At 39.6% G+C, this 72089-nt stretch overlaps 1 protein-coding gene and 2 long non-coding RNA genes across 3 annotated transcripts; 2 read left to right on the top strand and 1 right to left on the bottom strand.

Moving 5' to 3' along the window:
• The first annotated feature begins 19652 nt into the window (after positions 1-19652).
• LOC121771553 lies at positions 19653-20989 on the top strand. Its single transcript, XR_006044068.1, has 3 exons — positions 19653-19672; positions 19750-19825; positions 20951-20989. It is a non-coding gene; the product is annotated as an uncharacterized LOC121771553 (long non-coding RNA).
• Positions 20990-27942: 6953 nt separating this feature from the next.
• LOC121771532 lies at positions 27943-29326 on the top strand. The gene is made up of 3 exons (XR_006044061.1): positions 27943-27962; positions 28040-28115; positions 29288-29326. It is a non-coding gene; the product is annotated as an uncharacterized LOC121771532 (long non-coding RNA).
• Positions 29327-60174: 30848 nt separating this feature from the next.
• Positions 60175-60619, bottom strand: LOC121770473. The gene is made up of 2 exons (XM_042167200.1): positions 60613-60619; positions 60175-60554 (listed from the first exon to the last, which is right to left on the bottom strand). The coding sequence occupies exons 1-2, from the start codon at positions 60617-60619 to the stop codon at positions 60175-60177; spliced, it is 387 nt and encodes a 128-aa protein (XP_042023134.1).
• Positions 60620-72089: the final 11470 nt, after the last annotated feature.

The raw sequence follows: 72089 nt of genomic DNA, 5'->3' as shown, positions 1-72089 counted from the left end.
AACCAAGGCCTAGAATACGACTTATCACAACGCATGGCAATGATTAAGCACATCCATCTGCTACCACTCGGGAATACATCTCCTGATTACCTGGTCAGCTCCCATCCTCCATAAGTAATGATCATCCCAGAAATAATACTTAGCCTCGCTTTTAATCATCATCTTCTGGGCACGGGAAATTTCTTGTGAACTGGGCACCTCTCCTGTGACCAAGTAATTTGCTAGGTCTGCGAACCATGGTTCAGCGTTCAGCTGACATTTCCCTTTCTCCGCATCTCCTGGACCTGTTATCGCCATTATCACTTCCCAACTGATAGGTCTAGGAGATTTTCCTACGTAGTACAGATGTTCCTCCGGGAATGCGTCAGGTATGGCTTCCTCCGTTTCTCCCTGGAAAATCCGACTCAGATGGTCAACCACTTTATTCTCTGTCCCCTTCCTGTCTCTCACTTCCCAATCAAATTCTTGCAAAAGTAACACCCACCGGATTAACCGTGGCTTCGATTCTTTCTTCGCCAATAAGTACTTTATAGCCGCGTGGTCGGTAAAAAATATTACTTTCGACCCCAGTAAGTATGGGCGAATTTCTCAAATGAATATACGACTGCCAGCATTTCCTTTTCCGTGGTGTCATAGTTTTTCTGGGCCTGGTTGAGTGTCTCTGAAGCATAGAAGATCACGTAACTTTTTTCCATCGACCCTTTGACCTAGTACTGCCCCCACTGCGTAGTCGCTTGCATCACACATTATTTCAAACGGCAGACTCCAATCGGGAGCTCTGATGATAGGGGCAGATACTAATTTTTCTTTCAATAATTGAAAAGTCCGCTTACACTCTTCGTCGAAGACGAAATCAACATCATTATGCAACAGATGGGTGAGCGGCTGGGCAATCTTCGCGAAATCCTTTATGAATCTTCTATAAAAACCTGCATGCCCTAGGGATCCCCTGACTTCTTTCTGATTCGTAGGGTAAGGCAATTTCAAAATCACATCGACCTTTGCTTGGTCCACCTGTATACCCTTCTCCGAGACTACATGCCCTAAGACGATTCCCTCGGGTACCATGAAGTGACATTTTTTGAAGTTAAGGACCAAATTCTTGTCCTGGCATCTCCTCAATACTACGTCCAGGCTAGCTAAACAGGAATCGAAAGAGTTCCCATATACGGTGAAATCATCCATGAAAATCTCGATACAATCCTCCAGTAGATCCGAGAAGATACTCATCATGCAGCATTGAAAAGTGCCTGGCGCATTGCACAACCTAAACGGCATCCTTCTATAAGCATACGTGCCAAAGGGGCATGTAAACGTAGTTTTCTCTTGATCTTCAGGATCTACATAGATCTGGAAGTACCCACTGTATCCGTCAATTAAACAAAAATATTGCTTTCCAGCCATCCTCTCTAGCATCTGATCAATGAAGGGTAATGAGAAATGATCCTTCCTGGTTGCTTCATTCAGTTTTCTGTAATCGATGCACATCCTCCACCCAGTGACAAGTCGAGTGGGCACCAATTCATTCTTGTCATTCTTAACTACCAGAATTCCTAACATTTTAGGTACCATGTGAACCGGACTGACCCATTCACTGTCTGGTATGGAGTAAATGATGCCTAGGGAAACCATCTTCAAAACCTCCTTCAGAACTTCCTCCCTCATGTTTGGATTCAGCTTATGTTGCGGGTCCCTACAGGCCTTAGCTCCTTCTTCCAACCTGATGTGATGCATTCAAAGATCCAGACTGATCCCTACTAGGTCTGAGAGAGTCCATCCTATTGCCTTCTTGTTCCTTCTGATTACCTCCAGTAACTGCATTTCCTGTTCCTCGGTCAAGTTGCTGTTGATGATTACTGGAAACGTCTCATTTTCTTCCAAATAGGCATACTTGAGCCATGGCGGAAGCGTTTTCAATTCCTTCTTTGGGGTACTTGTATCCTGGGGCAAGGGATTTTTTTCCGTCACATCTGTTATCATTCCCTTCCCAGACCTGGAAGAACTTTCCACATTAGCCACATAGGCTGATTCCCTTGACCTGGCTGACTCTGGATTTTTACAAAACTCCGAAATAGCTTCGGCTAGCTCCTCATCTGTTAATTCCTTCGTGTGCATTGCCTCACACCAACCAGCAACCTCTCTGTCAATAGAGTGACTTATCCGCGAATTTTCAATCTGCTCCTGCATCAACTCGGTCTCAAGATATTCCTAGACGAAGGGGGTTAATAACATCGATAGCATGCAAATTTTCTACATCCAATGGTTTCTTCATTGCTTCATCTATGCTAAAAGTATATTTCTCCCCATTATAGTCCAGGCATATTGTTCCATCAAAGACATCGATAATGGTCTTAGCGGTACGCAGAAAAGGTCATCCTAAAAGCACCCCGCTCGACTCGGCAGATTCATTATCACTCATTTTAATAACATGGAAATCGGCCGGATACAGAAAATCATGCACTTTGACTATAACATTTTCCAAAACTCACTCTGGACAAATGCCCGACCTATCCGCCAATTGGATCACCACTTTTGTATCCACCATTCCTACTCCTACCAACTTTTTGAATATGGAAAGCGGTAAAACATTTATCGATGCCCCTAAATCAAACATGGCATGCTCAATTCTGACATCACCAATGGAAATGGGTAAGGTGAACATACTTGGGTCAGTGCGTTTCGAAGGCATCCTACGTTTCTGAATCACTGCTGACACGTTCTCTCCAATCAGGATCTTCCCACTGGGTCTTGCCTTTCCAGCTATGAACTCCTTGATGGCAAGTTTATCTCCAACTTTCCAAAGATATCCATGAAACCACTGGTTCACCCTTCTTCTTCTTAGCCTCTCCTCGGTGCATAAATGGTTTCAATTGTTTCCCTGGACTTGTAGATCCTTCAACTGGAAGCTCGCTTATTTCCCCCCTTTCTAATTCCTTCTCTGCTTCCGGCTCTGGGTCTAGGAAAAATTGTTCAGCTTCACTAGGTAGCGGTTTCTCCAGATCACCTTCCCGAAGGTCATCTCCTCTTGCGGTACTCCCTACTTTCGAATTCCCAGATTCATGAACTAAGTTCTTCCCTTCCTTGCCTTCTGTGGGAGGTGTCTCTCCATTCTTCCTCATCACTGGACCGTCATAACCTCGCCCAGATCTTAAAGTGATTTGACTGATGTTAGCTCTGTCTGGTGGCCGTACTGAGGCGGGAAACTTTCCTTCGTTCCCTCGTATCTCGCTCAAGAAAGTTGCGATCTGGGACAATTGCTTGGCCAACATGTCCATTGCTGCCTTCTGCTCCAACTGAGCGTCTTCAAGCTTATCCACCACGTCATTGTTAGATTGCAAATTGTTCTGCATATGATGTTGCGAACTGACTAGATCATGCACCATATCATCAATATTCCTTGGTGGTTTAGAAGTGGGTTGGTTGGGGTTTGATCCCGAGCTCTGGTTAGGTCCACTTCCATGGTTCTAGCGAAAGTTTCCCTGACCTCATGAACTGTTGTTGTACTGATTTCCTGGCCCTTGGTTACCCTGGTAGGTGGTTTGGGAATTCTGATAATTTCCGGGGTAGTTCCTTTGGTGTGGCTGTACATAAGAGTTCCCCTGATGGTTTTAATTCATGTTTCCCCAATTCGAATGATCTCCCTGGTTCCGATTGCTCTAGTTGTTCAGCCCTTCCTGATTTCTTCCAGACCAGTTAGTCTACCTTTCTGGTTGATGTGTCAACTGAGTGTTCTGTTGTGGGGGTAGTTGGTTCGGATCGTTGTCAGACCATCTAAAATTGGGATGATTTCTCCATGGTGCATCTCTCTGTCTCCCTGGATTCCAACTTCCAGCTGGTTTCCAACTCCCCATCGCATTAACTTGGACCTGGTAATCTCCCTCTTGAGGACCATAATATTGCTGGGGTGAAATTTCTCCTGAAACTGGAGGCTTTTCTTTTTCTTGCGAGGCTGGCGGATTAGTCTTCTCGATTGCATTCAAGAGTGCTTTCTCAAGCCTATCTATTCTCTCCTCGACTCTTTCGTCATCTTGCTCCCTCAGCGCATTTGCTGAACCTCTCCTCATAATATTCCTCGGGCTGTCGTACACCTTTTTGGCCTCTATCAACTTTCCCAAGATTTCTCTCACTTCACTTCCCTTTTTCTTCGTAAAATTTCCCCCGCTCGAGGAATTCATCAGATCCTTTGACTCAGGGTTTTCTCCTTCATAGAACAGATAATAAATCTCGGCCTCGATCATTCTATGATTCGGGCAGGCATCTAACAATCCTTTAAACCGCGACCAATACTGACTAAGAGACTCATCATACTCCTGCTTACACTCCACGATTTCCTTCTTGAGAGCGTTGGTCTTGTTTGAAGGGAAAAAGTAATCCAGAAACTCTAACTTGAAATCCCTCCATGTACGGATGGAATCCGGAGGTAGCCTTAGTAGCCATGTGTTAGCCTCCCCCTTGAGGGAAAATGAAATTGCACGTAGGCGATAATCCTCCTCTGTTGTGTTGTTGGGCCTTTTCTGAATACTGCACAGCTTGCTAAACTCATTTAAGAACTTGTATGGACACTCGTTCCTACGTCCAGAGAACGTCGGTAGAATGCCTAACACATTTGTTTTAATATCGATGGCCCTCTGACGCGGATTCATAACTATAGCCTGGGCTGGCTCTCCATCTAAATGGGCAGTGAGCGAACCGATATCCGGATCTGGATCGGCTACGTGTGCCATGTCTCTAATCCCTGCTTCCTCTGTATCTATTTCTGAACACGACTTGGGATCCTCCTTTCCTGACGAGCCCCAATCCTCGTCACTTTCTGAACCAAACGGAAATGGATCTCCCGTAGATAATCCTGATCTGGTGGTGACCATAGATGTTGTGTCCCTGACCTGCCAAGTAAACTGATCGTTCCTCCACCCAGATGAGTTACCCCAGTGTCCAAACCGTGAGCCTCTGCTCATAAACTGAAAATGAAGGAAAAAGAAAAATCAAAACTATGTACGCCAAAAATCTTCTAAACACAATCACAAGCTACGCCATCCATCCCCGGCAACGGCGCCATTTGAAAGTAATTGGAACCGTGTGTGCTTTTGTGCTAGGTCAGGCTTCTCAAACCAGAGAATCCGCTAGATCACGAGGTCTAGGAACTCTGAGGATCTCAGAAGTCTCAGTCGTCGGACACACAAATTCCGCATTCAAAACCCTCAATCCGTTATACTATGAATTAGTACAGGGAAGCAGGGATCGATCCCACGAAGATGGACGCATAGGAAGGCATTCAGAAGACTCTGGAAAGGTAAATGGCTGGTGCCACGCAAAATTGGGTTGAGGTAAACTATTACTAGACTCAGGAATTAAATCTAACACTAGACCTTGGAAATTGTAAACATCATGCAGGCTTGGAACATATTCTTAATGCCAATCTCTTAAACAAATTTCCTTGACCTAGTAAACAACTACCTAAATTAGCTAGACAGAAAGAACGCAAGCAGTGGGGACCATCTCCCTAAAACAGCAAGGTACGGAAGAAAAAGCTGCAAATAACAAACTATGGATATAACTAACAACAAGCTGCACCTCGTTACCTGATTTAAACGCATACATGGAGAGAACAGAGTAAATAACTAGATTCAAACAGGACATACAAATTCGGACGTCGGAAACTAACGATTAATCGGAAACCAACAGACAACTCTGCTTCAGGTACACACGTCAGATGCTTAATCCACTCCAGATCCAAGCAATCCGAACCCAATTACAACCAAAATTAACTCCATAGACTCCGATTCAACAAATCTGCTCCGATCAATGACAATCCATTCACGATTCTACTCCAATTCAACATATCAGGTGCGAAAAGCATCCATTCAAGTAAATAACTTTAAACTCAGAAACGAACATCATCCATACTCGAAAGCAACATCATCATAATGGAAAATGGAAATTGCATAGATAAGATCAACGAAAATACGACAGTCAACACAGCCGAGCTTCGAACAACGAAGCTCTGTGAAATTCGTAGCAACAAATGAAATAAGAACAGTAAATTTTATCTTCGCCCTTCGTGAGGACGGTGTTACACAACAACCAAACTGAAAGTGAACCCCACAACCCCTCAAATTTCGAGACCCAAGTGTGAACCTGGAGGCTGGCATATTCTCTCCTTTATATAGATGCGGAGGTGATCATTCTAGAAGCCTTCACAGAAATCTCTATTTTTCCCTTCAACTTTAGCGATCTCCTTCATCTGGTCATTTTTCTTCAAATTGTTTACTTTATCGCCAAATTTACCTCGCCAGGCAATTGTCTTCCTTTCTTCCTTGGCCTGGCGGATTCTACTACACACCAGGGAATTGTCTTCCTTTCTTCCTTTCTCTCGTTTTTGGGAACATGAACATACACAGAACACCCAAATATTTTAAGGGGTAGGGTAAGAGGTTCGGGTACGTCGGCTAGTGAGGATAAAAGTTGTAACAGAGTTTTCATTTTCAAGATTTTTGTAGGAAGACGGTTCACCAAATAAACAGATGTAGCAACTTCCTCAGGCCATAGAAATTTCGGAACATTAGAGTCAAAAAACAAAGCACGAGTGATTTCCACAATGATCCTATTCTTTCTTTCGGCTACTCCTTTTTGTTCGGGGGTATATGGGCACGAGGTTTGGTGAACTAACCCTTTATCCATGAAAAAATTTGACATTTCCCGATTGACGAACTCCCTCCCGTTGTCAGACCTAAGAACTTTAATGGTTGTCTGAAATTGAGTCTGGATTAGTTTATAAAAAAGGACAAATTTTTCATAAACCTCAGATTTGTGTTTTAAAAAATATACCCACGTCATTCTCGAACAATCATCCACAAATAACAAGAAATATTTAAAACCATGATCACCAGTAACAGGCGCAGGGCCCCAAACATCAGCATGCACTAAGGAAAAAAGACTCTTAACACGAGTTTCAGTAGAATTAAAAGATTGTCTATGGCTTTTCGCCAAAACACAAGATTCACAATCAAAATCCTTGAGATGGGAAAAATTAGGAAAAAGTAGTTTAAAATAACCAAGAGATGGGTGACCTAAATGTCTGTGCCACAACCAAGCGTCTCGAGTCGCAGATCCGTGAGCCAGCATTGTGGCACTGCCTTGGTGAGCCATCTCATCAACATAGTAGAGGCCTTGACTCTCAGTGCCACGCCCAATTATCCTCATCCTGATATTCTGTAATACACAGAAATTAGGATGCATTAGCAGTGTATAATTTAATTCCTTCGTCGCGTGGCTAATAGACATCAACTTATGTGATAACTTGGGAACATAGAGACAATTTGACAATTTTAACGTTGGTGAAATATCAATCGTTCCACTCCCCTCTACTGAAGTTAATTCCCCATCTACGGTATGTATCTGACTTTTCATAGTACCTCAAAAATTCACAAAATCCTCTTTATCATGTGTCATTGTATCTGTCGCCCCACAATCAAAAATCCACCTTTTATCTTTTTATCTAGACTTGTGTTGTACAGCACATGCAATAGGCAGTTTGTGCAGTATTTCAAAACTATTGGGACTGACAAATATATCATCATATAATAATATGGGGTCCTTTTTCGAATTAGTCAAAGTATGAGGGGCAGACTGCAAGTGATGGGGTATATTATGTAATTTACGAAAAGTGGGAGGACTAGGCATTAAATTATAAAATGGGTAGGGTTTGCAAAACCCTAGCCCATTACCTCCTTCACTGAACCCGCCACTCTCTGCTCCTCTGATCTGTCCGGAAAATGCCGCCTGCCCCACCTCCTCTCCTTGTCTGCCGCTGCCACCGCATGGGGTTCCTCCTTCAGCACCCCACCCACGGGCGGCGGTCTCTGCTCCGCCGATTTCCTCCACTCCGATGGCCAATTTTGCCTTCCCCTTTTGACTCTCATCCCACCATTCCGGAAATCCGACCAGTTTGAAGCAAGTTTCTCGGGTATGCTAGTTCATCCCGCAGTTTGAGCACCATAGATTGGTTTTGTCGGGTTTGGTTGCTCTGCGTCGGCTCTTGGTGGCGGCGAGGTGTTGTCCGGGACGGGGCGACGCTTGTTGGGGTGGAAATCGTGCGTTCCGGGCTCTAAATTTGAAGCCCACTCCGTTTGTTGTTGCGGTTGGGTAGGGGTTTGTTGGCGGCATGATTTTCAGCTGTGTGGTTTCCCGTTTCGCCCAGCCGTATGCGACGTCCACTGGAGGCTTCGGGCTCTCTTTGAGGATGTCCCTTCTGGTTCCCTCGAAATGAGTGTTTAATCCCGCAAAAACTTGTATAATCTTCGTGTGTTCATGATGTTTCGATACTCACCGATTCCTTTGTCGCAGCAGATGATGGTCTTGGTTTGGCATCGATCAATTTTGATCCATACTCCGTGCAAGGTTCTCCAGTAGGTCTCCAGATCCATGTCCCCTTGGACAATCCGGTTGGCCTTATCCTCCAACTCGTATATCAGATACGAATCTGACGTACTTTACAGCCAAGCTTTCCCAAATCGCCTTCGCACTTTGGTGATGTGCAAAGTCTTCGACAATATCGATCTCCATATTGTCCACAATCCAGGAGAAGACCACTAAATCAGTCTCCTCCCACTCCAGATACTCCTAATCGGTTGGTTTTGGGGGCTCCGGCACTCCAGTGATGTTCCTTGATAAGGCTAATTTCGTGTATTGGTTAAGGGGTTAAATTCACCCGTTTGCGGGGTCTAACACATGTTTTAAGCCAGGTACGTAGAAGGTTTTCGCCAGATCCAGGAAAAGAGAAGGACATTTGCATGGTCCAAGGAACTGGCGGATAAGTGAGCAATTTGAAGAAAAATTACAAGACAGAGGAAATCAAGATGCTGAAGGGTAGAATGGAGATTTGTACGAAGGCTTCTAGAAGATTATGTCCGCACCTATATAAGGGAGAAAGCATGCAATCTTGAGGGACCTTCTCGGTGGAGGCCTCATTAACAGATCGTAGCTCATAGCTCACTCACTTCTGCACACTTGGGTATTCATGAGGAAATCGTAGGGTAGTTCTGGGTTATAGTTTGCTAGACAGTAGTTGGGTAACACCGTCCTCAAGGAGGGCGAAGATACAATTTAAACGCTTTCATTTTTAGTTTCCTGTCGTGGATCTCGCCGAGCTTCGCCGTTCAAAGTTCGGCCCTGTTTGCGGTTGAATTGCTTTTGGTTAATAAATTTCTATTTTCCGTAACTTCTCTGCTTATGTCGATTTCGATTATGGATGTTTATTATTCTGAGTTTGTTGTGATTGATGAGTTTGATGTTTGAACTTCGTATTGGTTGCTGAGTTTGGGTGAAATCGTTAGAATCTGGTGTTGATCGGAGTAGATCTTGTTGAATCAGGAACTATGGAGCAGATTTTGGTTGTTGTTCGGACTGCTTGGATCCGGAGTGGATTTAGCATCCGACGTTGGATCTGAAACAGAGTGATCGAGATTTATGCCTAGCTTTCATGTTTTCATTTCATTCCATCTAGTATATGTAGATCTATTTTATTTCCAGTTGTTTTCAAGTTTCCAATGCCCGAATTTCTATATTCTGTTTGAATCTAGATATGTGCTATGTTTTCTTCATATTCGAGTTTGATTCAGCTCCTAAGATACATGTCGTTGTTAGTTAAATACTTTGTTGGTTAGTTGCAGCTTTAATTTCGTACGTTTCTGTTTCTGGAATGTGGTGCCCACTGTTTACCTACTTTCTGTTTAGTGATATTAAGAAGTCGTTTGCTTGGTCTAGTAAGCTACTTAGTTATTTTGTTACCACAAGGTTGTTCGGTGTCAGCATGATGTTTACAGTTTCCTAGGTCTAGAGGTTAATTTTGTGCCTAGGTCTAGTGGTAGTTAAACCTCAACCCAAATTTGCGTGGCAGCAGCCGTTTTCTAATCCAAAGTTCCTCAGATGCTCTCCTACGTATCCATCTCCGTGGGATCGACCCCTACATCTCTATACTAGTCTATAGTATAACGGGTTGAGGGATCTTTAAACGCGAGAAGTGTGTGTCCAACGACTGAGCCTTCTATATTCTCTTTAGTTCCTAGACCAAGTAATCTGGTGGATTCATTGGATTTAGTGGCTCAACCTAGAACAATAGAACACGAACACATGTCTATCAGCACACTCGCGCGCTTCAAATGGATGGCGTAATTTGTGATTGTGTGTAGAGGATTTTGGCGTACATAGTTTTGATTTTTCTTTCTTTTCCTTTATTTTCAGTTTATGAGCAGAGGCTCACGGTTTGGACATAGTAACTCGTCTGGGTGGAAGAACGATCAGTTTATTTGGTAGGTCAAGGACACAGCATCTACGGTCACCACCAGATCGGGATTATCTATGGGAGACCCGTTTGCGTTTGGTTCGGAAAGTTAAGAGGATTGGAACTCGTCAGGAAGGGAGGATCCTACATCGCTTCAGAAACAAGTACAGAGGAGGAAGAAATAGGGGACATGGCAAACATAGTCGATCTAGATCCAAAAATCGGTTCGCTCACTGCCCATCTAGATGGAGAGCCAGCTCAAGCCATAGTGATGAATCCGCGACAGAGGTCCATTGAGATCAAGACGAACGTGCTCGGTATCCTACCCACATTCTCTGGACGTAGGAATGAGTGCCCGTACGAGTTCTTGAACGAATTCAGCAACTTTTGTAGCATTCAGAAGAGGCCAAATGATGCAACAGAGGAGGACTATCGCCTGCGTGCGGTTCCTTTTTCCTTGAAGGGGGAAGTCAACACGTGGTTATTAAGGTTACCGCAGGATTCTATCCGCACATGGAGGGATTTCAAACTGGAGTTCATTGATTACTTTTTCCCTTCCAACAAAACAAATGCTCTGAAGAAAGAAATAGTGGAGTGCAAACAGGACTACGACTAGTCGTTGAGTCAATATTGGTCGAGGTTCAAAGGGTTGTTGGATGCGTGCCCAAATCACAGGATGATAGACCTATTATCTATTCTATGAAGGAGCAAACCCTGAGTCAAAGGATTTAATGAACTCCTCGAGCGGGGCAAAATTTTACAAGGAAGAAGGGAAGCGAAGCAAGAGAAATCCTGGGAATATTAATAGATGCCAAGAAGGCATACGATAACCCAAGGAATTTTGTGAAGAGATGATCAGTGAATTCGATGAGGGAGCAAGATGATGAGAAGGTAGAGGCAAGGATTGACAGGCTTGAGAAAGCACTGTTGAACGCAATCGACAAGACCAAACTACCAACCTCACAAGCGAAAGAAAAACCTTCGGGTCTAGGAGATAGTCAACTTCAGCAATATTATGGACCTCAGGAAGGAGAGTACCAGGCCCTAACTAATGCGATGAGGAGATGGAATCCCGATGGAAGTTGGAATCCGGGGAGACAAAGAGACGCACCCTGGAGGAACCATCCCAATTTTAGATGGTCGGGCAACGAACAGAGCCAGCCAGCACCACAACAGAGTATCCAGTTTGCACCTCAACCCGAGAGACGGGGTAACTTGTCTGGAAGGAGTAAAGAGGGGCAGGGCAACTTGAATAATCGGAACCAGGGAGATCATCCGAATTGGGGAAACAGGAACTAAAACCATCAAGGGAACTCTTACGTACCACCGCACCAAAGGAATTTCCAAACCAACTACCAAGGGCCAAGAAATCAGTACAACATTAGTTCAGGAGGTCAAGGAAACCTTCGCCAGAATCAAGCGAGTGGTTCGAATCCAAGTGCAGGCCCAGGGCCCAGTCAGCTAAATTCAAAAACACCAAGGAATCTAAATGAAATGGTGCATGACCTCGTCAGTTCTCAACAGCATATGCAGGACAACTTGCAATCGAACAATGACGTAGTCCACAAGCTTTAGGAGGCTCAACAGTAGCCAAAGGCGGTAATGGATATGTTGGCAAAGCAACTGTCTCAGATAGCAACTTCCTTGAGCGAGATGCGAGGGAATGAAGGCAAGATTCATGCCTCAGTAAGGATGCCTGATAGAGGTAACATCAGTCTAATTACTTTAAGATCTGGGAAGGGGTATGAAGTTCCAGAGATGAGGACGAATGAGGAGACAAGCCCCGCAGGAAGCAAGGAAGGAAAGGGTGCAACCTCTAGACCCGGGCACTTAAAGGGAAGCAGTTCCGGGAGAAAAGATGACCTTCAGGAAGGAGATTTGGGGAGGCCATTACCAAGTAAGGAAAAACCATTTTTCCTAGACCCAAAGCCGGAAATGGAAAATGAAGTAGTGAGGAAGGAGTCAGACGGACCTGCAGCTAGAGGATCTACAAGTGGAGAGAAAAAGTGAAACCGTTTCCACACCGATGAGAAGTTAGAGGAAGAAGGATGAACCAGTGGATTTTATGGATATCTTCGGAAAATTAGAGATCAACTTACCATTCTTACAAGCTTTAAAGCTACCGGTCTTCAGCAAATTCATTAAGGAGTTTATAGCTGGAAAGACGTGGCCCAGCCGGAAGATTCTGATTGGAGAAAATGTATCAGCAGTGATTCAGAAGCGGAGAATGCCCTCCAAGTGCACTGACACAGGTATGTTTACCTTGCCTATTTCAATCGGTGATGTCAGAATTGAGCATGCCATGTGTGATTTAGGGGCATCGATAAATGATTTACCGCTTTCCATTTACAAGAAGCTGGTAGGAGTAGGGATGGTCGATAAAAAAGTGGTAATTCAATTGACAGATAGGTCGTGTATCTGTCCAGAGAGAGTCTTAGAAAATTTTATCATCAAGGTGCATAATTTTCTGTATCCTGCCGATTTCCATGTTATCAGAATGAGTGACAATGAGTCGGCTGAGTCTAGTGGTGTACTTCTGGGGAGACCTTTTCTCCGTACAACCAAGACAGTAATTGATGTTTTTGATGGAACTATATGCCTTGACTACAATGGGGAAAAATATACCTTTAGCATCGATGAAGCAATGAAGAAGCCTCTTGATGTAGAAAATTTGCATGCTATCGATGTTATTAACCCCCTGGTCAAGGAATATCTTGAGACAGAATTAATGTAGGAACAAATTGAAAATTCAGAGATGAGTTACTCTATCGACAGAGAAGTGGCTGGATGGTGTGAAGCGATGAACACAAGTGAATTATCAGATGAGGAGCTAGCAATCTTGGAATTCTGTACAAATCCAAGAGTAGCTAAGTCAAGGAAGACACCACATGTGGTGAGCATGGAGGCTCCTTCTAGGTCAAGGAAAGAAATGATATCTGATGGAACAGAGAAAAATCCTTTGCCCCAGGAGGCGAGTACCCTAAAGAAAGAACTGAAGGTGCTCCCACCAAGCCTCAAGTATGCTTATCTAGAAGAGAATGAGACTTTTCCCGTTATCATCATCAACAACAACTTGACCAAGGAACAAGATGAAGAATTGTTGAATGTGATCAGAAGAAACAAGAAAGCCATAAGATGGACTCTCTCCGATCTGGTAGGAATTAGTCCGGATCTTTGTATGCATCATATCCTATTGGAAGAGGGAGCGAAATCCTACAAGGACCCACAGCGTAAGCTTAATCCGAACATGAGAGAGGATGTTCTGAAGGAAGTTTTGAAGGTGCTATCCTTAGGCATTATCTATCCCATACCCAATAGTGAGTGGGTCAGCCCAGTTCACATGGTACCAAAAAATCAAGGATTCAGGTAGTCAAGAATGATAAGAATGAATTGGTTCCCACTCGACTTGTTACTGGGTGGAGGATGTGCATCGATTATAGAAAGCTGAATGAAGCAACTAGGAAAGATTATTTCCCGCTCCCATTCATTGATCAGATGTTAGAAAGGCTGGCGGGAAAGCAATATTTTTATTTCCTTGACGGATACAGTGGATACTTCCAAATCTACGTAGATCCTGAAGATCAAGAGAAGACTACATTTACGTGTCCTTTTGGCACGTATGCTTATATAAGAATGTTGTTCGGCCTATGCAATGCGCCAGACACTTTTCAACGGTGTATGATGAGTATCTTCTCGGATTTATTGGAGGATTGTATCGAAATTTTCATGGATGATTTCACTGTGTATGGGAATTCTTTTGACTCCTGTGTAGCAAGTTTGGATATAGTATTGAGGAGGTGCCAGGAAAAGCATTTGGTCTTAAATTTCGTGAAATGCCACTTTATGGTCCCTGAAGGAATTGTCTTAGGGCATGTAGTTTCAGAGAAGGGTATACAGGTAGACCAAGCGAAGGTTGATGTGATCTCAAAATTGCCTTACCCTACGAATCAGAAAGAAGTTAGAGGATTCCTAGGACATGCGGGTTTCTACAGAAGATTCATTAAGGATTTTGCGAGGATTGCCCAACCACTCACCCATTTGTTGCATAATGAAGTTGATTTCGTTTTCAATGAGGGGTGCAAGGAAGCTTTTCAGCTACTGAAGGATAAACTAGTCTCAGCCCCTATTATCAGAGCGCCATACTGGAGTTTACCGTTTGAAATAATGTGCGACGCAAATGATTACGCAGTGGGGGCAGTACTAGGCCAAACAATCGATGGGAAAAGCTATGTGATTTTTTATGCATCGAAAACACTCAATCAAGCCCAGAAGAACTATGACACCACGGAAAAGGAAATGTTGGCGGTAGTATACTCGTTTGAAAAGTTTCGCCCGTACTTGCTAGGGTCGAGGGTGATAGTCTTCACTGACCACGCGGCTATCAAGTACTTGTTGGCGAAGAAAGAATCCAAGCCAAGATTAATTCGTTGGGTGTTACTTTTGTAGGAATTTGATTGGGAAGTTCAAGACAAAAAGGGGATAGAAAACAAAGTGGCTGATCACTTAAGCAGGATTTTCCAAGGAGAGACGGATGAATCTATACCTGATGCATTCCCAGAGGAGCATCTGTACTGTATAGGAACATTTCCTAGACCCATCTGTTGGGAAATGGTGATGGCGTTAACAGGTCCAGGAGATTCTGAAAAAGGGAAGTGTCAATTGAGTGCTGGGCCGTGGTTTGCAGACCTAGCAAACTACTTGGTCACGGGAGAGGTGCCGAGTTCTCAATCAATCACCCGAGCTCAGAAGATGAAACTGAAAAGCGAAGCCAAGTATTATTTTTGGGACGACCCATATCTATGGAGAATGGGAGTCGACCAAGTAATTAGGAGGTGTATTCCAGAATGGGAACAGAGGGATGTGCTTAATCATTGCCATGCCCTAGCTTGTGGAGGTCACTTTGGGCCTAGGAAGACAACGAGGAAGGTGTTAGATAGTGGTTTTTATTGGCCTAAGTTACACAAGGATGCCTTCGAATTCTGCCAGAATTGTGAGAGATGTCAGCAGACAGGGGAAATTTCCAAAAGAGACGAAATTCCACAGGTCCAAGTAATCGTCTGCAAAATCTTCGACGTCTGGGGAATGGATTTCATGGGACCGTTTCCATCCTCATATGGGAACACGTATATCCTTGTGGCGGTAGATTATGTGTCGAAAGGGATAGAGGCCAAGGCTACCACCTCTTGTGAAGCCGGTGAGGTGGCAAAATTTCTTAAGTCTAACATTTTCAACAGGTATGGTGTGCCTAGGGCTGTTATTTCGGATCAAGGAACACACTTCTGAAACCGAATGATAGAAGCTCTAATGAAAAAATATGGAGTCCATCACAGGCTGTCTACACCTTATCATCCTCAGTCAAATGGGCAGGCGGAAATATCAAATAGAGAAATCAAGGCAATACTAGAGAAGACGGTGAATCCGTCAAGGAAAGACTGGAGTAAGAGGCTTGATGACGCACTATGAGCCTACAGGACAGCTATAAAACGCCTATTGGGATCTCATAGGTGGAAGGGCAGTAGGCTCAGCAAAAATGGCTGCCTGCTCAGTTATAAGGGCTTGAATATCCCCGTTACTCTCATAGTATTAAATCATTTAGTAGTTGATCCACTAATACCATAATTTCATTTTCCATGATATGTGTTCAGGAGTCAAGAGCCTAATAGGAGGCATCGTAGGATTAGCCAGTAAGGGTGAAGAACTCCCAGTAGGCTTGTGTAGAGACTTAGAATCAGTTTGTGGCAGAGTGAAAAGAGCTCGAGTTTTGTGAAAATCCATCCCTCGGCGATCTAGCCAAAGCGAACAAAACAGCCGAACAGGCTTTTGCACATAAGGACGTAACCCATTGATGAAATGACTAATCAGAGATAGTAACACGACCCAATAAAAGCTCAAAGCGATCGTGATAATAGGAGAACGAAGCTGTGTGTTTAAGTGAGAGTAATTCAATCATGGGATGGATCACCGAGTAAGTGATCTCCAGCGCTTGAAGAAACAGAACCAAAGGAGTAGCGGGTCACATTCTCCTGGTACTTGGACCAATTCTGAAACCATTGTAATAGTATTAGTAAAGTATTCTTTTTAAAAATTTCTTTTGGTATTTGCCATTTGGCTTTCAAGGAAAATGATTTGTGTACGTGTAGCTTTGATGGAAGTATACTAATTCTAAAACGGATAACAGCTGGAGGGGAAAGGAAAGTGGTTTGGCCGATGGTGGAGTAGATTAAGGAAGAAGTTGTTGAGTTGGTTTAGTTCCTATTTTCTTGTAATTCAAATTAGTTAGCTGACTTAGGTTAGGAGTCTATAAATACGCGTAAACCTCAAAGGGTGGTAATCATCTCTTTTAGGCGATCACTTTGTGGACGAGGTAGTCGTAAGGCCTCTTCGGAAAATTGTTCTTTGCTCTTTTCCAGTAATATAACTCACTGAGTTCATTTCCCTTACTCTTAACAAATTCTTTCCTTTCTTTATGGGTGAGTGTATTCTTTTTTTATTCTTAATGGGCTGCTGCTTTAATTCTTTGGGCTGTGGACTTAATTAAATCTGAAATTTTAATATCAACTCTTAATTAGAAAAATTCATAATCATGCATCTTAATTATTGTTTGATTCCCTGTGTTGATATATGCATTATCTTAAAGGTGATTCCTTGCAAGCAAGACGTGATATCAAGGAAAAGGAAAAAATTAACGATCAAGCACTCGAGGTGGGCTTTCTTTTAAATAAGGACAATGCCCTAACTATTTTATCGATGGGAATGAAATGTGTAAATGTTTATCATGTCGTTTTTTAGTCTTAACGTGCCTATCTGAAATGACCTTTCCATTTTTTGGTGCCTCGGGCCTTTCTAAAGCTAAAACCCCGATGGTTACTTGAAAATGGCATGATAAATATAATATTTTTGATAACTTTGTTGTCGGCATAAGCCCATTGAGTACAGCCCTGCATGTGTCTTCCCTATGCGCGGGTTGAGCGTCGACGAGCTGAGTGGTGTTGAGCTTAAATTGAAGTCTTGCTGGTTTTTATTTGATTTCCGAGAGACGTTGTGTCTTCATACATGATGTCACTCTTTCTCTTGAATGTTTCCGCTGAGATAATACTATTTTTCACAATTTTGATTGAACCTCATTTATTCTTGGATTATTAATTATAATATCTATTGACCTTGGATATAATTGTTAATACATTACTTTGATTTTCCCTCAAACTCTTATTGAAACACTAGAATATTTCCCTTTCTTAAAGTCTCATTAGTCAGACCACTCACATTTATTAAGCCTAGAAAGGGCGGTCGTGACACTATGATTTCCTAATTAAATCTAATGTTATTAACTTATTTTACTCTTACTTGCTAAGCATCTGAAGAAATGAAGAAACGAATCAGTATGTCGCAATAACGAAGTACCATTAGCTATGAGCGTACTATTATGTTTGTGCATGCCAAACTAGCTGTGTAAGTATGTAGTGGACATGCAGCTGAATGAACACGTAAATGCGTAGTTGGAGTCTCAAATTTCATGAGACACATTAATATTGTTTCATAATAAAGTAAAAATCATTTATAGAGTACAAGACTACAAGTTGTGGACTCAAGTGCAAAACTCATGTTAGAGTAAAACCCCAATCTCTATTAATTACAGTTTTAAGCATATCATCTAGGCACCAAATGGCCTTTTATGGAAAAGTAGGAGAGAGAAACAACCATTCTATCAAAGAAGAGTGCACAAAGGATGTGAAAGTTGAAGAATGGAGATGCGAAGAAAGGTTTTGTACGTGCATGAAATAACAAGTGAAGAGGCCAGCTCATGCAGAGAAGATATGGAGATGAACCTCTTCTGATATGGACAGCTGGAGCTGACTCATCATCTAGTCAGCTCCGAGTTAGTTAGGAGGTTGTTAAGAGTTAGTTAGCTTAAGAAAATATCTGGTAGTAGTATAAATAGTGAGCTAAGATCACTTTGTACATTCATTGATCATTTTCATAAATAAAATTTTCTCTCTTTTGATATTTGTTTTTGATCGGATCATACGGATCCAGATTCATAATTTTCACAAAGGAAACTCTAAATTTTTAATGGAAGCACTCAGTCACCTAATTGAAGCATCTTTTTCCGTTTCATCTGCAAAATCAAAACAAATCCTCAGGTGAATGTGAGAGCTCTAAATTTACTCTTCGAATGAGCTATTTTCCCCTTTTACAGAATTTTAATGTTCTCAAAGTAGACAGGTATCCCACAAGTAGTATCAGAATTACTTATTAGGAGAAATAAGGAAAACATAAGAATAGCATCAGGTTGTAGTATCAGAATTACTTATTAGAAGAAATGAGGAAAACATAAGAATACTACCATCAGCTATAACAAGATCCTAAGAAACTTTTAACCTTTTTCTTTTGATACTTTCTTTCACTGTGTATTCTAGACTCTTTTGGATGTTTAAATACTTCAAACAAGTAACGAATAGGAAAAAAAATCTATCTTAACTTACTTGATGTAAAGATCTTTTCAAACAGATTGCTTCACCTCATAGTAGTAAAAGCTAATGCATACCAAATTCCGTATAAATTTTACTCACCTCTTGGACAGCCTTTATTCTACTTTCAACATCTTCAAGTCGGACACTGATTTCTTGTTCCACTTGTGACATAAACATTTTATGTGATGCTTCTGAGGTGACATCAGTCCATGATTATAAGAAGCTATCATCAAAGTAAATTGGCAGATACAACAGTTATCTCTCCTAGCATATAAAATCATTCAGCAATATCATTATCATGTGAAAATTTTAAAAAATAAGACTATCCTGCCATGTTTTTCAGTTTTTACTTAAGGGAAAATAACAGCATGTCAAAAGTTGCAAAAGGTTCATATGGGAGTACATGCCAAAGACTGGATGCATATATATTACTGTTTGACTGGAACAAAGTTAATTATTTGTTATTTCTATTTCATGTGTGACCCATAACTATGAATAACTAGGGTATGTTTAAACTGGTTGAACTAGAAACTTGAGCAACACACTTAATGTGTAGTATCCGAAAAAAAAAAAATAGAATTTCATCTTTTTAAGTAAGGTTTGATTTTTTTTTGTGAATATCTTGTTTAAGATATGGTTTGGAAAGTCTTATTTGGTTTATATTATTTTTGTGGTTATGTTTTTACCTAAGCAATGTGTAATTGGGATAATTAATTAATTTATGAATTAAATATCTTAATTAGCTAATTTTCTCTCCCTCTCCCTCTCTCTTTTTTCGAAACCTTCTCTCCCTCTCCCCACTATTTTCTCAACCTCCCCACTCCTCACAACCGATCCAAAATAGAAAACTAGCTACTCTCTCAATCTCTCCCTCTCACCATCGCTCGTTCTCTCTTCTCTCTCGCAATTGTTCTCAACACCGGTAAGGTTTCTCTCTTTCTCCCTCTCGGTTCTCTTTTTCCACTCACCCCCTCTCATCGATTTCTTGGATTCGTCAAGGTGTTACTCTCTCTCGTACCGAATTGGAGTCGGAGTAGGGAAGGCTTTCGAACTACATTTGAACTCTCCGGGAAAGGTAACCCAAGACCCTAACCCATGCCAATTTCGAAAACACATGCATTTAGGACGAATTTGGAATGTTTTAGATGATGAATAGGTTTTGTGGCTTTGTGTTTGTGTTGAGGATGTTTTTGGTAGTGACTGACAGTGGGTTCCGACCCCTTTTTGACTGATCAAACGATCTTCTTTTGGTACGAGATTTTAACTGTATAAACTTGGGTGTGTCTTCTGTATGGTGTGTAAATTTCAGCTTCATTGGACGTCGGATGATTTTATAATGATTTTTGTAAGTAAACTGCGCAGTTCTGCGAGATGTACGTTTCTGGGTGATGTGTTTTTGTGCAATGGGTGTGAATCTGGGTGTTTTGATATTGTGATGTATGTGGGTGTGATTGGCCAGGGGATGGCTCGGAGGAATTAGCGTTTGGTTCGGGTGGTTTGTGTGTGTTGGCCGAGAGACTTAGGGTTTGGCCTAGGGTGGTGCAGTGGAGAGTTTTGGAGGTTTGATCTCATGTTTTCGGGTGTGTTTTGGGATGTAGAATGTGTGGTGTGAGTGTCGTATAAGGTTTGAGAATCGTTGGTTGGGGGAAAACTGGTGTGCACTTGATCGGGCCAGCGGCCGAGACGCCGAGCCAGATGCCGAGCCAGATGCCGAGACAGGTGCCGAGCCAGTGCCGAGACAGGTGCCGAGCCAGGGCCGAGCCAGACGCCGAGACATGTGCCGAGCCAGGCGGCCGAGACGGTCGGCCGAGGTGCCGAGCCAGGCGGCCGAGACGGTCGGCCGAGGTGCCGAGCCAGGCGGCCGAGACGGTCGGCCTTGGTGCCGAGCCAGGCCGAGACACCGAGCCTTTTCCGAACCTTTTCCGAGCCAAGTGAGCCGTTTGCACAAGGAGGGTATACCGGGAGTACGAGTGTTTCGGGTGTGTGTCGTGTGCGCGTCGTGGGTGCGTGGTATGCGTGTCGGGTGCGTGTGTGGTGTGTTTCGGACGTGTGATTTTGTGTGATTGTCTTATAAGATGTTGTTAAGTGTGTGTACGTGTAACGTGCTAGATGTTGAAGTCATCCACGTAGGAATCATGCATTGTCGTTTAAACCTCGTCTTTCCTGACTCTAATCATGACATTTATTTATCTTTCAAAAGGGTGATCTTTTACGAGGAAATTGTGGTTGAAGAAGGGAACTATTTAAAAGCTAAGCAATTGAGGTGGGCTTTTCTACCCTACTATTTTGTGGGTTATCTTTAATACGGACTCTGTTCCGGAAATGTTTATGGAGGTGAACTGTTTGTCTTGCCAACCGTTTTGCTTTGAAACCTATCTGAAGTGGTTTACCACATATGTTTAATCGAATTCGGGTCTGTAGGGCTGCGAACACTCAGGCTAGTGTACACGAGACCGGGAGCCATCTGAGAGCAAGTTGGCCGGTCTAGTTGACCTGGGGTGTGGCCACGCCCCTTGTCACCCGTTGGATCAGATAGTGTATGATGGTGGGAATAAGGGTGGCAATATCTGAAAATGACTGCGCAGTCGAATTTATGAAATATGTTTTAGTGTACTTGGGTTATTTTCTTTACACTTAAAACCCCAAGGTTACACTGTTATGGCATGACAAACTAGGATTTTGGCGTGTGTCCACTGAGTGCATCAAGTACTCAGCCCTGCATGTTGTTTTCTTAATGTGCAGGTTGAGCGACGATGGGGATGACGGATGTTGAGCAATTAAAGCCAAAATTGTGTTTTTACTTTGCCTTTTGGATGGTGTCGTGTCGTCATACCCGGCATTATCTATCTCTTGGTCTTTTCCGCTGCTTTGTAATCCGATACAATGTTTTTATTTAAACTCTGATTACTTTAACTTTAGTAATGTCGTCACAGTACAATGTTTTGAAGTGAACTTCCTTTTATTAAATGTTTTCGGGTCAAGTATTCTTGTTCTCCCCCTTTCTTCCCCGCTTCTTTATTCCTCCCCTAGTCGCGGTCCACCGTACTTTCTGCTCTGGATCCAAGAGTCTTTTTCTGTCTTGAGTAAGTTTTCAAAAGTGTCATTGGCTCAACATCCGACTCGTCGCACTCAACCTGAGATGAGGTAATGAAAAATTGGGGATTTTTGGAAAGTTTAAGTAAATATTGATGTATGTAGAAGGGTACAAAGTGATGTGAAAAGTTGGAAATTATTTGTGTTATGAACTGTTATTGTGTGTTATGAACTGTTATTGTGTGTCGAATTTATATGAAAGCATGTGACTGATGTGTGATGATATGATGACGTGAATGTTGAGGTGAGCTTGTTATGTGAGAATGTGTTGGCCTTTTGAATGATTGATTTTAGACGTAAGAGGTTTTCACTAGTGCTTCTTGGACCAATAGTAGATAAGAATTTTTGGCTTTTGAACACCAACGGGTTGGAGTTAGAGTAGCGATACGTCTGCTTTTGCACATCTTTCTCTTCTTCGGTTATGCCTCTGTATTTATACGCGAGGCGATTGTTTTTTTTAGATGGCACGTATGATCCGAACCCCGCGACGGAGTGATCGTGATAGACTTAGGGCACAGAGGGTGCTCAGAGAGTATAGAGTGTATCGGAAGAAGGATCACATACCGTTGATCGAGTTCGTAGCACACTTCGACACCCTCTGGAGGGCTGCTCAGGAGTTCGGAGTGACGGAGCATGACGGCATTGAGAAGCTAATAGAATTGCTCCCTGACAGCTGGAAGGAGTGGGCTGAAAGAACGGCGAGGAGGTACACGTGGCGTGAGCCCATTACCGATGACATGGTGGGCGACATGGCTGGCTTTCGGAAGGCCGTGTATTGTGCACTGGTAGACTCTCGCGAGGAGCAGCCCCCACAGGATGTGCAAGAGAGGATCGTGTATCAGGACAAGTACGTGAGCATGTACGAGGGTGAGCAAGGGTTTGAAGATGACTATGAGGAGGAACCCGAGGTGGCTCCGCAAGGGAATTCCGAGGAGGACGATGACGAAGATCCGGAGGAAGGGCCTATGGATGAGAATGATCGAGTCATAGTTTAGAGATAAGAATAGTTCGATGTCTCTTTAGTTTTTGCTTTTTAGTACGATCTGCTCTTGTGAAACAACGTTTAACCTTCTTTCTTTTAATGAGGATTTGGATTTGATTTATATCCTATGTGTTGTATCTTGAACCACACGAAGTTTTTCTTTTTGAGAAATTTTTGAGAAGGTGGTAATTGTGGATGATATTTGTAGTAACACTTTATGGATATTGAATCAGAATGCCGCCAAGACGTGGACGCCACCCACGACAAGGACCCAACGCTGAGGCACCACCTCCACCACCGCCTCCACCACCACCTCCACCCCCGCCTCAGCAGGAAAGATTCATAGTGACGTTCTCCAGGCAGAACCCCCCTAAATTCGATGGACAAGGAGATCCATCAAAAGCTGAGGAGTGGATACGCGGCCTCGAGCGTATTTTCAGGGTCATGGAGTGTACAGATAGGGAGCGCATTGCTTGCGCCACCTTTCAACTATCAGGTGCTGCCGATTACTGGTGGGAGACTCGGCAAAGAACTATGAATCCTGCACGCCTGGAAGCGCTATCATGGGAGGAGTTTAAAGTGGAGATTGATAACAAATATGTCCCAAAGACGTACAGATGGGCCAAGGTGGTAGAATTCCACACGCTGAGCCAAGGCCGAATGACTGTAACTGAGTACGACCGAGCCCTCGCGCAGATGGCACGATATGCGCCCGAGTTGATGGATACCGACGAGAAGTGGGCGGTGAAGTTCCGGGCCGGGCTCAAAGATGAGATAAAGGCCGCTTTGGCTAGCCGAGGAGAACTCTCCTACTCGGAGATCTTGACTTGTGCACTGGACGTGGAAGATGCACTCCCTAAACCAAGAGTAGTGGCGACAACAAACGCGACACCCCTACAAGCTCAGCCAAGTCATCAAGGGAAGAGGAGGTGGGATGGTGATCAAACTCAGTATGGTGGCAAGAGGCCACAACTCATGAGGAACCCACCCTACAATGGCGGGAGACAGAATACCTATCACCCGAGGGCAAACTTTCCACCGAGGAACCCTCAATGTGGAAGGTGCTTCAAGTACCACACCGGAGAGTGTCGAGACCCCAGGTGTTTCAGCTGTGGTGGAAGTGGTCATTACTTCCGAAGTTGCCCAAATAAGAACATGGGAACGGGAACGAGCCAGAACTAGTTAGGCTTCCGTCCACAATCCCAGGCACTACCTGCACCTCAACCGCAACAACGCCGCCAAGGACTGCCGTCGCAAGCAAGGGCCTACGCCTTGAAGGGGAAGCAGCCGGCAAACGGGAAAGAAACCTTTGGACAAGGAAACTTGGCAGGTATGGGCACACTTCTCAACATGCCTATAGTTGTCTTGTTTGATACGGGTGCATCGCATTCCTTTATATCAACTTCTTGTGTGGATACTTTAGGATTACCTACTATTAAGACCGAACCCACTATGAGTGTGACCTCACCTGTAGGCGGGACTATAGATATATCCCGATCTTGTGCGAGTGTGAACTTTGGAATAGGTGAACTCAGTTTATTGGCTCTTAATTTGCAAGTAATGACGATGGGGAGTGTAGACATAATCTTGGGTATGGATTGGTTAGCGGAGAACCACGTTACCCTTCATTGTAGAGAAAGGGAAATTTCGTTTGAAACCCCAGGAAAAGAGCCGACGAAGTTTTACGGAATCTCAATGAGCCGACGCAAGTCCATTGTCTCCGCGCTGCAAGCCACTACAATGATGAGGAAGGGATGTCCAGCGTACCTTGTTTATTTGAATGGGGAGGAGAAGAAAGACAGGAAGATAGAAAATGTGGCGATAGTGAGTGAATATCCCGATGTCTTCCCCGATGCTTTGCCGGGACCCCCACCCGACAGGCAGGTAGAATTCACGATCGATCTGGAGCCCGGATCGGCACCAATATCCAAAGCACCTTATAGGATGGCGCCAAAGGAGTTGGAGGAGCTTAAGGTGCAACTACAAGAGCTACTGGAATTGGGATTCATTAGACCTAGCGTGTCGCCATGGGGAGCACCAGTGTTGTTTGTAAAGAAGAAGGATGGATCGATGAGGATGTGCATCGACTATCGAGAGCTAAACAAACTGACGCTGAAGAACAAGTATCCACTACCAAGGATAGACGACTTGTTTGACCAACTTCGAGGGGCAGGAGTCTTCTCTAAGATGGATTTGAGGTCTGGGTACCATCAGCTGAGGGTTCGGCGAGAAGATGTACCCAAGACGGCTTTTCGAACAAGGTATGGTCATTATGAGTTCGTTGTGATGCCTTTTGGACTGACGAACGCCCCGGCAGTGTTCATGGACCTTATGAATCGCGTGTTCCATCCATATTTGGATCGGTTTGTCCTAGTTTTCATCGATGATGTGCTCGTTTACTCGAAGAACGCGGAGGAGCACAAAGAGCACCTGAGAACCGTCCTAGCAACTCTAAGGGACGAGAAATTATATGCCAAGTTCAGTAAATGCGAGTTTTGGCTCAAGGAAGTGAACTTTCTTGGACATGTAGTAACCTCAGATGGGATTCGTGTAGACCCGGCCAAGGTGGAAGCTGTACAGGAATGGAAGTCACCTTCTACACAAAATGAAATTCGAAGCTTTTTAGGACTGGCGGGCTATTATCGAAGGTTCATTGAGGGATTCTCGAAGATAGCAAGGCCAATGACTCAACAACTGAAAAAGGGAGTCAAAATGAATTGGACACCAGAGTGTGAGGCGAGCTTTCAGTTGTTGAAGGAGAAATTGACCACCGCACCAATTCTAGCTGTGCCGGAGTCAGGGACTGACTATGCGGTGTATACGGATGCGTCGAAGGTGGGACTTGGATGTGTGCTTATGCAGAAGGGGAAAGTGATTGCATATGCATCGAGACAATTGAAGCCCCATGAGCTGAACTATCCGACACATGACTTAGAACTGGCAGCCGTGGTACATGCACTGAAGATCTGGAGACATCATCTCTATGGAGTCCGTTGTGAGATATACACGGACCATAAGAGTCTAAAGTACTTCTTTGAGCAAAAGGAGTTGAACATGCGCCAGCGTAGGTGGCTCGAGTTGGTGAAGGACTACGATTGTGGTATAAATTACCATCCGGGAAAAGCAAACGTAGTGGCCGATGCTCTTAGTAGGAAGTCTCAATCTCAGCTGGCCACCTTTCTCACTATCGAGGAGAGTTTAATCCAAGAGTTCAGTAAGATGCAGTTGGAAGTAGTGAGAATGCCCGAGACTGTGGAAGGAATAATAGCCACGTTGGTGATGGAACCCGACTTAAGAGCCAGAATTGTGGAAGCTCAACGGCGAGATACGTTACTAGAAAAGATTCGCTCAGAAGTGAGGGCGGGTGAACTCGGAAACTTTCACGAGGCAGCGGATAATGGTCTCACATACAAGGGAAGATTGTGTGTGCCTAAGGATGAAGGCCTGAGGATCGAAATCATGAGAGAAGCACATGAAACCCCATACGCTGCACACCCAGGAAGCACCAAGATGTATCAAGACTTGAAGAGGTAATTTTGGTGGAACGGTATGAAAAAGCATGTTGCAGCTTTTGTGGAGAGATGCCTAGCATGTCAACAAGTAAAGGCGCTACACCAACGGCCCTATGGGAGATTGCAACCCCTTGAGATTCCAGAATGGAAGTGGGAACATATTGCAATGGACTTTGTGATAGGACTGCCAAAATCCCAGCGAGGAAACACTGTGATTTGGGTGATTATAGATCGTCTCACTAAATCTGCTCATTTTGTACCGGTTCGTGCTACTTATGGATCCAACCAGTTGGCTAAGATATATGTACGGGAGATTATACGCTTGCATGGAGTACGAGCGACAATTACATCCGATCGCGATGCCAAATTTACTTCTAGATTTTGGACGAGCCTGCAGCGCGAGTTGGGGACTAAGTTGAATTTTAGTACTGCCTTCCACCCACAAACCGATGGGCAGTCAGAGAGAACGATTCAAGCCTTAGAGGATATGCTGCGAGCCGTGGTGCTAGATCGAGGCTGGGGTTGGGAAGAAGTGTTGCCATTGGTTGAGTTCGCGTACAATAATAGTTACCAGGCGACTATCAAGATGGCTCCATATGAGGCATTGTATGGAAAGAAGTGTAGATCGCCACTTTATTGGGATGAAGTGGGTGAGAGAAGAATTCTCGGACCAGACTCTGTAGAAGAGATGATAGAGATTGTCCGACAAATCCGTGGGAGGATCAAGGAGGCACAGGACCGACAGAAATCATATGCTGATGTTCGGAGGACCGATTTACATTTCAAAGTCGGAGAAAAGGTCTTTCTGAAAGTTTCCCCTTCTAAAGGAATAATTCGTTTTGGAGTGAAAGGAAAGCTGAGACCCCGATTCATCGGTCCGTACGAGATTTTGGATAGAGTCGGCGCGGTAGCATACAGATTGGCCCTACCACCAAGCTTTGGGAATGTGCACAACGTCTTCCATGTGTCACAATTGAGGAAGTACGTGTTTGACCCCACCCACATAGTTCACCAAGAAGAGATGATGGTCCTAAATCCCGACCTAAGTTATGAGGAGAAGCCCGAGGCCATTTTGGATCGAAGGGTGCAAGAATTGAGGAATAAGTCAATTGTTTCGGTGAAGGTACGGTGGAGGAATCATGGAGTCGAAGAAGCAACATGGGAATTAGAAGATAAGATGAGAGAGAAGTTTCCGGAGCTGTTTGAGTGATCTAGGCAAATTTTGAGACGAAATTTTTTTTTAAGGTGGGAGGAATGTAGTATCCGAAAAAAAAAATAGAATTTCATCTTTTTAAGTAAGGTTTGATTTTTTTTTTATGAATATCTTGTTTAAGATATGGTTTGGAAAGTCTTATTTGGTTTATATTATTTTTGTGGTTATGTTTTTACCTAAGCAATGTGTAATTGGGATAATTAATTAATTTATGAATTAAATATCTTAATTAGCTAATTTTCTCTCCCTCTCCCTCTCTCTTTTTTCGAAACCTTCTCTCCCTCTCCCCACTATTTTCTCAACCTCCCCACTCCTCACAACCGATCCAAAATAGAAAACTAGCTACTCTCTCAATCTCTCCCTCTCACCATCGCTCGTTCTCTCTTCTCTCTCGCAATTGTTCTCAACACCGGTAAGGTTTCTCTCTTTCTCCCTCTCGGTTCTCTTTTTCCACTCACCCCCTCTCATCGATTTCTTGGATTCGTCAAGGTGTTACTCTCTCTCGTACCGAATTGGAGTCGGAGTAGGGAAGGCTTTCGAACTACATTTGAACTCTCCGGGAAAGGTAACCCAAGACCCTAACCCATGCCAATTTCGAAAACACATGCATTTAGGACGAATTTGGAATGTTTTAGATGCTGAATAGGTTTTGTGGCTTTGTGTTTGTGTTGAGGATGTTTTTGGTAGTGACTGACAGTGGGTTCCGACCCCTTTTTGACTGATCAAACGATCTCCTTTTGGTACGAGATTTTAACTGTATAAACTTGGGTGTGTCTTCTGTATGGTGTGTAAATTTCAGCTTCATTGGACGTCGGATGATTTTATAATGATTTTTGTAAGTAAACTGCGCAGTTCTGCGAGATGTACGTTTCTGGGTGATGTGTTTTTGTGCAATGGGTGTGAATCTGGGTGTTTTGATATTGTGATGTATGTGGGTGTGATTGGCCAGGGGATGGCTCGGAGGAATTAGCATTTGGTTCGGGTGGTTTGTGTGTGTTGGCCGAGAGACTTAGGGTTTGGCCTAGGGTGGTGTAGTGGAGAGTTTTGGAGGTTTGATCTCATGTTTTCGGGTGTGTTTTGGGATGTAGAATGTGTGGTGTGAGTGTCGTATAAGGTTTGAGAATCGTTGGTTGGGGGAAAACTGGTGTGCACTTGATCGGGCCAGCAGCCGAGACACCGAGCCAGATGCCGAGCCAGATGCCGAGACAGGTGCCGAGCCAATGCCGAGAGAGGTGCCGAGACAGGTGCCGAGCCAGTGCCGAGAGAGGTGCCGAGACAGGTGCCGAGCCAGGGCCGAGCTAGACGCCGAGACATGTGCCGAGCCAGGCGGCCGAGACGGTCGGCCGAGGTGCCGAGCCAGGCGGCCGAGACGGTCGGCCGAGGTGCCGAGCCAGGCGGCCGAGACGGTCGGCCGAGGTGCCGAGCCAGGCCGAGACACCGAGCCTTTTCCGAACCTTTTCCGAGCCAAGTGAGCCGTTTGCACAAGGAGGGTATACCGGGAGTACGAGTGTTTCGGGTGTGTGTCGTGTGCGCGTCGTGGGTGCGTGGTATGCGTGTCGGGTGCGTGTGTGGTGTGTTTCGGACGTGTGATTTTGTGTGATTGTCTTATAAGATGTTGTTAAGTGTGTGTACGTGTAACGTGCTAGATGTTGAAGTCATCCACGTAGGAATCATGCATTGTTGTTTAAACCTCGTCTTTCCTGACTCTAATCATGACATTTATTTATCTTTCAAAAGGGTGATCTTTTACGAGGAAATTGTGGTTGAAGAAGGGAACTATTTAAAAGCTAAGCAATTGAGGTGGGCTTTTCTACCCTACTATTTTGTGGGTTATCTTTAATACGGACTCTGTTCCGGAAATGTTTATGGAGGTGAACTGTTTGTCTTGCCAACCGTTTTGCTTTGAAACCTATCTGAAGTGGTTTACCACATATGTTTAATCGAATTCGGGTCTGTAGGGCTGCGAACACTCAGGCTAGTGTACACGAGACCGGGAGCCATCTGAGAGCAAGTTGGCCGGTCTAGTTGACCTGGGGTGTGGCCACGCCCCTTGTCACCCGTTGGATCAGATAGTGTATGATGGTGGGAATAAGGGTGGCAATATCTGAAAATGACTGCGCAGTCGAATTTATGAAATATGTTTTAGTGTACTTGGGTTATTTTCTTTACACTTAAAACCCCAAGGTTACACTGTTATGGCATGACAAACTAGGATTTTGGCGTGTGTCCACTGAGTGCATCAAGTACTCAGCCCTGCATGTTGTTTTCTTAATGTGCAGGTTGAGCGACGATGGGGATGACGGATGTTGAGCAATTAAAGCCAAAATTGTGTTTTTACTTTGCCTTTTGGATGGTGTCGTGTCGTCATACCCGGCATTATCTATCTCTTGGTCTTTTCCGCTGCTTTGTAATCCGATACAATGTTTTTATTTAAACTCTGATTACTTTAACTTTAGTAATGTCGTCACAGTACAATGTTTTGAAGTGAACTTCCTTTTATTAAATGTTTTCGGGTCAAGTATTCTTGTTCTCCCCCTTTCTTCCCCGCTTCTTTATTCCTCCCCTAGTCGCGGTCCACCGTACTTCCTATCCTTAGGAAATGCGGGCGTGACATAATGTGTGACTTGCATATGAAAGTAGTAGTTGAGATTGAATATCATACTTTGCTTTTGAGCTCGTTCTCATTCTCGTCTAGAGCTTCCATTAGGCTGTTACAGTCCTTGAGGTGCTGCATGAACTCAGTTTGGAACCCCTTTTATGCATATCAAGCAATTGTTCCTGTTTTTCTGTATAACACATAATAAATGCATGGTCACAAGAAATCTAAAGAAACATAAACATATCTTCCAAATGCTACAATATCTGATGGAACTGAAAATCCAGAACGTAATCTATATTTGGAATATTCTAAATGCAAAATGGATATTAAATCCTGGAGTCTTTCATTTTTCAGTGAAACCAACATAAGAAATCCTTTTCCTATTGTGAATGAGATTTAGTTCTTTGCCAGTGGATGTTAAATTCTTATATATGAAGTCTACAAGGTAATATATTTAATTGCCTGCAAAAATGAAACATCTCTAAAAATTTATATTATTAATAGGTCCAGCCTAATCCTTAGCTAATGATTAGCAGTACTGTAATGATGCAATAACCACCAACGCAAGAGAACCGAGAGTAATTGTTGAGTACAAATCAATCCCATGTCGGAAATCTGAGGGAAGTTAGAAGGTGTATATAATTTATATCCAACCCTAATTAGTTTGAGGTCTTTTGGGAGTGACTCAAAAATAAATCCGTGCGGGCTAGACCCAAAGCAGACAATATCAAACTAATGTTGCCGACGCCGACAATCCTGACAAGTGGTATCAGAGCCAGGTTGGCGTCGGGTCTGGTCTGGGAGACCCTTGTTCGAGTGGGGCCGACGATCCTGACAAGTTTGAGTTGGGCCCCTAATATGTCTCGATGTAGTCTCGGTTTGAGGGGAAGGATTGTTGAGAGTGACTCAAAAATAAATCCGTGCGGACTTAACCCAAAGCGGACAATATCAAACCAATGTTGCCGACGCCGACAATCCTGACAGTAATAAACAGTCTGCAAATTAGCTAATCATTCTCAAAATGTTTATAATGCTTGGCCGACGATCCTGACAAGTCTAAGTTAGGCCATTAATGTGTCTCGATGTGGTCTCGGTTTGAGGGGGAGGTTTGTTGAGTACAAACCAATCCCACATCGGAAATTTGAGGGAAGTTGGAAAGTGTTTATAATTTCTGTCCAACCCCAATTAGTTTGAGGCCTTTTGGGAGTGACCCAAAAATAAATCCGTGCGGGCCAGCAAAGCTGACAATATTAAACTAATGTTGCCGATGCCTACAATCCTGACAAGTGGTATCAAAGCCAGGTTGGCGTCGGGTCTGGTCTGAGAGACCCATGTTCAAGTGGGGCCGACGATCCTGACAAGTCTGAGTCGGGCCCGTAATGTGTCTCAATGTGGTCTCGGTTTTATTGCCTTTTGAGTTAAAATTTCAGCACATATTTTAAAATCACTTTGTCAATGCTTGGCAAATACTTTCTGAGCATTCTCACTCCTATTCTCGGTAACACGCAATTAAGATATAGGTGCAGGCCTATTACAATTGACAGATCCTATATATGTATAGAATACAATAAAAATTGCAAAATGCAACATTTTTTAATTTCTGCAAATCTTGCAACTGATTCTTTTGCTTCCCTCTTTGAAAGATCTTTAACCTGATAATAAAATCCAAAAGAAGAAAGATTATATTGGCATATGAATTAAATAACCTTTGAATTACAATGTGATATAATTTACAAACAAATTACAAAGTTATATAAATAGAGGCAAATGAGTCCAATTTGAATTTAAAATCAGCATTTAAAAAAATAAAAATAAAAGAAATGGTGTTTTGTGCAATCAATTTTGAATAGTGCAGCCATCACCCACCGCCAACCAATCTACTTTAAAGACTCTACTAATCAATTTTGAAGACTACAAATTCATTAACCAATGTTAATTTGAGTATTATGCTTTATTTAAAGTAATCAATTCTTCTAAGTTTTATTAAACAATGTTCGATAAATATTTAATAATAATGATCCATGCTCCATAGACTCCATACATAAAAGACTGTGTTAATTAATAAAATCGGAAATAGTATTATAAAGTTATTACCACAATCAATGGCCCATACTCCATAGACTCCATCTTGTAATTTAGTTTATTTTAATTATCTTTTCTCTTATGTTTTCCAAATTACCATCCAATTTTACCAAATAGTATTATAAAGTTATTTTTGCTGTAAAATTTTATATATAAATAATTTTCGTTATGATATAAAATTTATCTTACTATTATATCAATTTATAAAATATAAATTTGTATTGTAGGTGATATTCCTGAAACTTTTAGTTTCCTATTATTATAGATGACGTTGAGTTAAACCATAATATTTTTGGTACGTTTATCGAGGCAAGTTCGTCTGCTTTGTCTTCTGTTGATAATCTAGGTATACACTCTCTCTGTTCACCATTAAATGTTCCATTTTTTTCTTTTTCTTCCATCACCCAATAAATGTTTCATTTCACTTTTATTATACTCCATTTGGTAAGTGGACACTACATTCCACTAATTCATTTTACTCACATGTTATTATAAAACCAATATATAAAAATAGGTCACACATTCCACTAACCTTTTCTACCCACTCAACTTTATAAAGTCAAACAATTTTTTTGAACTCGTTGCAAGTCAAATATGTGACATTTAATCAAGGACGGAGGGAGTATTTTTTTGGACTTTGTATAATAATTATTTTGAATTAAGTATTTATATATGTATGTAATTTTAATATTTTTTATTACTATATTAAAATCATTTTAAGTTTATATTTTTATATAAATTTTCATTTATATTTACTATTCAAGTTATATAATTTATAAATTAAATCTATATTTAATTTACTACTGATTTGTTGTTATTTTTTTAAGTTTTTGTTTTTCATTTATGAACAATTATGTTTTGTTCATCAAAACTGTTGAATTATTTATTTATTCAAAGTATATGCATTTTTCCTCTTTCATCCTTAGTCACATCCTTTATTTATATATCTTATTCTAAATAATCCATACTTTTTAATACTTAGTTGCACAACTCCTCTTTGTCATGTATTTTATTTTATTTTACTCCACTTATATCATAAATTAAAATTGTATAAAATTGTTTGTCGAATATGAAATGTTCATTTAGAATGGTTGAGAAAAATATATTTATGTTTTTAATTATTTATAATGTTAAGAATACTTATTTTAAGTAACACATATTAACTAAAAACATCATTATATTCTCTTTATCCTTTTCTTTTTTATTTTAATCTACCTATCTTGGAATTTATTTTTATTATTTGAAAATTATATGTCTCGTGCATAGCACGGGTGATAACACTAGTGCATCAATTTAGTGTAGTTGAAGGGGTTGGCAGCGCAAGCGTGCAGAATATTATCCGATCACATGAATTTGATCTATTTAGCAGATTATTCAGACAAATTCTATTCGCGCAATTATCACATGTATCATGCTCATAACATGAATTAAAACATGCTTTAGCATATAAAATCCCTAAAACATGCTTACTACGGAATTAGCCAATTTACCTCGTTGATTCAGTCAAGAATCGATGATGGCTTGCTCCGTCTCCACGTGAAGATCTTCAATACAAGACCTCGGATCTTCTGACTGGTGTCCCGGACTATACGCTGATATTTGTGTGGGCAAATCTTACCAACGTACTAGGACTCGAATAACGGAAGACGGAAACTGCTCACGGAGGAGGCACAAATTTCGAACTCTCTCTCTCTCTAGAGGGGGACGAAATTTTTATGTAGAAAAAAGTCAAAAGTCTTTTCTGTCTCCTTTATTCTCCTATTTATATTAGGTCACAAATATAGGTGCAGGCCTATTACAATTGACAGATCCTATATATGTATAAAATACAATAAAAATTGCAAAATGCAACATTTTTTAATTTCTGCAAATCTTGCAACTGATTCTTTTGCTTCCCTCTTTGAAAGCTCTTTAACCTGATAATAAAATCCAAAAGAAGAAAGATTATATTGGCATATGAATTAAATAACCTTTGAATTACAATGTGATATAATTTACAAACAAATTACAAAGTTATATAAATAGAGGCAAATGAGTCCAATTTGAATTTAAAATCAGCATTTAAAAAAATAAAAATAAATAAATAAAAATAAAAGAAATGGTGTTTTGTGCAATCAATTTTGAATAGTGCAGCCATCACCCACCGCCAACCAATCTATTTTAAAGACTCAACTAATCAATTTTGAAGACTACAAATTCATTAACCAATGTTAATTTGAGTATTATGCTTTATTTAAAGTAATCAATTCTTCTAAGTTTTATTAAACAATGTTCGATAAATATTTAATAATAATGATCCATGCTCCATAGACTCCGTACATAAAAGACTGTGTTAATTAATAAAATCGGAAATAGTATTATAAAGTTATTACCACAATCAATGGTCCATACTCCATAGACTCCATCTTGTAATTTATTTTATTTTAATTATCTTTTCTCTTATGTTTTCCAAATTACCATCCAATTTTACCTAATAGTATTATAAAGTTATTTTTGCTGTAAAATTTTATATATAAATAATTTTCGTTATGATATAAAATTTATCTTACTATTATATCAATTTATAAAATATAAATTTGTATTGTAGGTGATATTCCTGAAACTTTTAGTTTCCTATTATTATAGATGACGTTGAGTTAAACGATAATATTTTTGGTACGTCTATCGAGGCAAGTTCGTCTGCTTTGTCTTCTGTTGATAATCTGGGTATACACTCTCTCTGTTCACCATTAAATGTTCCATTTTTTTCTTTTTCTTCCATCACCCAATAAATGTCTCATTTCACTTTTATTATACTCCATTTGGTAAGTGGACTCTACATTCCACTAATTCATTTTACTCACATGTTATTATAAAACCAATATATAAAAATAGGTCTCACATTCCACTAACCTTTTCTACCCACTCAACTTTATAAAGTCAAACAATTTTTTAGAACTCGTCGCAAGTCAAATATGTGACATTTAATCAAGGACGGAGGGAGTATTTTTTTGGACTTTGTATAATAATTATTTTGAATTAAGTATTTATATTTGTATGTAATTTTACTATTTTTTTATTACTATATTAAAATCATTTTAAGTTTATATTTTTATATAAATTTTCATTTATATTTACTATTCAAGTTATATAATTTATAAATTAAATCTATATTTAATTTACTACTGATTTGTTGTTATTTTTTTAAGTTTTTGTTTTTCATTTATGAACAATTATGTTTTGTTCATCAAAACTGTTGAATTATTTATTTATTCAAAGTATATGCATTTTTCCTCTTTCATCCTTAGTCACATCCTTTATTTATATATCTTATTCTAAATAATCCATACTTTTTAATACTTAGTTGCACAACTCCTCTTTGTCATGTATTTTATTTTATTTTACTCCACTTATATCATAAATTAAAATTGTATAAAATTGTTTGTCGAATATGAAATGTTCATTTAGAATGGTTGAGAAAAATATATTTAAGTTTTTAATTATTTATAATGTTAAGAATACTTATTTTAAGTAACACATATTAACTAAAAACATCATTATATTCTCTTTATCCTTTTCTTTTTTATTTTAATCTACCTATCTTGGAATTTATTTTTATTATTTGAAAATTATATGTCTCGTGCATAGCACGGGTGATAACACTAGTGCATCAATTTAGTGTAGTTGAAGGGGTTGGCAGCGCAAGCGTGCAGAATATTATCCGATCACATGAATTTGATCTATTTAGCAGATTATTCAGACAAATTCTATTCGCGCAATTATCACATGTATCATGCTCATAACATGAATTAAAACATGCTTTAGCATATAAGATCCCTAAAACATGCTTACTACGGAATTAGCCAATTTACCTCGTTGATTCAGTCAAGAATCGATGATGGCTTGCTCCGTCTCCACATGAAGATCTTCAATACAAGACCTCGGATCTTCTGACTGGTGTCCCGGACTATACGCTGATATTTGTGTGGGCAAATCTTACCAACGTACTAGGACTCGAATAACAGAAGACGGAAACTGCTCACGGAGGAGGCACAAATTTCGAACTCTCTCTCTCTCTAGAGGGGGACGAAATTTTTATGTAGAAAAAAGTCAAAAGTCATTTCTGTCTCCTTTATTCTCCTATTTATATTAGGTCACAAATATAGGTGCAGGCCTATTACAATTGACAGATCCTATATATGTATAAAATACAATAAAAATTGCAAAATGCAACATTTTTTAATTTCTGCAAATCTTGCAACTGATTCTTTTGCTTCCCTCTTTGAAAGCTCTTTAACCTGATAATAAAATCCAAAAGAAGAAAGATTATATTGGCATATGAATTAAATAACATTTGAATTACAATGTGATATAATTTACAAACAAATTACAAAGTTATATAAATAGAGGCAAATGAGTCCAATTTGAATTTAAAATCAGCATTTAAAAAAATAAAAATAAATAAATAAAAATAAAAGAAATGGTGTTTTGTGCAATCAATTTTGAATAGTGCAGCCATCACCCACCGCCAACCAATCTATTTTAAAGACTCAACTAATCAATTTTGAAGACTACAAATTTATTAACCAATGTTAATTTGAGTATTATGCTTTATTTAAAGTAATCAATTCTTCTAAGTTTTATTAAACAATGTTCGATAAATATTTAATAATAATGATCCATGCTCCATAGACTCCATACATAAAAGACTGTGTTAATTAATAAAATCGGAAATAGTATTATAAAGTTATTACCACAATCAATGGCCCATACTCCATAGACTCCATCTTGTAATTTAGTTTATTTTAATTATCTTTTCTCTTATGTTTTCCAAATTACCATCCAATTTTACCAAATAGTATTATAAAGTTATTTTTGCTGTAAAATTTTATATATAAATAATTTTCGTTATGATATAAAATTTATCTTACTATTATATCAATTTATAAAATATAAATTTGTATTGTAGGTGATATTCCTGAAACTTTTAGTTTCCTATTATTATAGATGACGTAGAGTTAAACGATAATATTTTCAGTACGTCTATCGAGGCAAGTTCGTCTGCTTTGTCTTCTGTTGATAATCTGGGTATACACTCTCTCTGTTCACCATTAAATGTTCCATTTTTTTCTTTTTCTTCCATCACCCAATAAATGTCTCATTTCACTTTTATTATACTCCATTTGGTAAGTGGACTCTACATTCCACTAATTCATTTTACTCACATGTTATTATAAAACCAATATATAAAAATAGGTCTCACATTCCACTAACCTTTTCTACCCACTCAACTTTATAAAGTCAAACAATTTTTTAGAACTCGGTGCAAGTCAAATATGTGACATTTAATCAAGGACGGAGGGAGTATTTTTTTGGACTTTGTATAATAATTATTTTGAATTAAGTATTTATATTTGTATGTAATTTTACTATTTTTTTATTACTATATTAAAATCATTTTAAGTTTATATTTTTATATAAATTTTCATTTATATTTACTATTTAAGTTATATAATTTATTAATTAAATCTATATTTAATTTACTACTGATTTGTTGTTATTTTTTTAAGTTTTTGTTTTTCATTTATGAACAATTATGTTTTGTTCATCAAAACTGTTGAATTATTTATTTATTCAAAGTATATGCATTTTTCCTCTTTCATCCTTAGTCACATCCTTTATTTATATATCTTATTCTAAATAATCCATACTTTTTAATACTTAGTTGCACAACTCCTCTTTGTCATGTATTTTATTTTATTTTACTCCACTTATATCAGAAATTAAAATTGTATAAAATTTTTTTGTCGAATATGAAATGTTCATTTAGAATGGTTGAGAAAAATATATTTATGTTTTTAATTATTTATAATGTTAAGAATACTTATTTTAAGTAACACATATTAACTAAAAACATCATTATATTCTCTTTATCCTTTTCTTTTTTATTTTAATCTACCTATCTTGGAATTTATTTTTATTATTTGAAAATTATATGTCTCGTGCATAGCACGGGTGATAACACTAGTGCATCAATTTAGTGTAGTTGAAGGGGTTGGCAGCGCAAGCGTGCAGAATATTATCCGATCACATGAATTTGATCTATATAGCAGATTATTCAGACAAATTCTATTCGCGCAATTATCACATGTATCATGCTCATAACATGAATTAAAACATGCTTTAGCATATAAGATCCCTAAAACATGCTTACTACGGAATTAGCCAATTTACCTCGTTGATTCAGTCAAGAATCGATGATGGCTTGCTCCGTCTCCACGTGAAGATCTTCAATACAAGGCCTCGGATCTTCTGACTGGTGTCCCGGACTATACGCTGATATTTGTGTGGGCAAATCTCACCAACGTACTAGGACTCGAATAACGGAAGACAGAAACTGCTCACGGATGAGGCACAAATTTCGAACTCTGTCTCTCTAGAGGGGGACGAAATTTTTATGTAGAAAAAAGTCAAAAGTCTTTTCTGTCTCATTTATTCTCCTATTTATATTAAGTCACAAATTGGGTCCAGTCAGGAATCTAAGGAAGAATTGGATCAGGCCTCACCCATATAGCTTTTTATTAATTAAATTGAACCCATAATTTAATATAAGCCTATATTGGAATATTACAAGCAGCCACTACAGAAGTAATATTGCACTGCCTTTCTAAATCCGAAATTACAAGTATTTCGGGTTTCCTTTATTTGCGTTCAATTCATTACCCGTGCTTAAGATAGAAACATCCATTAATTAATTAATGTCTGCTATGGACTTAATTAATCAACATATTTAATCTCCAAGAGTGGACTGAGCAAGAAACTCTTATTTATTATTCATAGAGTAATCAAACTTCAATTAGCTAGGTTCCAAACAATAAAACCTTGTTTCGAGCTCCTCTTGTGGATGTTATCAAACGAGTCTCTCCTCGCGCACGATTCAACGTAATAGCAATCCTAGCACCGCTAGATAATGATCACCACTACCCAATATACCTGGATCGTTGGGTTACAAAAAACCCGCACCTTTGGTAAGTCAAAGTAGTAGATACTCAATACCGTATGCTCAATGCTAACGTACATTGATTAAGAAATTATTATCAAGACCTCGTCTTTCAGTAGATAGCATAAAGACTCGTCTTGCTGTTAGATCCATTCAGTGCTACACCACACCAACGTCATCTTATTTCAATAAGGCTTAGAAATAATCGGACTGACATTGCAACCTTTCATGATAGGTAGTCTAGGCCTATCTGGGTGTGAAATTCTTCTTTTTCTTTGTTCAGAACTGACCGTGTTACCTTAAAGTGGACGACGCCCACAACTGGTCTACTAGAACAAAGACTTAGACTTTGTTACGTTCTTATACATTTAAATATGCAATAAACAACCATTAAATGTAAAACATAACAACATTATGACAAAAATAATTTGTTTTAGTCATTGGGAAATAACAAGTAGAGTTTTACAGTATCCAATCACTCGAAAGGTGATTTCTAGTATACAAAACCCCAACAATCTCCCACTTATACTCAAAACAGCTTTCGAGTTTACTAAAAAAATTGTGCACGCGTCTAAATTTCTCCCACTTATACTGAAAGCGAGTTGAGGTCTTAAATGAGTAGAACTCCCATCCCTTCCATGTGGCATTCGAATGGTTTCACCGCCAAAGCCTTTGTAAAAGGATCTGCCAAGTTGTTCTCTAAAGCAATCTTGACCACTTGTATGTCTCCTCTCTGCACTATATCCCTGATGATATGATACTTCCGCTCTATGTGTTTGTTCGCTTTGTGAGCTCTTGGTTCTTTCGAGTTTGCCACAGCACCAGAATTGTCACAATAAATGGTGATGCTCTTTGGCAGATTCGAAACCACACCTAAATCCATAAGGAAGTTTTTGAACCATACAACCTCTTTTGTAGCCTCCGAAGCGGCCACATACTCGGCTTCCATGGTCGAGTCCGCGATGCATTTCTGCTTCACACTCTTCCAAATTACGGTGAACACATATCCTGAAGTAGATTTTCTCGAGTAGATTTTCTGCTTCACCTCCTAAGGTGAACACATATCCTGAAGTAGATTTTCTCGAGTTCTGATCAGCTTGAAAGTCTGAGTCAGTATATCCCAAAGGACAGAGCTCGACTGCATTGTAAACTAGAGCATAGTCCTTAGTCCGTTTAAGGTACTTGAGTATGTTCTTTACGGCAGCGGATACGACGAAGGACCCGTTGGATATATTGATCCAAGAACCCCACGTATAATGATTGGCAGCGGATTTCCTTGATCCAAGAAAAGTCCGGGTCATTATCATACATTTCCTTAATCAACTCAAAACCAAGCAACTTAGAACTCAAAGTAGTGATCAAAATGTACCTCCGAGATAATGCATCAGCCACAATATTTTCTTTTCCCTTTTTGTATTTGATTACATAGGGAAATGATTCAATGAATTCCACCCACTTAACATGTCTCTTGCTAAGCTTACCTTGACCTTTCAAGTACTTGAGAGATTCATGATCCGTGTGAATTACAAACTCTCTAGGCCACAAGTAATGCTGCCATGTTTCCAAAGCTCTAACCAAAGCATATAACTCCTTGTCATACGTTGGATAGTTCAATTGAGCTCCTTTCAACTTTTCGCTAAAGTACGCGATTGGCTTCCTATCCTGCAACAAAACAGCTCCTATGCCTACCCCAGATGCATCACATTAAAGCTCAAACATGTTATCAAAGTTAGGCAAAGAAAGAATTGGTGCAGTTGTAAGTTTTTCCTTAAGGAGATTAAAAGCATGTTCTTGTTTTTCTCCCCAATAAAAACAAACATCCTTTTTCACAATTTCATTCAAAGGTGCAGCAATTGTACTAAAATCCTTGACAAACCTCCTATAAAAACTAGCAAGACCATGAAAACTTCTAACTTGTGCTACATTTTGAGGAATTGGCCATTCTAAAATAGCTTTCACCTTCTCTTTTTCCATTTCAATCCCATTAGCACTTATAACAAAACCCAGAAAAACAACTTTATCCATGCAAAAAGAACACTTTTTGAGATTTGCATACAATGATTCTTTTCGTAAGGTATCCAAAACTGCACGCACATGGTTAAGATGTTCATTCACATTTTTGCTATAGACAAGAATATCATCAAAATAAACAACCACAAATTTTCCAATGAATTTTCTCAAAACATGGTGCATCAACCTCATGAAAGTACTTGGTGCATTAGTTAAACCAAAAGGCATTACTAACCACTCATATAGACCAAATTTTGTTTTAAAGGCTGTTTTCCATTAATCTCCTTCTCTAATTCGAATTTGATGATAACCACTTTTCAAATCGATCTTACTAAACACAACAGAACCATGCAATTCATCAAGCATATCATCTAGCCTAGGAATAGGATAGCGATACTTTACCGTGATTTTGTTGATTGCTCGGCAGTCGATGCACATCCTCCATGATCCATCTTTCTTAGAAACAACAATTACCGGAACAGCACATGGACTCATGCTCTCACGGATTTTTCCATTGTCCAACAACTCTTGCACTTGCCTTTGAATTTCCTTAGTCTCTTCGGGATTGGCTCTATAGGCTGGTCGATTTGGTAGAACTGCCCCGGGAATAAGGTCAATTTGGTGTTCAATACCTCTTAATGGCGGAAATCCACTTGATTCTTCCACGGGAAAAACATCTTCGAATTCCTGTAAAAGAGACACAAAAGCACTTGGCAAAGAAGTGGTTAATTCGTTAGTGGTAAACAAAGACTGTTTGTACACTAAGATGAAAACACTCTTTTTTTCGCACTCTTTATTTCTCTTGCTCCCACATAAAAGTTCTTTTTTTCATTCGGACTCTTTTCACTTGACTCTTTTTCAATGCCCTCACATTTTTTCCTCTCATTCTTACTTTTCTCTCGACTCTTTTTTTCACTCGACTCTTTTTCAATGCTCTCACTTTTTTTCCTCTCAACCTCACGAGCTCTCCTTGCTTGTGACAATTTCTGTTGGTCCTCTTGAACTTGTTGAGGTGTTAAAGACACAAGCATAATAGACTTGTTGTTGTGCTTGAAGGTGTAGTGGTTGTGAAATCCATCATAAGTCACTCTACGATCAAACTGCCATGGCCTCCCCAAAAGAATGTGACTAGCATGCATTGGCACAACATCGCAAAGAACATCATCTTTATAATTGCCAATTGAAAACGAAATTAGAACTCGCTTAGTCACTCGAATTTCTCCACATTCATTAAGCCATTGTAGCTTGTACGGATTAGGATGTTTTTCCGTTGTTAAGCTCAACTTTTCCACCATTTCAGAACTTGCAACGTTTGCACAACTACCACCATCAATAATCATTATGCAAAGTTTACCTTGGACCAAACACCTTGTGTGGAAGATGTTCTCCCTTTGCTGATCATCGTTTCTGTTTTGCATGTTTAGAGCCCTTCGAACCACCAAAAGTTCTCCATGTTCTGGTTCAATCTCCTCCAGATGTTTATCCTCCTCCTCCTCATCATCATCTTCACGTTCACTTTCAGATTCTATCTCTCCATTTGGCTTCAAAATCATCACCCTTTTGTTTGGACATTGAGATGCAATGTGTCCAACACCTTGACAACGAAAACATTTGATATCTCTATTTCGAGTAGAAGTAGAAGTAGAAATACCTTTACCCTTCTCAAATTCTTTGGACTTGGATGTCGACGCCTCATTTTGGGGTTTAGAACCTGCCCCAAAATTGGGTTTGGTTGAAGTCCACTCTTTTGTCCTTGAAGAATGAGAACTTGTTGAAAAATTCTTTTGGATTGTTCCCTTCTTCTTCAATTGTCCCTCCACCTTCATGGCCATATGAACCATGTCCTCCAACTCCACATAGTGTTGAAGCTCCACAATGTTTGCAATCTCCCTATTCAGCCCACATAAGAATCGAGCCATAGTTGCTTCTCTATCTTCTTCAACATTTGCCCTAATCATGGCAATCTCCATGTCTTTGTAGTACTCATCAACAGATTTAGTACCTTGTTTCATAGATTGTAATTTTTGATACAATTCACGAAAATAATGAGAAGGTACAAATCTCTTACGCATTATGCTTTTCATTTCTTCCCAAGTCGAAACTGGTCTTCCTCCGTATCGCCTTGTACTGGTTGTCAATTGATCCCACCAAACTATAGCATAGTCAGTGAATTCAATAGCAGCAAGTCTAACCTTTTTCTCCTCGGAATAGTTGTGACATTCAAAGATGAGATCCACCTTTCTCTCCCACTCCAAATAAGCTTCGGGGTCACTCCTTCCTTGGAATGTTGGGATCTTCAGTTTGATGCTTCTCAAATCACCATCCACTTCATTTGTACGCCCTCTTCTACCGTTTCCACGTCTCTCATTTCGATGCCTATATGAAGCATCATCTTCTCCTCCACTCTCTTCCTCCTCGTTATTATTTTCATTTGTTGCCTGAACTTCTAGCCTCTCCAACCGCCCTGAAACACTTTCCAGAATCCGTGCAAACCTTGCAAATTGTTGTTGCATGGCTTTCAACGTAGGATCAACTGGAATATGATCGTCAGTAGAATCCATCCTCACAGTTCACTCGTGTATCACACAAAATTAAACCTCACAAAACACTCGTGTATATCACTCGTTGGCTTTTACCTCCCCTCAAATAACCTCACCACTCAAGCCTTTTACCACTCTTTCTCTTTTGCAAAGATAACACAAGTAAAAAAACAAATCAAAAACAAAACAAGAACTAATAACGACCAACCAAACTTCAGCCCTTGAATGAAGGATGAAAGGAAATGGTCAAGAAAATATGAGGTGAAATATGTATTGGGGTTTTTTTTTTCGGATTTTTTTTTTTTGGATTTTTTTTTTCGAATTTTTTTTCTGATTTTTTTTTCGGATTTTTTTTTTGATTTTTTTTTTTTTTTGGATTTTTTTTTCAAGGATATGAAAGATAAACAATGTAAGATAAAGCTATGGATAGATCAATACCAGTTGGCTCGTGATACCAAATGATATCGATTGGGATAGGACGAAGGACCCGTTGGATATATTGATCCAAGAACCCCACGTATAATGATTGGCAGCGGATTTCCTTGATTGATAATCTGGTTTGATCCACTTCCAGAGCTTGGAAAACCTCGACCCGTTGGCTATGTAATCAGCCAAGAACCTCGGTATGGTTGAACGCCACAAGAACTTGCTCAAAGTATCTTGATAAGTTCCAAACAAGTGAAAAACTCTACAAAGAGAATTCAACTCACAAGACAAACTCTATTTTCGTATTTGATCAATGATGTCCTCAAATGACATGCTTACAAGCCTATTTATAGGCTAGAATGGACTCTTGAAAGTCTCATATCATTAGTACAACTTAAGACCTTTAGAATGACTCATAATAAGTGAAAAGTAACTCCTAACTATTGGTGTGACTTTAGGACATCTAAAGTCACTTATTTAACTCAAAAAGTAACTTAAAAATGACTCTTCATTTTTGCTGCTCCAACTTGGACGAAAATGCATCATTTATCTTCAATTTGGGCCTCCAAAATGTGATATATATTGACTCAAAACTTCATGCATTGGGCTGCCCACTAACTTGAATAATATTCACCATTTGGCCCAATGTTGAATGGTCTTGGAATTGGGCTTTTATTTCATCAACTAAAAGCATCATGGACTCCTTTATCTTCTTAGCTCTAGCTCTTGTAATTGGTCCACTTTGAATGATTAATGGATCCATCTTCTTGTCCTTGTTGATCAGCTTGGGTGTACCTCCATCACATAGTCCTTAGTCCGTTTAAGGTACTTGAGTATGTTCTTTACGGCAGTCCAATGTCCTTGGCCCGGATTCGACTGATATCTTGCCACCATGCCTACAGCAAAGCAAATATCAGGTCTAGTACAAAGCATAGCATACATGAGACTTCCAACTGCCGAAGCGTATGGAATCCTTCTCATTGCTTGTATCTCAGATGGCGTTTTAGGGCACATCTCTTGAGATAAATGGATGCCGTATCTAAAAGGTAAGAAACCTTTCTTGGCGTCCTGCATGCTAAAATGACTAAGTACTGTGTTGATGTAAGGTTCTTGAGATAAGCACAACATCTTCTTCTCTCAATTCCGAAGAACCTTGATCCCGAGGATGTGTCCCGCGTCTCCCATATCCTTCATCTCGAACTGGTTTGACAACCATGTTCGTACTGATGACAACATCTTTTTATTGTTTCCAATTAGAAGAATGTCATCTACATATAAAACTAAGAACACCACATTCCTCTTATCAACTTTCTTATATACGCAGCTTTCACTTGGGCACTTTTCGAATCCAAACTTGCGAACAGTTTGATCGAAACATTGGTTCCACGATCTAGATGCTTGCTTGAGGCCATAAATGGCCTTCTTAAGCTTCCAAACCATGTGTTCTTTGCCCTTTATGGAATATCCTTCGGGTTGTTCCATGTAGATGGTCTCCTCAAGACCGTCGTTTAGAAACACAGTCTTAACGTCCATCTTCCATACATCCCAATCCATATAAGCTGCAATAGACAATAGTATCCAGATCGATTTGAGAATGGCCACTGGGGAGAAGGTCACGTCAAAATCGACGCCTTCCTTTTGGGTATACCCCTTGGCCACTAGTCTTGCCTTAAAGACTTTAACTCGTCCATCAGGTCCACGTTTACGCTTATATATCCACTTGCTCCCAATAGCAGTACAGCTTTCGGGTAGGACGGACAAATCGTAGACGTCTTTGTCTATCATAGATTGTAGTTCTGAATCCATTGCTTTCACCCATTCGCAATGATCGTCATCTGCCTGCGCCTCAGTAAAGTTCCAGGGATCTAATACATTGTTGTCCGAGGAGTGATCCATAGATTCTCCCAAACCAATGTATCTGTCGGGCTCATGCGAGACCCTCCCATTGCGGCGCGGCACTACAATATTTTGAGTAGAAGTTGAAGTTTCGGGAATTGTTTGTACACTTGGTATTTTTTCTTGGTTAATGGAACTTGTGACAGAAGTTAGCTCATCAAGAGCCACTTCACTGCTGGGTTTATGATTCATTACATAGTCTTCCTCTAAGAATGTCGCGTGAGTACTCACAATGACTTTCTTGTCTCGGAGACTAAAGAATTCATAACCTTTCGTCCCTTTGGGGTATCCTATAAACAAACATACCTCCGTCCTTGATCCTAGCTTAATTGGATCCTTTTCCAATACATGAGCCGGGCAACCCCAAATCTTGAGATGTGCTAGATTTGGCTTGCGCCCAGTCCACAACTCATAAGGAGTAGTAGGTACGGATTTTGATGGTAAATTGTCTAAAATATGGCTTGCAGAAAGCAAGGCATGTCCCCAAAACGAAATAGGCAGACGTGCATAACTCATCATCGATCAAACCATATTTAACAAGGTCTTGTTCCTTCTTTCAGCCACGCCGTTCTGCTAGGGCGTGCCTGGTGCAGTCAGTTGGGATTCAATACCCGACTCCGATAAGTAGTCCAAAAATTCGGCACTGAGGTATTCGCCTCCACGATCAAATCGTAGGCTTTTGATATTCTTTCCATGATACTTCTCCACAAGAGTCTTAAAGTCTTTAAACTTGTTAAAAGACTCTGACTTGTGACGCATCAAATAGACATATCCAATTTTTGAGAAGTCATCAATAAATGTGATGAAGTATCGAAAACCACCTCTTTCCTCCGTAGACATTGGTCCACATACATCGCAATGAACGAGCTCAAGTACTTCCTTGGCCCTATTGCCCTTAGCCTTAAAAGGCCTCTTGGTCATCTTGCTTTCTAAGCATGACTCACACTTATGAAAAGGTTCCTCCTCTAGACCTATAATAAGATCTTGTTGAACAAGAGAATGGATCCTCCTTTCATTTGCATGACCAAGTCTAAGGTGCCATAAGTACGTTTCGTTCATTGAACTTGAAGGTTCCTTTCGTTTCTTTGAAATTTTCGATGTTGTATTGAGTTCTGATTTGCGATTATTAAATTGTGTAGAAGTGATTGTGTACAGATTGTTTTCCATGATACCACGACAGATATAAGAACCATCTTTCTTAATAACGCAGTTGTCATTAAAAGAAATCGAATATCCATAAAAAACCAATTAAGAAACTGAAATTAAATTTCTTCCAAAAGAAGGTATCAACAAAACATTCTTCAAATTAAAAAATCTATCACTACTAAAACGCAAATAAATGTCTCCCACTACAACGGCCGCCACTTTAGTAGCGTCGCCCAGCTGGACTTCGATCTCACGATCATGTAGCCATCTTGTCACCTGCATTAAGTCAGGATCAAAACAAATATGATTAGTGGCTCCTGTGTCAATAACCCAAGTGCAAGTAGATGTCAAAGTCAAACATGACTCAACTACTAAAGCTTGGTGCATACCTGTAGCCTTGCCCCTTTTAGGACAGCCTGGCTTCCAAGGCCCCTTTTCTCCGCACTTGAAACACTTCTCTGAGGGCTTCTTATTTGCCCTTTTCTTCTTCTTTCCCTTAGCCACTTTGCCCGTTCTGAGTTCGGTGTCTTCCTTTTTCCTTTGCTAGGTTTGAAGCCAGAGGAACGAGGTGCTGAAGTCATCATGGCAGCATTAGCCTGAACCATAAGGTCCTCTGCTGACTGAAGTTCAGTCAACAGTTCTGCCAAGGTGTAATTCCTTTTGTTCATCTCGAAGTTGAGCTTGAACTGTTGGAAGCTAGGGGGAAGACTTTGAAGGATGATTGTTACCTGAGACACGGGATCGATCGTCCCTCCCAACACCTCAATCTGGTTGAGGTGGCCCATCATCTCGAGGACAGGGTCCCTCACAGACAAGCCTTCCTTCATTGTCTTCGACATGATACTCCGAAAGGCTTGAGACTTAGCCGTTCGATTCTGAGTACCAAAAAGATTCTTGAGATTCTGCATAATCTCGGCGGCAGTTTCCATATCAGAATGCTGATGCTTGAGTACTGATGACATAGATGCCAACATGTAGCACTTAGCCATCTCATTCGCCTTATGCCACCATCTGTGTGCATCTCTGACTCCTGCCACAGCGTTAGCCTCTGGCACTGGAGGTCGCGGGGTTGTGAGTACAAAGTTGTACTCTTCAGCCATAAGAACGATGTCCAAATTTTGTTTCCATTCTATGTAATTTTGGCCCTCGAGTTTGTTTTCTTTGAGTATTGCAGAAAGAGGATTGAACGACATTGTGACGATTTGAATTGCACTGCAAAACAGAGTATTTTACTATTTGTCATAAACTTATGTAAGAGATTTGATTAGATTAACCATAAAACTTTTCAAAATCTTACAAATGTAAAATTAAAATTTTGTACCCTCCAGAGGAAGTCAATACGCATTAAAATCTTACAATATTACTGGTCACAACACCGACGAATAGTCCAGAGACCAGAGAGTGGCATGGCCGGCTAATGTTGCCTAAGCAAGACCATCGAATTTAGCATTACAGAATCTCATTTCTACAACACACTCTCAGAACAATGCTTATGTACTGCTAGCAAGATAAAGCTATCTCATAAATCCTGTGTGAACTTCTGAATCTCGTAGTTTCTTAGGATTATTGTCCCCACAGAGCAGGTGGCGATAATATTGGAAACCACATTCTAGTTCATACCATTTATATTTGAGAAGTCCGCCATATGAACTTGCTATTTCTTAGGATTATTGTCCCCACAGTGCAGGTGGCGATAATATTAGAAAAAGGCTTCATAAATTGCAGACCAATTGGTGGAGACCATATACAAACGTTGAGTTCGTAATTATAGCTTAGATATTTGGGTTATGGTTTTTCTTTAATTATCCTTAGCCTTAGGGCAGAGAAAGGCTTGATTAAATTCTGTTGGTATTTTATTTGCTGGATAATTAAATCTTTTATTAATTAGTATCTTCCTTTAGGAAATTATTGTTCTAGGATATAATTCTTATTCATGTCTACTATAAGATATGTCTAAAATAAATTATTTAATTCTTAATAAGACATAAAAAATTAAATTCAAATTAATTCCATTGTTCAAGATTAGGAAGAGATATTTCATTATTTACTGTATTCATACATATCTATCCTTTTTAAGATCTTAGATATATAAATATTAGGAAACTATTAAATTATTCTTATCCATATCGTATAGGAATCAAAATAATATTATTTATTTCCATAGATATAGAAAATAATAAAAATATTCCTTAAATCTAGATAAATATTAGGAAACTATTAAATTATTCTCATCCATATCATCTAGGAATTAAAATAATATTATTTATTTCCATAGATATAGAAAATAATAAAAATATTCCTAAAATCTAGGCAAATCTTCCAAAAAGATTTTATTTCCATTAAATAATAATATTTTAATGATATCTTTAATAAGATAATTAAATAATCATTAAAATAATCCTTCATCGTTATCTCATCGTACGAGGTTCGCACGAACGATGAACGACGAAGATCCGACGAGTTCGTCATCGGAACACGACGCACGCAGCGTCTCGGCCACCGGCGCGCAGGTGGCGCGCCAGCGTCTTGGCTCGTCGAGCCATCGGGTGTCGCCGCGTCTCGGCCAGCGGCGAGAGCCCGTCTCGGTCGTGTCGACCGTCGAGTGCCGAAGCTCCTCAGCCGTCTCGGCACGTCGGGTGACGCTGTCCTCGGCCAGCAGCGCGTACGACGGTGGCGCTGCTCTTGGCCAGTTGCTGTCGCCTGTTGCGTGTCTCGGCCAGTTCTCGGTCGAACCACCGCACCACGCCAGCATCCATGTCGGTCTTGACGCGGGTGCGTCTGGGGCGTGCGATCTCGGCCTGCAACGCGCACGATCCCTCGCTCGTCCGTGCGTCGCCCCATGATCGCGAGTCCCCGGCTCCCACTGTCTCGACATCCCTACCTCGATCGCGCGTGGTGCGATCCGTCTCGGCGCAAGCACCGACGGATTGCACGTCTCGTATGATCGAGCAATTCAAGTTCTTTGATTCGAGAGTTCTTGAGTTCATAATGCATAATAAATTAAACAAAACACCAAGAACATGCTTCCCAATCATATTGGACAAACATACATGAATTTCGCGAAATTTAAATCCAAATAATCAGAGCCAAAGACTGGCTCTGATACCAATTGAAGGGGTTGGCAGCGGAAGCGTGCAGCATTATCCGATCACATGAATTTGAACTATTTAGCAGATTATTCAGAAAAATTCTATTCTCGCAATTATCACATGTATCATGCTCATAACTTGAATTAAAACATGCTTTAGCATATAAAATCCCTAAAACATGCGTATTACGGAATTAGCCAATTTACCTCATTGATTCAGTCAAGAATCGATGATGGCTTCCTCCGTCTCCACGTGAAGATCTTCAATACAAGACCTCGGATCTTCTGACTGGTGTCCCGGACTATACGCTGATATTTGTGTGGGCAAATCTCACCAACGTACTAGGACTCGAATAATGGAAGACAGAAACTGCTCATGGAGGAGGCACAAATTTCGAACTCTCTCTATCTAGAGGGGGATGAAATTTTATTTAGAAAAAAGTAAAAGTCTTTTCTGTCTCCTTTATTCTCCTATTTATATTAAGTCACAAATTGGGCCCAGTCAGGGATCTAAGTAAGAATTGGATCAAGCCTCACCTAATTAGCTTTTTCTAATTAAATTGAACCCACAATTTAATATAAGCCTATATTAGAATATTACAAGCAGCCACTACAGAAGTAATATTGCACTGCCTTTCCAAATCCGAAATTACAAGTATTCCGGGTTTCCTTTATTTGCGTTCAATTCATTTCCCGTGCTTAAGATAGAAACATCCATTAATTAATTAATGTCTGCTATGGACTTAATTAATCAACATATTTAATCTCCAAGAGTGGACTTAGCAAGAAACTCTTATTTATTATTAATAGAGTAATCAAACTCCAACTAGCTAGGTTCCGAAAAATAAAACCTTGTTTCGAGCTCCTCTTGTGGATGTTATCATTCCGTCTCGCCGCGCTCAACAAGAGAGAAGGTAAAATGTTTTGAAATGAGAAATGTTTATGCAATTGATGTTGGACGTGATGATGAATGGAGTATGATTGGGATGTAGACTTCAAAGGCCTTAGATGTAGGCTAGTCATATACGCGCGAACTATGCTTTCTTTTAAGGCAATATATTTATCGATGGAACGAAGGAGGCATAGAAAAGAGCGAATTCCAAGAGGAAATGATTTTTAATCCAGACCTGAGTTATGAGGAGAAGTCCGAAGCTATTCTGGACAGGAAAGTGCAAGAATTGAGAAATAAATCAATTGCATCTGTGGAAGTGCTTTGGAAACATCATGGTTATGAGGAAGCTACATGGGAAATCGAGGATAAAATGAAAGAGAAGTACCCGGAGTTGTTCGTTTGAGATGAGCAAATTTGGGGACGAAATTTCTGTTAAGGTGGGTAGAATGTAACGCCCGTACTTTTTATAGTACTTGTAATAACACCAAGTTACTACGAGACAAATAATAATTTGTCTAAACAAAAGAAAATGAACAAAAATAAATATACATACTTGGGCTTCTCAATTAAAAAAAAATGAGACCAAATGTTTTTTTAAAAATGCCTTTGGGCCATAACAATAAAAAAAATCCAACAAATAAATAGTTATACAAATTTGGGCCCTGCAACTAAATGAGCCCAAACAATTTAATTAAAGTTGTGGGAGCAAGCCCAAAGATCTTCTTTCCTTCTTCTTCTCTTCATGGTCGACGGTTCTTCAAGTGGAGACTCCCCATCTTTCAACTTCTCCACTCTCCATCTTCCACCATTAATCCTACAAACCAAAGGTCACCCATTACTTCTTCATGTAACCTCTTCCCTAACTCCTCACAATACACACTTTACAGCAAGCAAATTGAAAGAGAGGGAGGGAGCCGAGAGGAGCCGAGAGGAGAAGAAGTAGAAGAAGAAGTTGCTACCATTCTTTGTTTTCTCCACAACTAAGTTCAATTCATTGAGGTATAAATCCTTCCTTTTTGGATCATTGTATACATAGCATATCATCACACCTTAACTTCCCACATAATTCAATCAACAAGCATCTCCAATCACACAACACGAACTCCCCTTTAATCTTACAAACTTAAACACAAAAAGAAGTAATTTTTTATTGAACACACAAACGAAACTGAACTGTAATTTTTTTAGAACTTATCGTCGGGGCTGTTTTGGGGTTGTGTGGGGCGGTTCGGGTTGGTTTCGGGGCTGCACGACCACCGACGGAGCAGCGGCTCCCGGCGGCTGAGAGGCGGCGATGGAGCAGCGACGCGTTGTAGTTCGACTGACCGGTACAGCAGCAGCGGCGTTGCGTCTTCCCGGCGTCTGGCAGCGAAGGCAGATGGATTTGGACGGCGACGGAGCAGCCGCACGACAGCAGCACCGGTTCTCCCGGAGAGCGTTGGACGCCGGCGTGAGGGCCGACACAACCGGGGAGCGACGATGGGGCAGTCGAATTTTGGTGAAGACGACGGGATGGAGTTTCCCCATTTCTGTCAAAGAAAGAGAGTGAGGAAGAGGGAGAAAGATGTGGGAGAGGATGGAGAAGAAGTTGGGCTTGGTTTTAAAAAAAAATGATTTGGGCCTCATTTTTTATATGGGAGGATTTATTAAATCTATGGGCTCCATTTAAATCTTTGGGCCTTAAAATTTTAAATTGGAGATATAAGGTGGGGAAATAATTAAGTTTTGGGCCGATAATCAATCATGATGAATATTTAATTATTCTCCGGAATAATGCAAAGAGTGCTTAAATAAATATTGGGATTAATTTCTACATTTTGGAAGAAAGTACGAGGAGCCAACGGAGAAATTTTTTTTGGGCACAAGCGGCCGCCGAATAATAAAAAATGCCCGAAAACCGAGAAAACGAAATAAAAGACGTTAATTAGAGTGCATGCATTCTAAATGTTTCTTCATTGAGATTGATGTGTACTTTAATTTTCTCAAAAGGTGGTTCGCACGCTTGTTAAAGTCGGATCGAGAAGTTTGTTTACGGAAATTACTAAGCTTTTGAGGTGGGCTTTATTACTTAAACTTTTTTATTTGCAATGATATGTATATAGTGAGATAAGGGTGGTTTGAATGTTATGTCATGCCGTATTTTATGTTTTGAATTGCCTATCTGATTGTCTACTAGGATAATGTCCTACTAGACTTTGATGGTTAACGAATTCGAGCCTGACTAGTGAGTGAGTCCCTACTCAGCCTAGTGCACTGATGGGGATCGTGAGAGGTCCTTTGTGGTCAGCCGGTCAAGTGATCGAGTTTGTGGCCACATTCTCGTTTCACATGATGGTTCAGACATGGTAAATGATGGAGGATGATGATGATGATGGGCTGCAGCCATGTTTTACGATGGAAATGTTTTTAGTGTTTCTCGGCATTTTTAAAGTAAAACCCGAGTTTCACTCAATGATGGCTTGACATAACTTTATAGATGAAATGTAATTTGGGCATGAGTTCACTGAGTGCATCAAGTACTCAGCCCCTGCATATGTTTTCCCTATGTGCAGGTTGAGCGTGGACGGGAGACGGAGGATGTTGAGCATTGGACCGAGACCATATTCAATAAACGTTCTAGTTGTTATTGTGTCTTTATATATAGTAGTAGCTGACTCTCAATTGCTTCCGCTACTCTAAGTCTTAAGAATTTTTATTTTTTTCTTTAAGTTGTTGAACTATGTCATTCACACTATGTTACTTCGTGATTTGAAACTTTGAGTTGATAATGAAATTTCGTCTTTTGATCTATATGTCGTACTTCCTTGATTGCTACCCCTTCTTCCTCGCTTCTTAATTCCCCCATTAGTCGCGATCCACCGTGCTTTCTATCCTTAGGAAGTGCGGTCGTGACAGAATGGTATCAGAGCAACTTTTCCTTCCGCTCTGGACTGAGAGTCTTTTATTCAATCTAGTCTAGACTCGTTTCGCTAGACTAAAAGAGTATTCATTGAAGGCTCAACATTCCGTCTCGCCGCGCTCAACAAGAGAGAAGGTAAAATGTTTTGAAATGAGAAATGTTTATGCAATTGATGTTGGACGTGATGATGAATGGAGTATGATTGGGATGTAGACTTCAAAGGCCTTAGATGTAGGCTAGTCATATATGCGCGAACTATGCTTTCTTTTAAGGCAATATATTTGTCGATGGAACGAATGAGGCATAGAAAAGAGCGAATTCCAAGAGGAAATGATTTTTAATCCCGACCTGAGTTATGAGGAGAAGTCTGAAGCTATTCTGGACAGGAAAGTGCAAGAATTGAGAAATAAATCAATTGCATCTGTGGCTTTGGAAACATCATGGTTATGAGGAAGCTACATGGGAAATCGAGGATAAAATGAAAGAGAAGTACCCAGAGTTGTTCGATTGAGATGAGCAAATTTGGGGACGAAATTTCTGTTAAGGTGGGTAGAATGTAACGCCCGTACTTTTTATAGTACTTGTAATAACACCAAGTTACTACGAGACAAATAATAATTTGTCTAAACAAAAGAAAACGAACAAAAATAAATATACATACTTGGGCTTCTCAATTAAACAAAAAAATGAGTCCAAATGTTTTTATAAAAATGCCTTTGGGCCATAACAATAAAAAAAACCCGCTAGATAATGATCACCACTACCCAATATACCTGGATCGTTGGGTTACAAAAAACCCACCCCTTTGGTAAGTCAAAGTAGTAGATACTCAATATCGTATGCTCAATGCTAACGTACATTGATTAAGAAATTATTATCAAGACCTCGTCTTTCAGTAGATAGCATAAAGACTCGTCTTGCTGTTAGATCCATTCAGTGCTATACTACACCAACGTCATCTTATTTCAATAAGGCTTAGAAATAATCGGACTGACATTGCAACCTTTCATGATAGGTAGTCTAGTCCTATCTGGGTTGTGAAATTCTTCTTTTTCTTTGTTCAGAACTGACCGTGTTACCTTAAAGTGCACGACGCCCACAACCGGTCTACTGGAACAAAGACTTAGACTTTGTTATGTTCTTATACATTTAAATATGCAATAAACAACCATTAAATGTAAAACATAACAACATTATGACAAAAATAATCTGTTTTATTCATTGGGAAATAACAAGTAGAGTTTTACAGTATCCAATCACTCGAAAGGTGATTTCTAGTATACAAAACCCCAAGAGTAGTTTCCTTATTTCCCTCAGTCAAGTAGGATAAAACTTAACTAACTTTGAATGCATTGCAGCAGCCTTCTGAAATGTCCGCAACACATGTTTAAACATTATCTCTGTGGGATTCGACCCTTACTTCCCTTTACTAATTAATAGTATTGTGGGTTAAAGTCTTGAAAGTCTTGTTTTGGTTCGCGGGCCCAACGACATTTAGATTAGCTTCGTAGAGTCGTCTTGATCCATTATAATTCAGCTGCTTAATCCGTCTACGAGTTCTCGCATGATAGTTTAGAGCACTTCTTCTGGATCAGTCGGTCGTTATCCTCTTGATCAATTTGTGACAATTTAATGACCTAACATGCGCGGTCGGAATAACTAAGGACAAGAACTTTCGAATGGCGCCGTTGTCGTGGATCATGGCGTTTTCACGTACATTTGTTGCATGACATTTTGGTGTATATATTGTCAATAATTTTACTTTTTCTTTTGATTTTTAGTTTTGATGAGAAGAGACTCGGATTACGAGCATTAGAGACCAACACTCCTTCTACGATGAACTATGTCAAATTGGTCAAGGAGAGGAGTGATAAAGCCCGTCACCAACTATTCTGGATTGTCAACCGCCCAGCTCGTTGGTCTAAACCAGAGTGGAGACAAGGATAGAAAAGCACCGGGATGGACGGAGTATCACGAGTCTTGTTACAAAAATTTGGTGTAAATATTGTAGATAAGCTTTTCGTTATTTTTTGTGTTCCGCAGTTAAGAGACAGCGAGTCCAAGTGGCCAAAGGAAGAAGGAGCAGAACCAGTCACTGCTCATTCATTACTAATCAATTCTTTACTAGTTACCTTGAATGCGAAATGCGAAGAAGATCATAGCACGACTATCGAGGGTCAATCGAGATCAATAACTGCATCTGAAGAGGAAAGAACCAACACGGACTCGGATGATGAACCACCGCATGCTATCGCCACTACCTCAGGACAAGAGGCAGTATATGTGAAACCTGACCTTCTAGCCATACTACCTGTGTTCAAGGGCATCTTCATATTTTTGCTCTTTTGGGTTGGATCCACTTCAGTTGCCATGCATTCATCCCAAGAAAAGGTATTTCCTTGTGTGCATCTGAAGTGTTTTTCATATGATTCTATACTACTAAAAAGGAACAGTTGGATGAAAAGTCAATAATGCCCTTTTTGGTAGGAAATTATAAAGCTATTTTGTTTATCCTTTCGGTCATTCTGAGAAATGACAACCATTGGATTGAAAAAAGGCAGCTCCTATTGAGCAATAGTGACTTCTCAAATAAGATTTAAAACATTTTTAGATAGATGCACTAGAATCTGCATTTCGTGGACTGATTTTCTGATTTTGTGATTGCACACTTGGAGTATGGCAGATGTGGTTCTGCTTGGATCCTGGCAACGGCTCAGGGTGAGGCGACGAGAGAGATGCCAGCGACGGTCCTGCCACCGCGAAGAGAAAACATCCAATTACAAATAACGTCAAATTTAATCAATTTTGATACAATAAGGAGTGAATATAACCTTTTATTTCAGCAATTTTGATGTTGGGAGGTTGGGCATGAAGATGAATTTTTTTCTTTTTTTGTAGAGGAAGGAGGGTGTTTGTAGCGCGCAGAACAAAATTGAGTGGCAGACTAGCGACAGAGGTGATGGTCGCCGGCGGTGACGGGTGCAGAGGGGAGGGGTTGCAGACTTGCAACGCGCAAAAAAAAAATTTATAGAGAGAGAAAGAGAAAAGAGGTTGCCGGTGTCAGCGACATTTCACTGAGAAAGCGAGAGAAGGTGCCAGCGTGATTTGACGGCGACCTGGTGGTTCCGGCTGGAGGAAATGTCGGTGGAAGGAGAAGAGATGGAAGATGGTGCGCTGCCTACTTTCCTTTTCTCTAGGGTTAGGGATCATTTGAGAGGAATTTGAGTGGAATAGAATGAAATTGGGCTAAAATTTGGGCAACTTATGCAATTAATGAGTTGGGCTAATTTCACTATTTAGTTTAAGATTATTCATTCTATAGTCATGGACAGACACAGTAAAATGGGCTAAAAATTGAAAATTCTTAAATTGCATAGAAATAGCAAGAAACGGTCTGAGTGTTTAAGGAAGAAGATGATGAAGACTGATAAAAATAGAATAATATTACTCCCCCTGTCACATAAAGTTTGTTCCAATTTGACCTAACGCGAGTTTTCAAAAATTGTTTGACTTTGTATTAAATGGAGGTGTGTATCGTAATAAGGGTATTTAATGTCTATTTTAAGAAAGATTCTAATTGAAGAGATTGATGTGTACTTAATGTCTATTTTAAGAAAGATTCTAATTGGATCAAACTTTGTGGACGAATGAAAATACTAGAATGAGACAAATTTTGTGGGCGGGGAGGGAGTATCATAATTCCAATAACTTTTTAAAGTGTCAGTGTCTCTACAAACATGCAACACACTATTAATTAGTTTCAAAATTAATTCTTTAATTTATTTTTTTATTTTATTTCGTATTTAGCATTGCACCTTTAATTCCTTTTAGGAGTTGTTCTTTGCTGATATGCAATTTCTTCTCTCTTTTATCTTCAGTTATAGTTAAATCATGCAAAACATTATTTTTTTTAATCTTCACTTAATCCTCTGTGTTATTTTATTCTTCTACACTCGACTCATAAAATAAAAAGGTATAAAATTTCGTGTTGAATAGGAAACGCTTTACTTAGATTGTGACCTAACAGAACTTTTTTTAAGTGTATATAATGATATTATTTCTTATTTCTACTTAATTATCTTATTTTAATTAATACATATTCTTTTATCCTTAGTCACACATATTTTTCTTTGTTAGTTGTCTTTTTTTTTACTCCACTCGTATCAGAAATTAAAACTGTATAAAATCGTTTGCTAAATATGAAATATTTCATTTAAAGTGGGTTGAGAGAAGTACATTTCTCTTTTTGTTATTGCTTATACTGTTTTTAATTGTGCTTAAAATTATTAATACTTAAATGTAATTAACACATTTTTCTTAACTATAAACATTATTATATTAATTTTCTTCTCTTTTTTGTTTAAGCTACTTACCTTAAAATTTATCTTCATTATTTGAAAAATCTTAGGTGATAACACTAGTTTTTGGAAATATTTGAGTTTGCTTATCCCAAAAGAAATTGGTTTGACTATCTACATATAATGAGCTTATGCTGTTGAAATTATTAGCAACCTTTTTAGTGTATTTTGTACTTGCTGTTAAGTCATTATCAAGATTTTATGGTGTTTCTCTAGTGAACTAATCTGATTTGTGTTCCGTATAAGATTTTTACCAAGTCTATGTGGTATAGAAATGTTAGGTTCAACATAGTTGGATGGTGTCAGGTTATGCTGCTCAGATCTGTTTTGCCTATTACTTTTTCTGTTCGGAAGAGAATGCTGGAGTCGTCTCATGTTATGCTGCTCAGATTTGTAAGGTGGATTTTAGTTTTGAGCATTCAATGCTCGGCTGTATATGTTATTTTGCGCTTGTGCTTTTGTGTCAGCCTATCGTCTTGCATGAGTAGTGCTGTGGAGGTATCGAATGTTGGCTGGTGCCGTTATACTTGCAGTTTTTTATATGACAACTTGATGCTTGGGATTTTGGAAACAGCCTGGAAGTTCTATAGATACGGATGTAGTTCCCACCCCCATCCTAATAATAGAGATCAAGATTCTCATGAAGATGCTACTATTGTCGAAATCCGTTTTTGAAACAGTATGACATCTGCACCTTATATATTGGAGTTTTGAAACATTTTTTTAACACAATTTTTCTCTCCACTACCCCGAAACGGAGGGAGTAGGGTTTTTCTAATAAAATACCGCATCACCATATTTGCACCAAAGTGAAAAACATGATAAAAATCAATGGGGTTTCTATGAAAACATGTCTTCAAGATTTATCAACGATAAACACTCCTGCATTCAGGAAGATTAGCCAGCAAGGGGAAAGAAAAGATAAATGCTAAGTCAATTACAGGTTACTTGAAGTCAACCTTGGCTCTGATTATAATACTAACAAATAGAAACTCCCATGTTACATATTTCAACAGTAATGTTTCAGCTACATACCATGCATATCTACATAGTTACATAACTGGAACAAAGTTTACATAGATTGTTATTCCAAAGCAGAATGTCAACTAACCAATTCCTAGAGAATGGGTATCTAAGTTCACAATTGGCAAAATTTGTTACAGAATGTGAAGTATCTAGTTGGCAATCCGCAAAATTGGTCAATCTTTTCCTACAATCTTCCCAAGTATAAACGCAATGCGTCTAGGATATAAATAAAGACGAATAGCTACATATGATCCATATCATGTCAGCCTTAAGAGTAGCAGTGTAACTGATGTAACATGGGCAATAATGGGGAGTATCTCTGTTGTTAATGACCTCAAGTTACCAAATGTAAATGCCATTAGACATTAGTTGGAGTTATGGTAATATTGAGTGAACATTAGTCTTGCAAGTATCTAATTCTTATCTTACAAATTCCTAAAGCAACGAGAATCACCTATAAATTATCACGTTTGTGTGTCGTAAAAGATGTTATAGGTGATCTCTAGTGTTCGAAAAGACGAGACAATAATCAACCATCCGGTATTAAGTATAAAACACAACATGAAGAAAACATATTGAATGCAATTGTGAACTGCAAATAACAAAGCGAGAAATAGAATTAACACAAAATGATACTAATATAAATGCAAAACTCTCTGAAATTGATTACTAATTGGATCAGATCACCGGTCATCAACATCGGAATGGTTTTGATTGGACATTAAGGAGGCGACTCTTTCAATGGCTTCCTTGGCGTTTCGTTTGGCCAGCAGAGCACCCATCACTTTCTGCTCCGCATCGGCTCGAGCCAGGGCTGCCGCCCTGTGCATCGTCGCGGCCGCAATTTTGGCGAGTGCAGTGGTTGAATCGATGAAGGAAAAAGAGGGATCGGAGCAGTGAGGGCAGAGGTAGCGGGAAGAGTGGGAGGAAGGGAGGCAGGTGAAGTGGGCGAGGGCGGGGCAGCGGAGGCACATGATGCGGGCGGCGGTGTCGTCGTGGATGTCGAAGCAGACTGGGCAGAAGGTGCCGGGCTTGTGGCAGAGCAAGCAGGCGCTGCAGAGCTCTGCAAAAATGCCGCGGTGAGGAACGTTGTGAACGAGGATCGGACCCGACCCGCAAACCTGGCATTAGAGAGGTCAATCGGGCCGACCCACCGGGTTTCGGACCAACCCTACTCGAATTGTGGGTCAATCGGGTGCGGGCTAATCGGGTTGTACTTTTTCGGGTTATAAAAGTTCGGCCCTAACCCTAAAAGCTTGGGTTTCGGGCTAGCCCAGCGGGTTAATTGGGTTGCTAGCGATAAAATTAACATGCGATCAATCCAATAAATAATGCCGAAAATTAATTATATTTATAAAATATAAAATATTTAATTATGATAAATTTGAAATATATACTTAAACTCAAACACAAACATGATCAAATACCAATATTTGAGATTTGTGCAAAATAAAACATAAATTTAAATATTTTAAACCATGTTTTAAAATATGTTTTAGAAATTTAAATATTTTTTTAATGAAATAGAAGTTTCTAATTTATATATTTATTATTACATTAATAAAAATTTAATATATTATTTATATATTTAATATAAAATTAAAAGTTATTATTTTAGTTATCCATATTATAAAAAATTCAATGAAAGTGTCCAATTAGGAGTCAAACAAATAGAACAATAGAAATTTTTATCGAGTTTTCGGGCCAGCCCATCGGATTTTCGGGTCTGACCCTAACGGGTTGTGGGTTTATCGGGTGCGGGCTATTCGGATCAGCCCACGGGTTACGGGCTGCATTGACATCCCTACCTTGCATTCCCCCGCCGCCATGAAAGGGGGTTTTAGTTTAAGGGCTTAATTTGAATTTTGATTTATCTATATTAAAGAAGGTAGAGTTTTTGGGTATATATATATATATATATATATATATATATATATATATATATATATATATATAGTTGTGATCATATAATAACCCATATTTATGGTGATAACCTAATAACCCTCATTTTATGGACGAAAAGTATCATTTTATAGAAAAGAATATCATTTTATGGATTAAAAGTATCATTCTATGGATGCTGAAAAAATACCATTTTGTAGTGTATAAATATCATTTTTAGTAAAAATGATATTTTTGACCCATAAAATGATAGGTTATTAGCTTATCACCATAAATATGGTTATCATTTTAACGCACCCATATATATATGATAGGTTATTAGGTTATCACGATATGTACGGATGCATTAAAATGATAACCATATTTATGGTGATAACCTAATAACCTATCATTTTATGGGTCAAAAATATCATTTTTACTAAAAATGATATTTATACACTACAAAATGGTATTTCATGCATAGAATGATACTTTTAATCCATAAAATGATATTCTATTTTATAAAATGATATATTTCGTCCATAGAATGATAGGTTATTAGATTATCACCATAAATATGGGTTATCATATGATCACATCTCTATATATATATATGGTGATAACCTAATAACCATATTTATGGTGATAACCTAATAACCTATCAATTTTATGGATCAAAAATATCATTTTTTACTAAAAATGATATTTATACACTATAAAATGATATTTTTTCAGCATGCATAGAATGATACTTTTAATCCATAAAATGATATTCTATTTTATAAAATGATATATTTCGTCCATATAATGATAGGTTATTAGATTATCACCATAAATATGGATTATCATATGATCACACACACACACACATATATATGTATATATATATATATATATAGGGTTGCGTTAAAGACAGAACCATTCTTAAGTGTAGAACCTAGAACTCTACATATTTTATTCATTGGATGAGGAAAAAATGACGGTCAAGATTAAAAATCATACATATTAGACTATGTTTTCACGACATTCCGGACTCAACATGTGAAAAAACTCACATGTTGATGGAAGAATGAATGAAACGAAGAAGAGTCCATGCATGCTTTATTTTTTCACTTCTCTGCATTCACCCATTAATAATAGTTTTGGTTGTAATGGGAAGTTGTTGTGCAAATCAACACGATTGGATTAAAAGATCTAACGACCTCCGTTTGGCATTTGTTCTACGTTTAAGAATGGTTCTACGTTTAAGAATGGTTCTACCTTGATCACAATCCTATATATATATATATATATATATGGTGATAACCTAATCACCTATCATTTTAATGGGTCAAAAATATTATTTTTTTACTAAAAATGATATTTATACACTATAAAATGATATTTTTTCAGCATGCATATAATGATACTTTTAATCCATAAAATGATATTCTATTTTATAAAATGATATATTTCGTCCATAGAATGATAGGTTATTAGGTTATCACCATCAATATGGGTTATCATATGATCACATCCTTATATATATATATGGATGTATTCATATTCTTTTTCTAATTATTGTTCAACCTTCTCCTTAAATCTCAGCCCCACGATTTTGTGATCTGATGGTCGAGATACATGCTCCTTTTATTAATAAAATTATATTTTAATTAAAAGGGCATATTTGGTATGAGAAATTAAGTCAGTTTCCTTCCATAATTTACGTTATATATTGTTCCTAAATTCAAGGCTCACATGATTTGATTTCCTTAATTAATTATCTTAATCTAAACTACATCTTTCTACAATTAAATTTTTATAGCATATTATAATCAAAACTACGTAAATCGCTGAAATTGAAAGCGTAACAAATATTAAATTTTGAGATATACTACATACTTTCTTTAATTTAGCAATCCATCATCAAAATTCGTTTAGATATCATCTCAGCTAGGGAGTAGTTTTAACTGTTAAACATAATGTACATATATTACTTTGTAATGGTTTTTTTTAACTCAGTAATGGACGATATATGATCTATAATGTGTATGTTTGCTGAGCCGTTTTTTTTTGTGTTTGGCCGTGTTTGATTGTTCGGCGCACGTTTCATGTATTCCCCAAGGGTTTAGCAATCCTTGGAGCTAGGGTGTAGTATGTAGTAAGTAACAAAACCGTCGCCAATGTCCACGAGTTTCAGTCATTCATCTAGGGTTTAGATATCAGTTCGGCTAGGGAGTAGTTTTAATTGATAAACATAATGTACATATATTACTCTGTAATGGTTTTTTTGACTCAGTAATAGACGATTTATGATCTGTAATGTATATGTTTGCTGAGCCGTTTTTTTTGTGTTTGCCGTGTTTGATTGTTCGGCGCACGTTTCATGTATTCCCTAAGGGTTTAGCAATCCTTGGGGCTAGGGTGTAGTACGTAGTAAGTAGCAAAACCGTCGCCAATGTCCACGAGTTTCAATCATTCATCTAGGGTTTAGATATCATCTCGGCTAGGGAGTTGTTTTAATTGATAAACAGAATGTACATATATTACTCTATAATTGTAACGCCCCACTTTTCGAACCCTAATTTTCGAACCCTAAGACGATTTCATTTATATTTTTGATTGCCGCAATTAAATGACGAATTGTTATGTATTTGCTTTGGTGACCTAATTCTGATTTGACCGAGTCAAATTCGTCGATTTATGACGTGGGTTTAATTAATTGATGCGGAATGAAATATATATTGTAGTAAATTATTTTTTGGGGAGTGAGATTTAAATAGGATCATTAATAATTACCTTGCCCTTTTGTTGAGAAATTTCGACCACTGTTACTTGTTGGAGAGGAATTTTATTTTCTTGGATTTAATTATTTGCTTGGGATAGTTATCCAATTAAATCCAAAGCCTAATTACCTTATTTCTTCATGAGAAAATCGACTCCTATTGTTGTACTAAGGGAGATTTCAAAATCTTCCAAATTTTGTGGGAGGGAGGAATTATTTATTATTTATTTGGATCCCTTATTTAGTTCTTTCCATGAATGAATTGGAATATCCTAGCAAATCTTACCTTACTTTATTTTATTAAGGATTTGGAAATTTTTCCTTGTGGGAGGGCCAAATAACACGCCTACTTCCTTATAATGTGGGAGGATTTTTATTAATTTTTCTACTCCGTATTATTTTATTCTGCTCCGTGAAAATACCAAATTAAATCAAAGGCTAATTAAATAGCCAAGATTTTTGAAAATTCCTCCTTATTTCCTCCCTCAAATTCACGCCAATCATCTCCCTCAAATCCCCTCAAATCTTTATTTAATTTATTCTCCCAAATCTTCAAATTAATTGTGGGATATTTTATTTTAGTCTCTATAAATAGAGACTAAACTAAAACCTAAACCCTGGCCACCCAATCCCACACGCCTACACTCTCTCTCACACGCCCATTCTCTCTTCCCCACTCCTCCCACACTTGTTCTTCTACTCTACTCAAGATCCTTTCGATTCGCCATGAGTTTGTTAAAGAATCAAAAGTTATATTCGTTTCTACCGATTGTTTAATTCAAGAAAGGTACAATCAAACCTCTATTTTTCATTCCTCTCCATCTAAACATTCTCTTGACTCCATCCAAGCCCCTTGGCCTAGCGGTAAAGGGTGCTGGATACCACGTCTATCCTGGAGGTCTCGAGTTCGAACCCTGGGTGGCGTAATTTGTCTTTCCTCCTTGTTATAGGAGTTGATTTGTAATTTCCTCCTTCATATATAAGATATAAATATATGAAGTTAATTTAAAAAAAAAAAAAACATTCTTTTGACTACCTCATGCATATAGTGAGTGTAGGGATTTCAAATATAAGGATTTAATCGGTGGGAATTTGTATTTGTATGTGTGTATGCGTTTTGAATGAAATTGTATGAAGATTTAATGAATCATTGGTGAATGATGTATGATTATATGAAAACATGAGTGTGAGGACTCTTTTAAGCATGTTTTTGTGTTAAAACCATGAAAAGGTTGTGTTTGAATGAATGGGGATAAAACCCTAATTCGATTTTTTAAGCATTGAAAACTGTGGATTCGGATAGTAGATTCCGACACGTTTTTGACCGACCAAATGAACTTATTTTTATTCGATTCTTTTTCTGAGTAAAATTAATGATGTCTTATGTGTTGTGTGTGAATTTCAACTCATTTGGACAAAAGATGAATTTTTGGTGAATTGTTTAAGTTGACTGCGCAATTCTGCCGGAAAATATTTTCTCGACTAGTAGGTTACGTTTTCGATTTGACCGACCTAAAAAAGGTTATTTTGACATAAATGTTTAACTGGAAGTTATTTGGTGAGTCTACTGCATTGTGGTAAAATTTTAGCCCCAACGGAAGTTGGGTGAGTTTTTAGTAATTTTTATAAAATGGTTGCGCAGTGCTGCCAGATTTCTATCTTTACAAAAACAACTATGCTGTTATAAGTGATATACATGATTTATATATGTGATGACGTGATGTGTTATTCAAAGATGGGGAAAAAGGAAAACGTTGGGGACATGCATGATTTTGAGTCGGTATTTGAGACTGATTGTGATACACATAATGTAAAGGTGATAACTCGCGCTCTCAGCGTGACAGCAAGGGAAAGGAAATACTTGAAATCTAAGCAGTCGAGGTGGGATTTCTTTTAAATAAGGACGATGTCCTAAGTATTTTACCGATGAGAATGAAATTGTGTTTATCATGCCTTGTTTGGTTTTAACGTGCCTATCTGATGTGGCTTTTGCCACTATTATTTAAATCGAATTCGGGTCCTCGTAGAGCCGCAAACTCTACTTGGATTAGTGTACACCAATGGTAGACCGTGTGTCAGCGTACGGGTTGACCGGTCTAGTGACCTGGTTTGCGGTCGCATTCCTTGTCATGTATATGCGGATATGGCTAACGTCTATGGGAAAATGACTGATCAGTCAACTTTTTACAATGGCAAATGATTTTGAGTGCCTTGGGCCTTTCTAAACCTAAATCCCGATGGTTACTTACGTATGCCATGATAGATAAATAATAATTTTTATGAAAATGTTTTCGGCATAAGTCCACTGAGTATCTTTATAGTACTCAGCCCTGCATGTGTTTTCCTTACGTGCAGGTTGAGCGGCAGCGAGAGGTTGGTGGTGTTGAGCAAGTAACTTGAAGAATTAAATGTTTATCTTTGAATTATGGTTGTCGTTGTGTCTTCACACATGGCGTCACTCCTTCTCTTGATCGTTTTCCGCTGCGATATTTCTTTTACTTATTAGTTGTTGGGCCGAACTTAAATTTGTCCGGTTATTGTTTTCTTGTGATTCCGTTGGATAATGTCAAACTCTTAATCGTTTCCTTTGAGTATTAATTGCCGGCCCAACTCATTATTTAAACCCGAGTCCCCTTCTTGTTTTATACTTAATTGTTCATTTAGTATGTCGGTCAAACCTACTTGATGAAACCCTAGTCTATTTTCCTTGTTATATTTAAGTCCGTTTAAGTCGCGATCGCCGCATTTATTATACCCTAGAAGGGAGGTCGTGACAGTTTGGTATCAGAGCCTCAAATTCTTTCCGCTCTGGACCCAAGAGTCTTGTTTGAGTCAAAATCCATTCATGTGTAAATTGACTAGTTGATAATCGGCGAAGGCTCAACACCACGACTCGTCCCCGCCCAACCACGAAGAATGAGGTAATAAGTATCTTGATTAATATTGATCTGAAAATGTGAAATGTTGTAAATTGCGATGGGAATATTACTCTTGTGAGAATGAAGATATTTCCATGGGAATCGAAGCTAATATGACGTCTTTGAAAATGTTGCTTGGAAGTGTGGGATGATGAAAATACATGGATATGAAATTGCTTAATACGACTATGCCAAAAATGATGAATATTGTTGTGCACACCCTGATAGGGAAAATCGGCGAATATGTGATTGGACTTCTATGAGTTTAGATAGATGAAATTCTAAATGATTGATATTACATGAATTGTGAAACGTGAAGTATGAGTGTGATTACTTGATTATACTATGAAACAACACCTGTGGGAAATAAGTAAATACTATAGCTTTTGGAAAATGTTGTGAAGATATGAACCGGGAGACACTATGAGATTTTACAATTGCTTTTGTTTAACAGTGAGGCATAATGGTGTTGAATGTGCTGGATATTGAAGTATGATTGTGAACTTGTATTGGTCGATGTTGAAATTTGCTATCACGTCCGCGAAACTGCAAAATTTACTTGAAGGAAATACATGTTGCTTCCATGAACGACAAAATTTTATGCCTAGGCGGTTGAAATTTCATGACCATGAAACTGTGAGTGATACGCGTGTAGTTGCGAGTTGTGTTTGTGATACAGATGAGCATGATGATTTATGAAATGCGATTCCATGGATGATTGATTGACTGAGTGTTGCTATTCACATATATTAATGTACGATGTTTGTTATGCTATGGAACACCAAATGACTTATGCGAATAAATGTGTTGATTGTGCAATATATGGATAACGTATATGTGGTGAAAATTCATGACCGATGAATTACGAGGTATTATATAGAACCACTATTAAAGTGAAATGTGGAACTTTTGAACTTTGTTGCGAACGTAGGAGTCATATGAAGCTTGAGTTAGGTAATGATCAAATATACGTTGAAGTACGAGACTTCAAGCTATGCTTGAAATTAAAGAGTGCCTAAGAGGTAGGCCAGACTGAACGTGCTAGAACTTAGTTGTAAGTTGACAACTGCAATATCACTTTCCTAAGTGATAAAACCAACGAAAATATATATTTCGAACTTTGGTATATCCTCACAAGGGCGAGATCATACCTAAGATCTAATAAAACTATGCAGTCTTGCATACCATGCCAAAGTGGCGATGCGACACAAGTACGACGACGTTTACGACACTTTAAGACCACGTGTGCAATGACAATGCATCTCGAAAACTACGTGGCATGGCAAGAAGACTTTGAAGATGCGACCATAAAAAATAGTTATTAATTTTCGACGATACGATGAATCTCAACTCGGAATCCACGATTTCATAGAACGATGTTACCATGTTCAGGCTCGCGAAAATGTGCGAGGGAGTGTGACCCTCGTTGCTAGAATAAATGTTTTACTTTCAACAGTACTTACTTGGATTCTAAGTTCCTTTCGGGACGTTTTGAATAAACGTGAGACCTTGCCTATTTAAACACCTCGGTGGACTCCCAATTTGCAAGTAATGTCCATTATTTTTTTTCCCTATATCGAGTCATGACTCACTTGTTTCGAAAGTTTGTGTTTGCCTTTCTAACGATGGATAGCTTGATTGAGTAGTCTCCTTTGATTCATCATTCATAAGGACAATATTTTGACCTTATGAACTTCCGTCATTGAACTTCATTCATAAGGTTGTTTGCAGTTATGACCTTCAGTATGATCATACCTCCAGACATGTTTTCTTCAAAGAATGGAATATTATTCTTGGAACTACTGGTTCACCTCTTTATTTTGTAACCATGTATGTGACAAGTTCTTTCTTGCAGAAGTGAAATTCTCTTTAGCTCAGTTTCACTACATATATTGTTTCATAATCGATGATTTTTCTTTCTGCAACACCAAGTTAAGGCTATCCTATTCTTTTCTTCCTTAACGGGTTGATCGTGTTAAATTTCTGAAAAGTTCCATTCACTTTGAGTTGTCTTTAACAATCCCGTGAACCCATTGATGTGATTTCATCTTTTCCAATAACATGATGTTGTTGAACCATCATTTGTACTACTCCATGACATTTGTCCATGTTTCTAAATCCTGCCACGACAGATTATTTTAGGCCTTGACATGTCTGAACGATATCCTTCATTGCTGTCCAGAATTTTGCAAATTGTGATCTAGCAGTCGGCTATGGAATTTGAGAATTTTTGCAGTTTCATCTTGTTTCCATGACCTATCTCATGTTCTTCAAAGCTCTCATCAGAAGTAAATTCTCAAAGCTCTATGGGTTTTATTTGATACCTCTAAACCATTTAATTCTCAGAATGGACGGGTTGAGTCCAATGAAACTCAATCATTGCATTGTTGTTCTTGTTTCCTTGGTTAATTTTGGAGCCTTCCCGACTAAAGACATCCTTAGCAATGTTGCAAGAATTTGAAATCTGTTCATATCCAAGTAAGACTGTTGGGTCAAATTTCGAATCCTTGATACTAGACGGTAGGGAAATGCAGTAGTTGACTCGGATTTACTCAAGGAATAAGTTTCTATAGTCAGACATGCTCAAAAATGGCACACCAACCAGAAGCGTCGACGTAACTGACGAGGTACATTTATGAGTGAACGATCGAACGACAAGCGAATAATGAATATGAGAAGATGTATCTACGGTCACCATCGTGCGAGGAAATTATAGAGGGAGTACAAGCCCCGTCATAGAGTTTATTGCACAAAATAAATATCGTCAACAAGAGAGAACATATGAAAGGTGACGAGAACGACCCACGGGACGACTAGACGATCGAGAAAAGAAATGTGTAATAATACCATGAATATTAGAAAATTGTGTGGGAGTTGGAAGACAAAACGAGGAGAGTTAATAGAAATTTTCATGGGAGAACCGGCCAAGGCCGAATCATGGATACACGCACTGGAGGGAATTTTCGCAATCCGAGGATGCAATGTTCGAGAACGGTTAAGTTGTGTGAACTACCAACTGACCGACGCTGCTGACTTCTGGTGGGACACCAAGATGAAGACAATGCCCCGAGATCAAGCAGAAGGAATGAGTTGGGAAGGCTTCAAGGCGGAAGTGTCTAGCAAGTACGTGCCGAAGAGCTACCGGAAGGCGAAGGCGTCTGAATTCTACAATCTGACCCAAGGACGTATGACCGTGCACTCAACAGCATGACACGATATGCACCTGATCAAGTCGATACAGACGAGAAGCTGTCTGATAAGTTCCGCGAGGGACTAAGGCACGAGATAAAGATGTCATTGGCGAGCCGTGGGAGACTTTCCTACGCGGAAGCACTGGCTCTAGCACTGGATATTGAGGCAACGATGCCTAATGAGAGAGCTAAGGAAATCACTACCTCATCATCACACCACTCCTGGGAGAAATGGAAGTGGGATGATTCTAGGATTCCATACCACGGAAAATGGTACCAGTCGAGTCAGCATCGATCTCAACACGGAGAGGAGATGGAGGAAAGGAAAGTGGAAGACGTCACTGTTGTGTGAGGATTTCCAGACGTTTTTCCGAAGTGTTACCTGGACGCAGCCAGATCGACAAGGGGAGTTTACGATCGACCTCGAACCAGGAGCCGCACCTGTGTCTAAGGCACCGTATCGAATGGCGCCTAAAGAGTGGGAGGAACTCAAGATACAACTTCAAGAGCTCATGGACCTAGGATTCGTTAGGCCTAGTGTCTCACCGTGGGGAACACCGGTGCTTTTCATCAAGAAAAAGGACGGGTCGATGAGAATGTGTATCGACTATAGAGAATTGAACAAATTGACTCTCAAGAACGAGTATCCACTGCCGAGGATAGATGACCTGTTTGACCAACTTCGAGGGGCCGGTGTGTTCTCAAAGATGGACTTAAGGTCCGGATACCATCAGTTAAGAGTCTGAGGAGAAGGTGTACCAAAGACGGCCTTTCGTACGAGATATGGCCACTTGGAGTTTGTTGTGATGCCGTTTGGGTTGACTAATGCACCTGCAGTATTCATGGACTTGATGAATCGAGTGTTCCACCCATACTTGGATAAATTTGTCTTGATCTTCATAGATGACGTACTCGTCCACTCGAAGAATGAGAAAGAGCACGAGGAACATCTACGAATCACCTTAGAGACGTTGAGGACCGAGAAGCTATACGCTAAATTCAGCAAGTGTGAGTTTTGGCTGAACGAAGTCAATTTTCTCGGTCACATTGTGTCGGCAGAAGGAATCCGAGTGGATCCCGCCAAGGTTGAGGCGGTACAACAATGGAAGGCACCTTCGACACCAAACGAGCTTCGGAGTTTCCTGGGTTTGGCAGGATATTACTGAAGGTTTATAGAAGGATTCTCCAAGATAGCGAGGCCAATGACCCAACAACTCAAGAAGGGGGTAAAAGTCAATTGGACCCCGGAGTGTGAGACAAGTTTTCAACTTTTGAAGGAGAAACTGACCACTGCACCAGAGCCTAGAATGAGCTACGTGGTCTACACGGACGCTTCGAAGGTGGGACTTGGATGTGTGTTGATGCAGAACAACAAAGTGATCGCGTAAGCGTCACGACAATTGAGACCGCACAAGTTGAACTACCCAACCTACGACTTGGAGCTAGCAGTAGTAGTGCACGCCCTAAAGATTTAGAGACATCATCTCTACGGAGTTCGATGTGAGATCTTTACGGACCACAAAAGCCTGAAATATTTCTTTGAGCAAAAGGATTTAAATATGCGACAACGAAGGTGGCTCGAATTGGTGAAGGACTACAATTGTGGCATCAATTACCACCCCGACAAGGCAAATGTAGTGGCAGATGCCTTGAGCCGGAAGGGTCATTCCCAACTGGCCACTTTTTTTCACCAACAAAGAAAGCCTGGTCCGCGAGTTTAGTAAGATGCGTTTGGAGGTAGTGAGAGCACCTGAAACGGTGAAGCGCGAATCGCCACTTTAGTTGTTGAACCTGATCTAAGGTCGAGAATTGTTGAAGCACAACGGATGGATGCGAAACTAGAG

The sequence above is a fragment of the Salvia splendens genome, chromosome 16 (genome assembly GCF_004379255.2).
Source record: "Salvia splendens isolate huo1 chromosome 16, SspV2, whole genome shotgun sequence".
In the NCBI taxonomy this organism is placed as follows: Eukaryota; Viridiplantae; Streptophyta; class Magnoliopsida; order Lamiales; family Lamiaceae; genus Salvia; species Salvia splendens.
Note: the sequence above shows the minus strand (reverse complement) of the source record. Positions and strands in the feature narration are given on the sequence as shown.